The 72089-nt window shown below is 40.1% G+C and overlaps 1 protein-coding gene and 1 long non-coding RNA gene across 2 annotated transcripts; both read left to right on the top strand.

Annotated features, from left to right (window-relative positions):
- Positions 1-29265: 29265 nt before the first annotated feature.
- LOC133009764 (carbohydrate sulfotransferase 1-like) lies at positions 29266-48228 on the top strand. Its single transcript, XM_061077298.1, has 5 exons — positions 29266-29595; positions 30949-31162; positions 31665-31891; positions 36420-36637; positions 47892-48228. The coding sequence occupies exons 1-5, from the start codon at positions 29266-29268 to the stop codon at positions 48226-48228; spliced, it is 1326 nt and encodes a 441-aa protein (XP_060933281.1).
- A 3339-nt stretch (positions 48229-51567) lies between these two features.
- LOC133008925 (uncharacterized) lies at positions 51568-55087 on the top strand. Its single transcript, XR_009680524.1, has 4 exons — positions 51568-51760; positions 52964-53116; positions 53309-53381; positions 53690-55087. It is a non-coding gene; the product is annotated as an uncharacterized LOC133008925 (long non-coding RNA).
- The last annotated feature ends 17002 nt before the right edge of the window (positions 55088-72089 follow it).

Genomic DNA, 72089 nt, shown 5'->3' with positions numbered 1-72089 from the left:
AAAGACTGACATTTGTCAAGTAGCCAGGCAAGGAGAAACCTGGAGAGAACCTCAAAGTTAGAGTTGCTGAGATGGAGCAAAGCGCTTTAAATGCAGTTATCAACCTGGAAGACACAGAAGAGCCAACTCCTCCAGAAGCTCTGTCTGCAGTCTGTAAATCTACAGGAACCATACACTGCTCTCATTGACATGGGAATGCTCTGGAGAATGGCCACACCATCAACAGAAGACTGACAGAAGCCAGATAGCACACCATACACATGGTCAGACTATGTCCACAAGGTAGTATCTATTAGAGATGAGCCGGATACTCGGCTGAAACGAGTATCCGGTACGGATATAGCACTTTTGCCGATTACGAGTATAATACGAGTAATCTGAGTCATTATCTGTGCTCGGACTGAAGGAAAATCCTCACACAGCGTCACAGCGCTCCTCCCGTCACACACGGCTCTGCTCACTCACTCACAGAACAGCTCTCTGTCTCTCAGTCACTCAGGTTCACTGCGCATCGGGAATGTTCCATAGGCTCAGTCAAGGAAGCAGAAATGATTCGTTAATTTCCCGACTGGGTCTTCGGGTACGAGTCTTTGGAAAAATTTTCACGAGACCTGCAATGGCTCAGTAGAGGAGCGCTGGAGATGTACGAGGGACGTTCACTGTCTCCCGGAGAAATGAACACTCTGTGTTTTTAGTATAGAAAGACGTGAATTATATTTGTTCACAAGTCATAATGACTGGTTTTGTTATTTTCACTTAACATTTACACTTACTTTACAGTAAAGTAAACCTCTATTAAATACAGTACAACATGACAGTTTGTATGGTTTGAAATTGTCATCTATTATCACACTGGCATTTAATTATCACGGCAAACAATTACACTGCACTAAACTTTAAGTGTTAATGTAAAGTGAAAATAACAAAACCAGTCTGTATGACTTGTGAACGAATATAATTCACGTATTTCTATACTAAAAACACAGAGTGTTCATTTCTCCGGGAGACAGTGAACGTCCCTCGCATCTCACTCACACACACACACACACACACACCTGGTGTGGAAATAAATATAAAAAATCATAAAAACATTTCAAAGTTAATAAAGAAAGTTATGTTGAACCAGCCCACTTCCGGGTTAAATCACACCCACTTCCGGGTTAGGCCCCACCCACTCAGAGTACGGATACGGATAATTTATATGGTTAACAGATACAGATACAGATAATGCTGTACTCGCTCATCCCTAGTATCTATCATACTTGCCCGCCATCGCCGTGCTGATTATATCATCTGTGTGAATGACCCATACGATACAGCAAACTCAACTAAAGATGATGAGAGAGACCTGCGGGCACAGGGTAAGGCACATATCCCCAACACCTACATGAAATTGGATTATCCATTTCCCTCTGCAAGAGCATTTAACACGCTGCTTTGTAGTGTTAGTAACAAGGGGCGTCTACAAAAATTGATATTCAGCTACCTGACAGACATTGCACAAACTGTTGATGCAGAGATTTTTTTACTCTGTTGGCTCCCATTGTACTAACTTGTAAACCCAGCAACCGATGCAGAACTACTGCTTTGACCAGTCTGGGGCAGACACTATCCTCTTCTCCACTTACGCAGTGCTGCGAGAGTCAGGCTATAGTGGACCTGTTGTCATTGATTCTGCTGATACTGATGCCTATGTCGCAGCAGCGTTTATCTCAAAGCAACTGCCTGGTATGCTCTGCATCAAGAAAAAGCAGGAGACGGTACTCTGCAGTGATCTGGTAACTGACGAGATGGCTGACTGCATTGTGTAGCTGCACTGTATGACAGGATGTGATGCTAACTCAGGATTCTATCGCAAGGGTAAGAAGTCAGTGTATGACCAGGTGGCGAAGAGCCCTGTGGCACGACAACAGCTCTCACAGTGCGGAGATAGCCTTGACCTTGAGGAGGAGGTGTTACAGAAGCTATTCAAATTCACAAGACATGTCATCTATGGTGACCACAAGAGTAGCACCATGGCTGAGGCCCGTGCAGTGAAGTGGAGGAGCATGAAAAATAAATCATTCAGCCGTCTACCCCCAGATGAAGATAGCTTACGCCAACACTGCCTCCATGCCAACTACTTGGCATATCTAGTACGCCATCCCTCCCTGAAGCACCACCCCTTGCTTATCGGACATGGATGGGAGTTGCTGGATGGTCATTGTCGCCCTGTCCGCTACACACGACCTGCTCTTCCAACTCATCTACCTGCATCAAGGCCAGTTGAGGACAGTGAGGAAGATGAGAGCGAGTATGATTGTGATAGTGGTGATTTAGATTCTAGTGATGCAGAATGCTCAGATTTGGACTAATCTAATATATCAATGTCCTTATTATTCACCAGTTACATTGTTAGAAAAATGAGTAGCATTTAACAAAATGAAAGCATCCTGTAATTTACTATTGTATGTCTTTTTTTAATGACCAAAAGGTAAAATTATTGGGGTACAATAATTTCTTATTGGCATGTTTCAAGTGTTTTTTCGTTCCTTTCTTAAGTTACAGTTATTAAATAAAACTTATTTCTGATATTCTTTGTTTTTATCCTTCCATAATAAGTAATGTATAAAGGCCATAGATCAACCATCTCCTGGAGACCTGGGGGCTGATTTGTGTATAAAACTTTACATTTTTGCTCTCCCGGATGGTGGCCATCTTGGATTTAGGGGTCAACAGGATGTCTAAATGTCAAAATGATGTCAGAATCTCAATCTTTATGGTCAATTTACCTCAAAAAGTGTCCTCATACATTATTCTAGTTGCTCTGGTTAAAAAGTTAATTTGTGTATCATAAATTATGTTTTCGCTCTACCAGATGGTGGCCATCTTGGATTTCGGGGTCAAGATGATGTCTAAATGTAAAAATTATGTCAGAAACACAATCCTTATGGTCAATTTGCCACAAAAAGTGTATTCATACATTATTCTAGGTGCTCTGGTAAAATAGTAACCTTTACAAGATAGTGCCGGCTGCCATTTTGGATTCGGCCCTCTAGCGAAAAATGCCGACATTTTTGCGAGGGACATGGGGGCTAAATTTTTTATAAATGTTGTATAGATGGCAAATCAGTCGTCAAAACATATTTGCCAGAGAATGGTCACGGAATTGAGGTTCCTGACCCTACTACAACACTTAGGGCTGGCAGCAAACTTCAGCCTTAAATCCAACTTGTCTTCAGATGCAGCTTCTAGAGCAGACATGGGCAAAGCACGGCCCCCGGGCCCTATACACCACACTCCCGGTCAATTATATTTGACCGGGAGTGTGGTGTATAGGGCTCAAAAGGGCACATGATCTCCATTCACTTTTTCGCTTTGCCCTGTGAGCCCTTCTGTAAAATGAGCAGATCAAGGAAACGAAAAGTGGACAATGAGTGCCGAGTGTTTAACACGGAGTCGACAACAAAATACTTTTTCACTGAAGTCCAATCGAAGGCTGTATGCCTGATATGCCGAGAAACTGTCGCAGTTTTCAAGGAGTACAACATCAGCCGTCACTTTGCTACGAAGCATGCTAACTACACTAGTAAGCAGTCAACACAAGAACGGGCGGCTACGGCTCAGAGGTTTGCGGCTAATTTACAGACTCAGCAGCTTTCCTACTTGTTAAAGGCCAAATCCTTTCATGTAATGATTTTTCCATGTCATTTATAGTAGTTCACAAAAACACTCCATCCATCTGTTCCTGGCCCGGCCCCTCTGTCAAATTTTAGAACCCACTGTGGCCCGCGAGTCAAAAAGTTTGCCCACCCCTGTTCTAGAGTGAGAAACACATGAGCAACACATGAGCATTAGAGAGCAGTGTGTACTGCATGTGGCTTAAGTAGACCAGAGTGGAGACCCACCTAAGCTCAGAGCGAAGCTGGCTCCTGTCGGATCAAAGAGCTCTGCCCTCAGACAGCCACAGACCTTGATCTTACAGATTCACCAGCAGCAGCTTCTCTGCTGCAGCTGCTCATAACGTTCTATACATTTATTGCGTACTTACACATGAATCATGCCCGACGAATGCAAAAATAAAACAAAAATCTAAAGTTTTTGGTGATAAGGGCTGATGCCAATGCTGTAAACAAAAACAAGTGATCTCCACAGTGGAATTAAAACATTAACATAAACATAGCTGCAACAACTCTAGCCTGAACAGTTTTGTTGTTGTGAATACGTCTGGGGGGGGGGATCTCCTGCTGCATTCTTCATATGTGACAGGAAACAGAGAAAGTCTGGACCCCAATGTGCGTACAGTGTCCAGACCCTGAAACAGATGATATTTCAGCTAAAGCTGCAAAAATTCCCATTCACACTAAGACAGGACAATATGATGAGGCTCAGTGAACATTCTGTTAGACAAAACATGAATCCAGTTACTGCTGATCAAACATTCAGCTTAATGTCTGGGTTGGCTTAGTGTAGTTGGTCGGTTATTTGAATTACCTGTGCAAAAATAAAATATCAACATATGACTCCACCAAGATTAACTAACTATTAGTTGGTGGGGTTTATTTCAACTTATTAGTGAGTTGAAACACATACACACATACACACATACACACATACACACATACACACATACACACACACACACACACATACACACACACACATACACCAACACACACACACACCAACACACACTCACACAAACACACACACACACACACACACACACACACACACACTCACAAATACACAAATACAGCACAAAAGACCCTACTATAACCATCCCCCTCTCTGTCTCTACACCCACACAGACAGTTAATAGCTGCTCTGAAATCACATTTGGTAAATTGCGTTGTGGCACTAACCTTTTCTCTAGTAATTAAATGAGTGAGGAGAGAAGGGCTGCCTTAATGAAGTCAGCAATTTAGTACAACATCCATACACACACACACATGCAGACACATATCCACCAACAGAACTGACTGCAGAGGATCAGCATATTAAGATTTTGTTAAAAATTGGATATTTAAATTAATTGATAATGGAGTTGTTTCAGATCCTAAGGATGTAATTTCAACATTAGTGTAAACTCAACTACAAGCTGAGTTTAGTTTAAAATCATAAACAGTAAGCTCAGAGATAAATTGGGGAAATTAATGGTGGTAGTGGTGGGTGAGGGGTTGGGGATGTGTGGGTAAGGGGTTGTTACTGGGGCCATTATTAACTCAAAGTGAGTGCTGGCCTTCACTACAGTTCACATTATTCTGTATGTGCCGTTCATAGAGACGGACAATATCAAGACTTTTTGTGACTGTGAGGTTAATAGACAGGTTCATACCACAATGCACTGGATTTACTAATATAATTTTCATTCATCACTGGACTGAAATTCCTGGCCAAACAGCTGCCAGGTTATTCTGGTGCTCCTGATGGCCAGTACATACCTGCTGCACTGGCTTTGTGTTTGCAGGGGGTCACATGTCGATAGTCATTTGGGCAACAAGTCACCACCTCTGACAAAATTTCTAGCAGGCTCCGTTTGTAGATAAAGGGTGGAGGTGAAGGTACATTTACATTTACTGCAAATTGTTTGTATGTAAAGTCCTATAGAAATTAATTTAGAAGTGGGCTAAGTTGAAGTGTGAGCCACACAAAGTAAAATATGTAGGACTGTATTAATTAAATAGTTATATTTCTTGTGTCATAAAATGTATTATTACATTGTGAAAAATGTATAATAATTTTCTTGATTTGGCCATTTACTACAACCGTCCAGGGACCATACTATGTAAAGTGCCTTGGGATATGTATGTTAAGGTTTGGAGCTACACAAATACAATTTTATTAAATTGAATTGACATCCCCTGAACTGTTGCCTGTCTCCTCAATAGCATATGTATTTTGGCAACATGGTAAATGATAAATGGTCTGTATTAATATAGAGCTTTTTAGTCTTGATGACAACTCAAAGCACTTTACTTTACATTACAAGGACACGGCATGCAGATGAGGAAGACTGGGATACTTTGGATCCAGTTTGATGTGTGATTCTGTAAGCATGATGACACAGAAGAGCAAGAGGATCAGTTGTAATTGGAGACAAGACGTACTAGTCACTGGTTTCTACTGGTGAAAGATCATGTGTGTAACCACCTGTCATCAGTCAGTTGTATAGAATCAACTCACAACAATTGCTTTCACCTCATGTAAAACCCTTCTCACAGGTTGTTTTCAACAAATCATACATTGTGTCATATGTTCCAAGGAAAAATGTACATTACTTTCAATCAATCAATCAAATTGTATTTGTATAGCCCATATTCACAAATCACAATTTGTCTCATAGGGCTTTAACAAGGTGTGATATCCTCTGCCCTTAACCCTCAACTAGAGTAAGGAAAAACTACTAAAAACAAACCTTTTAACAGGATAAAAAGAAAGTAGAAACCTCAGAGAGAGCCACATGTGAAGGATCCCTGTCCCAGGACGGACAGAAGTGCAATAGATGTCACGTGTAAAGAACATCAGAAAGATAAGGGTATTTGCAGGATTGATTGGAATAAACACTTTGTAGCATAATTGAAGGTCAATTAATTGATGGATTATTGTCAGTAATGGTAGAGTTGAGAGCAACGTGACTAAATGGTGACCGCAGAGGAAAGTCTGGACACAGAAACACAATAGCTAAAGGGTGTAAGAACATATACTTAGGGAGTACTACCTGTTCATTTTGAAGAATGTAGTTTCCCCTGGCTAGAGTACCAAACAGCCATCTCTGGGACACAGGCCTGAAAATAAAAGGGGGATAGCAGATTGAATCCCTCCACTGACTCTTTGCTATCCTGTCCTCTCTCTGGGTCAGTAGGCCCACAGCTGCTCCAACAGTCCCTGTACTGGTGTACTGCACGTGTGTGTGTGTTTGTGTGTGATTGTGTGTGTGTGCGAGTGTGAGTGTCTGCACTGTATTGTGCAATAATGGATAACATGCTTCAGTTGATGTGAAACAGCTCAGCAGCTTGTCTCAGTCTGTTGTCAGCAGTATCAACACCTCCCCAATAGGCCTGACACAAAGTTAAATGTGTTCTTTTTAACACTATGTTATGTGTTACATTATAGATAGAAATACTTGGGGTAACATGAATGATTCACTAATGAGTCACTATTTCTCTTTGAGAAGAATAAACGGGGACTGGACCACATTAAATCAATTAATCAAATTGTATTTGTATAGCCCATATTCACAAATCACATCACAATCAGGAAAAATCACGAAAAAAACGTATATACAGGGGGAAAAGACATAGAAACCTCAGAGAGAACCAGAAAACCTGCTAACAAAATGGGAATAAACTTGTTTGTAGGTTTTTTGACCAGAAGAGGGGCAAAAGCATTTTTGATCCAAACTTCCCTGATAATTTCTTCCCCTTGCGTTTCCAAAGAATTATCAACATGTTTGCATCTCTGTTTTGATCAAAGCATCAGTTTGATTTTAAATTTCTTTCTGAGAGAGCTGCTGAAACTGCCTAATCCAGCATTCAGAAATATCCTCAGCACGAGTTTGCAGTTGTTTTTGCTGCAATCGGTCCTTTTCGTTTTGTGTACAATTTGTTATATTGGCTCTTTAATCTGTTGTACTTGATAATATATTGCATTTTTGGATCAGTCTGAATGACTTCCTTTCTGTAAATTCATCACCCACACTGAAAATCAGTCTGTTTCGAAAAGACCATTTCATTAACTTTATCCATTTAGTTCAAGATTGAAAATGTAATTGATTCTAATTTAATATCTGTGAGTGTGTGCATATGACTCTGTTTGTGTATGTGTGAGGGTGTGTGTGTGTGTGTGAGAGAGAGAGAGAGAGAGAGAGAGAGAGAGAGAGAGAGAGAGAGAGAGAGAGAGAGAGAGAGAGAGAGAGAGAGTGTATGTCCAGTGAATAAAAGAAAGCTTTTAATTGCATTGTTCTTTGATCAATGCATGTTTATTAGTGGGTGAAAGTCACATTAACCTTTCCATCGGCCCTGACATTTCCTCTCCTCCTAAATGGAGAATTAAAGACCATTGAAAAGTCATTAGTGAAATTTACTGCTTCTGTTGGCTGGTCAGCCATTAGAGAGGAGCATGACCACAGAACAGTGTTCTCAGACTTCTGCCAAGTCACTTGTGAATGTTTAAAGGAGAAGTATGTGTAGACAAAAGAAGAACACAAAACTGCAATTTGTATCATTTCAACATAGGTGACGTTGCACATGAAAATCGATAGTGGGCTGTCATACAGTGGAGTGGTAGCAGTATCAGAATAGTTAGACCAGTTGTCAGCCATTTACTGTTTATTCCTGTGAGTAATGTTTAACTAGCAGGAGAATAATACCGGTTTTCTGATTAGCATGTAGCTCTGCAAGGCAATCGACTCTCCTGCTGTGCGTGCAGGCTGATATACAGCTGTCAATAATGGTTAAACTATCATAACTTTTGTCAGGTCTGAATATCCAGTCAAGCTGTATGGTCATTTGAATATTAAGCAAGCCAAGCCAATTGTACAATTTGAGCAGGATTTTGACCTGACTTTCAAGTTGTGAAATTCCTTTTGAGTCTGGCTGAATTTCAGCTTCATCGCGTACAGGGGAGATGCAAGAAGGGAGCAGATGCACCTTTACTACTCGTCGGACAGCCCGAATAATTAACGCCATGTCAGAGATTCCTGTCGGCCATCTTCAGGCTCTCGCACAGTGGAAGCATAATCACCAGTTGGTTCCCTCACTGCATCCAGGTGAAGTGGCAAACACCGTCTTAGTAAATGTTGGATATGGAGGCTGGAGGCCATTGCACATAAGAAAGAAGAAAAAGATGACAAAGGGGTTCTTTCAGTAGAGAAATCAGGGTTTGGCTTGTGATGAATTTACAATAAAGTATCATGAAGGGGAATTTAACAACAACATTTGTAAAGTTGCACATTGTATGCCCAGCTTTATGTGTGGATCGATCAAGACAAAATATAAGGCTGCAACATAAAATTGTGAAAATATGTTAAAAATCTTGAATAAGATTTCAATCATGAATTTTATATCAGAGTGACTTGGGCACTTATTTAGACATAAGAACCAGATATCAATTTGGTGTTAGAGAAACAGTGGGCAGGGAACCAGCAGTTTGTTTGAGTAACTATCCTGTACACCCTCCTGTGATTGTGTTAACATGTTTAACTGTTGTTCTTTTCATTGTTTTCTGGTAAATAATGCTGCAGAAGCCTGGATGACTCAACCTAAAATACTTGAAATGCATTCATGGTAATTCATGGTGTTCTGGTGGTGTTAATTAAGTTTGATTGACAGTTTATTGTTACTTGTATTAATTTCTTAACAATGGATGGAGGTTGTCAGGCAGAGGGTCAAATCAGCCTCACAATATGTTGGATGCATGTTAATGTGTATTGAAAGACAATTATATTTGTGAAAAAAAAAAAAAAAAATTATAAAAAATTAAAAAAATTGTCTAATCAACCAAAGATTTCGCGGACCACCTGCAGTACCTCCGCGGACCCCCTACCTCTGGTCTAGACAAATGGTGGGTAATCTTAAAGTGATCTGCTGTTAGTGCTGCAGGATGTCCTATATTTAAAGACTTGTGTAACCCTCTTTTCTTAGTTGGTAGCGTGCTCCAGCTCTTCGGGGCAGTGGGTAATAAACTGGCTACAACTTCTCTTCATACACAGCTCTTTAATCTTCTTCTTTCGACTTCATTTAATCAACACCAACGGCAAACAGTTCCCAACTAACTCTCTCGGGGTTCACTGCCAGCTCATTTCTTCTCCCGTAGCATGAGGCTCTCTTCTCTTTCACAATACTACCGGTCCCCCTTTAAACAATGGCAGGATGTACCTGAAATATAAATCTTTCCTACACAGCTCAAAATTAAACATCAAATTGGCAAAATAATTTAAGTGTTTGAAATAACTAAATATGTACTGTAACTACGATTACACTTAATTTAACTTGATGTTAATTTAACTTGATTTTTCTTAACCCACTAGATATACTGTTAAATTGCGACTGTCATTTGTGTTTGTGAAGACCAAAGGATTTTTACCCATTTTCAGTTCACAGATGTGTCTGATGACTGTTTGTGTGTGAGTCAGTGAGTGTGTGTCAATCTTTATGTGTTGGTCAGTATTGATACTGTCCACACAAGTCAATGTATTGACACTAAGAAGCTTATAGTTAAAGAGTTGTCAGCTAGTAGGAGGTCACACATTCTGAGGTTGTTTGCCCTCAATTTTTCATTTTAACTATTAAAGCACCTAACTGTGATTTGAAAGGTCCTCTATGAATGAAGTGTATTAATATTACGACAACCAGTTTGACAGAGCTTAAATGTGACAGTTACACAACTGTTCCTGGGCCCCCCTCTTCTCCCACCTCCTCTCCTCGTTTCCCTTTTTTTTTCCACTCATCCCAATAGTCGGGGCAGATGGCCTCCCACATTGAGCTCATTGTGGTGATTGGGTTGCTCTATAATTCTAAGATCATGATCATGAGACACATTCTAATCCTATGTGGAAACTGATGAACATTGACTTGTCGAAACTCTCTCTCTCTCTCTCTGAGTGTGACTTCACTGACCTGGTTCCTTCCTCCTGAACATGTACATGGCTTCATACTGAGTAGTACCAGTATTAGGACTACTTTTAAAATACAGTGATTAGAGATGAGCCGGATACTCGGCTGAAACGAGTATCCGGTACGGATAAAGCACTTTTGCCGACTACGAGTATAACACGAGTAATCGGAGTCATTATCTGTGCTCGGACTGAATGAAAATCCTCACACAGCGTCACAGCGCTCCTCCCGTCACACACGGCTCTGCTCACTCACTCACAGAACAGCTCTCTGTCTCTCAGTCACTCAGGTTCACTGCGCATCGGGACTGTTCCATAGGCTCAGTCAAGGAAGCAGAAATGATTCGTTCATTTCCCGACTGGGTCTTCGGGTACGAGTCTTGATGAGTGAGATGCGAGGGACGTTCACTGTCTTCCGGAGAAATGAACACTCTGTGTTTTTTAGTATAGAAAGACGTGAATTATATTTGTTCACAAGTCAATATGACTGGTTTTGTTATTTTCACTTTACATTTACACTTACTTTACAGTAAAGTAAACCTCTATTAAATACAGTACAACATGACAGTTTGTATGGTTTGAAATTGTCATTTATTATCACACTGGCATTTAATTGTCACGGCAAACAATTACACTGCACTAAACTTTAAGTGTTAATGTAAAGTGAAAATAACAAAACCAGTCTGTATGACTTGTGAACGAATATAATTCACGATTTTCTATACTAAAAACACAGAGTGTTCATTTCTCCGGGAGACGGTGAACGTCCCTCGCATCTCACTCACACACACACTCCCACACACACACACACACAAACACACACACACACACACACACACACACCTGGTGTGGAAATAAATTTAAAAAAAATAAAAATAAAAAAATCATAAAAAAATGTCAAAGTTAAAAAAGAAAGTTATGTTGAACCAGCCCACTTCCGGGTTAAATCACGCCCACTCCGAGTACGGATACGGATAATTCATATGGTTAACAGATACAGATACAGATAATGCTGTACTCGCTCATCCCTAACAGTGATTCTCAAAGTTCATGAAAACAACTTCAGGTCATGGGCAGTAGTCTCTCACTCTCTCTCTCTCTCTCTCTCTCTCTCTCTCTCTCTCTGTCATGGCGGAGTGAGCATGGAGCTGAGAGCTGTGTGTGAGTGTGAAAGATATTGTGGGGTTAAGTTTAACTTTACTGAGCTTTATCATTTAGGTGTATGTTTATTTGTTTCGTCTTTAGTTGTCTAGGTGTTGTTTTTTTTTCTGTTTAGAGTAGTTCGCCGAGTGAGTGAAGGAGTGTGTGTGTGCTAACAGGCAGCATGCCTGTGGCAGCGGCAGCAGACTTTGAGAGTCTGACTCGCCGACATGCCATTAAGCTGATCCCCGCAGTGGAATGCAGTGTGGCAGAGGCTGCGCTGGCTGTGGGAGAGGTGGTCGGCTGTGACTCGGTCAGGTCGGCCTCCCGGATGAACGGAGCCATTGTCTTGTTTTTAGATAACACTGCAAAGGTGAGCGAGGTGGTGGATATGGGAGTGGTGATCAACGGTAATTTTAGCCCTGTTTTCCCACTCGTAAACCCAGCCACGAGGGTGACAATATCTAATGCACCCCCTTTCATTAAAAACGACATTCTTGCCAGAGAACTGTCCCGGTACGGCCAGATTGTGTCCGGAATTAAAATGGTGTCTCTTGGGAGCAAATCCCCCAAAATAAAGCACGTGGTGACTCACCACTGGTGAGTCACCGGAGGCAAGTCTTCATGGTCCTCAGGGACAACACCAAGGAGCTGAACATGTCTTGCTCGTTTAAAATTGAGGGGTTTAATTATATGGTGTTTGTGTCATCAGAAAATATGAAATGTTTTGAGTGCGGGGAGGAGGGGCACCTGGCCCGCTCCTGCCCGGGGAAGGGTGGAGCGCGTCGGGCTCCGGCAGCTGCAGCTCCGGCTCCAGCTGCCACTGGCGGGGAGCTTCCGAGAGCAACCCAGCCCGAGGCTGCTGTTGGCGGGGCTCCGCCTACAGAGCCTCCCGTTCCTCTGGTGGAGGGGGGGGTTCCGGAGACTGAGGCAGCCTCCGAAGCTCCGGAGAGTCCGCTCCCGGAGGAGGGAGTCGAGGGGGGAACCCCCCCTGCAAACAGTCACTCTGAGCAGGCAAAGAAAAAAACCGACAGCCAGCCAGAGCCAATCGAAATAGATGAGACTGAGATAGATGATGACATGAGTGAGGAAGAAATGTTTAAAATGGCACAAAAGAGGAAAAATTCGGGGACTGGGCACAACAATGCAAAAGCAAGCAAGGCAAGCCGCGGGGTGAGGTCCAGTCAGGGTGTGCTCCCCTCTCAGGTAGACACCCAAGGCCTCTACCCCCCCTCTGATATAAGAACCTTCTTAAAAACCACTAAAGGCCAGAGGCTGCCCTCGCTTAAAGATCACTTCCCTGACCTAAAACTGTTTTTAAAGTCCTCTAAACCGCTCGCCAGAAAAACAGGCATCAATGGTGTTTTAACAGACCAGGAAATCTTTAGACTCCGGAAACTCATGTTGAGAGTAAGCGGCGAAATGATCACTGATGAGGAGGAGTTTTAAAAAGTCGTTTTTACTTTTCTTTTTTACTGACCTGTTTCCTGACTGTTTTTTTCCTGTTATCCATGTGTTATTTTATTTTTGAACTCATGGATTTTAGTGTTTTAAAAGTGTGGAACCTTGGGAACAACAGCGAAGGCAACAGGGGGACCCCCCTGCACTGGCTGCTGCAAGGGCCTGTACTGTACGGGACCATTGTAGATCCCCCCCCGCTGGACACAAGGACCCTCTCCGGACTGCTGCAGGCTGCTGGGGTCTCTACGCTGGATTTTTTTTTTGCTCCGCCACTTTCCTGGCACTGGACATAAAGGACTATTCTGGAGCTCTGACACTGCCGGCTGGCCCTGTCTCCCTGGACGGAGCCGCCGGGAAAACTCTATACCGACTTTTTTTGGAAAGAACTCTGTCTTATAAAGCAGAAGGTTACCTGGACTCTGTGGTGTTTTTCAAGATGTTTAATGTTCTGTGAAAAATTGAGAACTTGTGTATGCTGATTATCTTGTATGAATCTTTTATTTATTTATTTATGGCCAAATGTGTTTTTTAAAATAACTTAGTTATTGTTAAAAAAATAGTACTTTTTTTTGAAAATAAAGTTTTCAAAAATCAAAAAAATCTCTCTCTCTCTCTCTCTCTCTCTCTCTAACACCTAGGTCTTGTTTCCCAAAAGCATCTCAAGGTGAAGAGGATCATAAATGTATGTATATATTTGCAACTGTATTCTGCTTTAGTACATTCTACAAATGTAATGGAGTACAAGTATGTTGCAAGTAGCAGAGACAATACCAAAGTGTTTACAGGGGACACAAAGACATGATGAACCAAACTGCAATAATAATTAAATCATGTTAACCCTACGTAACAACAAACTAAAAAAGATTTCCATCTTAGCTAATTTCCATTACCACGGACAAGTAGCTGACTCCAATAACTATGATGAAATTCACAAAGCATAGAACAAGTGTGTCCAGGCCAGGTTATCACTTCCATTGTCATTGTTTAAGTTACTTGCAGCAGGTATGTTGTTGTTTGTAATTGCAGCTCATGTGTTGAAAAGTTGACCATAACTATTTCAATCATCAATCAATCAAATTTTATTTGGGACCTCCTCTGCCCTTAACCCTTAACAAGAGTAAGGAAAAACTACCAAATAAATAAACTTTTAACAGGGTAAAAAGAAGGTAGAACCCTCAGAGAGAGCCACATGTGAGGGATCCCTCTCCAAGGACGGACAGAAGTGCAATAGATGTCATGTCTAATGGAGAACAGCAGAAAGATAAGGGTATTTCCAGCATTGATTACAATAAACATTTAGTAGCATAATGGTAGGTCAATGAATTGATGGATTATTGTCAGTAATGGTTGAGTATGCGAGGAAAAATATTGTATATCAAGCAGTCTTGTTGCAATCATAGTCCATGGTAAGCAGCCACCACGATCAGGATCCACCATCAAGATTGGATCCCACTATAGTCCACAGTCATTGTCTACTGCCGCCATCAGGATCCACCATCAGCTGCCACCACCACTATCAGATGCCAACACGATCCATCATCTGCCATTATTATCACGATCACCCAGCATGATACAGAATCCGCCATACAGGATCAACCATTACGATCTCGATCTCTGACACGCAATCAACTATTATTATCCACGATGTGGCCGCAGCCGTGGCCCTGGATCTGCGGACAATAAGGCAAAGGGACTCTGGGTAAGAAGTCAAGTCAGTAACATGTATTGATGAGATATTATTTTCTTTGATTTGCAGTTGTAGTTTTTTTTCAATGTCTTTAAGTGTTTTATATAAATTTCTATGAATTATGTCATTTGTGAATGTTCTGTTCCTATGTTTGCAGGGAAGAAAGTTGCAGATACACATACTCATGTATAGACATGTTTCACAGCAAGACCATTTGAATGCAACCAAGTTTTAAAGAAGAAGAAAAACAAGAACTTGACAAAAACTGCCTTCTAGTGGTGTTACACTGGAATACACTCACTGAAGGTATCACAGTCTCAATCCAACAGTGTATTATAAGGTATATGCAGAAATCAATATAAGGCATTTATCCAGTTATGGCAGAAACTAATGATTAATGAGAGAAAAAAGTTTTTTTGAATATAATTTTGGGAAATCTAACATTGTCCATGATAATAAACAAGTATAAGCTATATTTTAAACTATGTGATCATCGTACAGTTGTCTATTTAAAAAATAATAACAATTAAAAACAATTGTTGAATTTGATGAGTGTAAAGTAAGCCAACCAAAAAAAGGCAGGTTTGTTTAAAACAGAACAAAAACAGTACCACTACTTTAAACTCATCTTAAACTGCTTCAAGAAAAAGGCTTCCTAAAAGAAACTGAAACTGATAACTGGAAACAAAGAACTAGGAAGAAAGAACAGAGAATGAAAACAGAAGAACAGAAGTTCCACTTATACTCTCAGGTGATTATTCTCTGGACAAGAATAAATGCTAAACTTCTTGCAACAGTGCTGCAGGGATTTAAAGTAGAAACCACTTATAACCACATTCCTCAAGAAATGTTTTGTCCCTCAGTCACAGTGGTGTTGCACATTCAGAAGAGGGAATAGCTTTGCCAAGGCCCCCTGGTACCCTTCAGTCAAGCTGAAACAGATTCAGGGGGCTCATAAGTATGAGCCCCCTAAATATACATTATACGTGTAATACCTGACTTTTTAAAACTAGCTTCATGAATTATCCCCTGGTGAAAATATGGTAAATGGTTTTGTATTTATATAGTGCTTTTCTAGTCTTGATGACCACTCAAAGCGCTTTACAGTACAGTTTTACATTCACCCATTCACACACACATTCATACAGTGCATCTATTCGCAGCACTTTGTTATTCTATGGGGGTCAACTCAGGGTTCAGCATCTTGCCCAAGGTCACTTCGGCATGCAGATGGGTCAGAGTGGGGATCGAACTGCCGACCTTCAGGTTGGAGGACGACCACTCTACCCCTCAGCCACAGCCTACCTTTCAATGTTAAAGAAGTGAAACTAAGTTCTTGCATCTTTCCACCAGGTTTATTTGTTATCCATCCATCAGGTTTTGCCTAATTGCTTACAGACAAACCCAGGTGAAAACATAACCTCCTCGGTAAGTGTACTAATTAATTTCCCAGGTGCCTATAGGATATACGTTCTATAATGTAAATACCTTTTCCTTAAAATTTTGCTGAATATAAATAGTAGTTATATTTCAGTTCTTGCTTCTCTTTTGTGCTGGTCTGTGGAAGCTAGGGGGGCCAATAAAAGGAACTGGAAATGTTAGTTCTAAAAGCTATAGTAAATACTAGAGATGAGCCGGATACTCGGCTGAAACGAGTATTCGGTACGGATAAAGCACTTTTGCCGATTACGAGTATAATACGAGTAATCGGAGTCATTATCTGTGCTCGGACTGAAGGAAAATCCTCACACAGCGTCACAGCGCTCCTCCCGTCACACACGGCTCTGCTCACTCACTCACAGAACAGCTCTCTGTCTCTCAGTCACTCAGGTTCACTGCGCATCGGGACTGTTCCATAGGCTCAGTCAAGGAAGCAGAAATGATTCGTTCATTTCCCGACTGGGTCTTCGGGTACGAGTCTTTGGAAAAATTTTCACGAGACCTGCATTGGCTCAGTAGAGGAGCGCTGGAGATGCGAGGGACGTTCACTGTCTCCCGGAGAAATGAACACTCTGTGTTTTTAGTATAGAAAGACGTGAATTATATTTGCTCACAAGTCATAATGACTGGTTTTGTTATTTTCACTCTACATTTACACTTACTTTACAGTAAAGTAAACCTCTATTAAATACAGTACAACATGACAGTTTGTATGGTTTGAAATTGTCATTTATTATCACACTGGCATTTAATTATCACGGCAAACAATAACACTGCACTAAACTTTAAGTGTTAATGTAAAGTGAAAATAACAAAACCAGTGTGTGTTGACACCAGGTGCGTTTTACCACTCTTACCTGTTGAAGTACTTGTAACGTCAAGGGTACAATTATATGCTGTCGCGATAAGCATATGACTTTTTAATTGACCATTTAAATCCCCTTTATTTGTCCATTCCTCCACCTTGTCAATTGCACATTTTATTTTGTTTACTATAGAACCTTGGATTCAACGTTGCCCATTATCAACATAAAGTAATTTCCCGGCAATTTCCTCAACCTTTTCAAAAATATATTTGATCATTATGTTAAACAACTTGGACTGCAAGCATTACCCTGCAGGGTTCCATTTTCTACGGAATAAATATTTGAATAATTCACACGTGCCACAGCAAGAAATTCATTGCATCCCCAAGTAGGGCCTGTAATAACATTCATCACAAACAAGACCCTTTTTCTTTTGTTTGCTTTTCTCCTTCCTTATTTTGTGATAGTAACATTTTCCGTCTCAGCTTTTGGGTACCTTTATATTCCCCATCATGGGATTTTCGTTATAGTTGTGCTCCATTGTACCCCATTAGCGTACTTCCATCTGTGGCCATTTGTTATGGAAGTTTTCTGGAAACTGGTAAAAGGAGAACTCAGTCAGCAGCTGATTTCTTATGCAGAAGGTTTTGATGTAGACTTGATGCATCAAGTAGACCAGAAGGTGAAACAATGTACAAACGCGAACAGAGTAACATGAGCAATTGTCACCCATTCTTACAGCACATCCATGAATGGCTAAGATTGCTGTCACTCTCTGTGCTTGCATCCTATTGGATAGTTAAGCCTAAAGAATGCATTCCTAAATCACATTGTGTCGTTAGTCTTGTCACTGGTTAAATACGCAAAAGAGTTAAAGTTGGGGAGAGTTGAAGTTGGTGTTTCTCTGTCTGGTGCATCTGAATTAGAAATGAAAGTCCCTCAACGTAGACACTACAATGTTCTGTTGGTTGGCCCTTTATCTACTGTTTAACCTGACCTTGGGAACTTCTTAGAGAGAGAAGGGAGTGTTTGTGGAATTAGACAGGCACCATTCTCCTGTACAGATATAATGTTATATACAATATACATAATATATAGTGGCATATAGAGTAATGTGTGAGGATGGTCGAAAATTCCTAACAACACTGACAGAGGCAACACTGGAGAAATGGAGATGCAGTGGATTGCCTCAGCGAAGGTTTTGAGACGACACTGCCATTAACACCATGTTTTTCACCATCTCTGGCAGGTGATAGATTATGATGTTGTTCTTGGATTTCCCCTGTGCTAGTTGTCCCTCTCATTGTTCAAATGTCTTTTCGGTAGTACCTTCAACATATCCATCGGGTGTTTAGAGGTCGTGTAGTGGGTAATGTATTGAAACATGGGAGGTGTTGTCCAAAAAGAGGAGGACATTGCTGTCTTCTGTTGCTATGGTATGGACAACAAAATGCAAGGAGGCAGACAACGAAGTCCTGCCCCCAGAAATGGAGGAGTATTTGTCAATTATTCCAAGAACCATGTATTCAAAATATGAGGTAAACATTTGATACTAAACTTCCTCAGGTCCTCCATTTCTCCATTTACTCTGAGGACAAGTAACTGCCGACCTGTTCAGACCTGGTTTTAATATTTATCTCAACTGATCTGATCACAAGTGGACAGTTCATCAGTTCACGTCTGGCATTCGAATGTGTTTCCAGTGGTCACTTGTGGTCTGATCTCACTACCTCCCTGCTATGCAAATACGCACATACATAGTTGTGTGACAGACCAGTCTTAGTCAATGTGTTTGTGTTTCTCAGTGTGTGTTTGTTTGTGTGTGTGAAAGTGAAAGCTACAGCTGAGCGAATTAGTGTGTGGTGTGCTGCTGTACAGTATCAATATCAATGATCAATATCTGTAAGTCAGTTCTAATACCGTGGAATTGGCAACAAATACATCTGCGTATATAAAACACTGAAACACTGAGTCCTGGTCCTTGAATGTGACCCAGAGACCTTTACATTCACACAGCTAAAATAATGTGACCACGCATATACCAGACCACCTCTGAATGTGGTGTGAGGGATTGGATCTCATTTGCATCCTGAGTACGTCTAGTGTGTTCACACCTGTGCACAGAGCTTTTCATTTTTACTTTATTTTTTAACTCATATTGTCCTCCGCGCGGAATGTGACGTAATTATACCATGCCACAGCCATCAGTGGAGTCACAATCTTTTTATGTACAGTTGATGGTCACAAGCGCTCTGGTCCGTGTCGTCATGTGTAGAGTCCAGACTCTGGTAAACCAGCGGCTTCAGAGTGCGGCGGTGGAGGAGATCCTTCGGCTGTTTGAAGCAACATACGCAGAGTATGAAGAGGAAATAGAGCGGACACTATGTGTGAACAGACCGACGTCAGTGTCTAAATGTGAATGAACTAACATGAAAGAGAAGTGGATTTCACTTAAGAGTATATTGCACCTGTAACACAAATCTGCACACACAAGACATCTGGGAATACACTTAAAAAGATGTTTATTAAATCTCTATGTGATCTGTGGAATAACAGCAGAGTCCCCTGCAAACATTTTCCATTTTCAAACCGGAATTGTTGAATACAGTTTTTAATTTGTGATTTCAAAAAGGAATTTGAGGGTCTTGATTGCAGGTTTGCAGTTCCCACACATTTTTATTTCTAGGCAGAGCTCAGACTAAACCCGTTTTTATGAAACACAATGAAGTCATTATAATTGTAGAAAAATGTATAGATGCTAAGAGTGTGATAAAAAGTTTAGCCCGAAGGGATCTCTGCAGAGACACATCATATGTCATACAGGAGAGAGACCATTCACCTGCTCGGTCTGCAGGAAAAAATTTCACCAGAAACAACATCTGCAGGAACATTTTAAAATCCACACAGGAGAGCAAACATATAGTTGTTAAGTGTGTGGCAGAAAGTTTCGGCATGAAGCAGGCATGAGGAAGCACATGAAATCACATGAGTGTAATTGTTGAGATGTTGACATGGCACAGTTTAAAGACACAGAGATGTGAATTTCTTAATAAAGTGGATTTTACCCATGTGGACTCTCTAACTTAGTCAGTCTTTGGGCTGAGCAAAACATATATTAAATGCAGTATGTGCAGGTTCATTCTTGCCTTTGGAAACAGAAGTTTGGCAAAATATTGTTATATCCAGATTATCGCCATATAGTCTTTTGTAGAGCAATCTTCCCTTCAATGTCATCTGTCTGTGATGACCGTGAAGTTAAAAGTGTCAGAAAATCCAGTGGGAAGATTATTATTATGTTTTTACCCTATATATTCCCATGGATTTACTAGGTATCCCATGTAGGTTTTCTCCATGCTTTAAAACAGTCTCAAATATTCAGCAATTGTTTTTGAATCTGGAAAATATCAAAAAGTGGACATGAGTGAATGGTATCAAAAACAATTGCTGCATGATGCACTAAACTGTGCATTTCAATGAAATGGTTACAAATAATGATGAAGTTTTGTGTTAAAATAACTGCATAACTGATTGTAATGAAAGTAGAAGATGGGTGATGGTAATAATGGCAGATCAATGTCAGACAGCATAAATTGTTTGTTGTGGCCTTAGCAATCCTCTTGGTTCAAGTGTGTCCAGCTTGCATCTCAGTCAGCACTCCAGCAGGAACAGTGCTCATACCTAAACTGTGAATATGCCTGTGCAATATGCATGTTTTACCTTCTCTGTCTGTGTGGAAAGGTTTTTTTGCGTCCAAAATGATGCAAATACAGGTATATTATTTTGGGATGCTGATAGAGTAGACTCTGAAAATCCATATTTGGGGAAAGTCTGGTTGAATTTCAGGCTGAGATGATAGTACATACTGGGAATCACACAACTTGTTCCGGGCTGATACCCTCAATCAATCAATCAATCAAATTTTATCTGTATAGCCCATATTCACAAATCACAATTTGTATCATAGAGCTTTAACATGGTGTGACATCCTCTGCCCTTAACCCTCAACAAGATTAAGGAAAAAATACTAAGAACCCTTTTAACAGGGTAAAAATACCTAGAAACCTCAGAGAGAGCCACGTGTGAGGGATCCCTCTCCCAGGACGGAGAGAAGTACTCTGTTGCCCTCTACTGGTCTCTCTTCACACTTGCACAGCAAAATTGAGAGAAGAAACGTGATTACAATAATCTTACCCTACCATTCCCTTTAATAACAATCATACAAATGTGCATTTAAACCTGTATGAATTTATCTGGAATTTCAGAATTAGCTGCAAATGTTCAGCCCTGGACCCCCACCCCCCACCCTACACACACACATACACGCACGCTAAGAAGGACTTAGTTCACTTCTGCAGCATTAATGATGGAGAGCAGCTTTAAAGGGATAGTTCACCCAAAAATGAAAATGCATTCATTATCTTCTCACCCTATGACGATGGAAGAGTGGGGGAAGTTTTTGAGTCCACAAAACACTTCTGGAGTTTTGGGGGTAAACAGTGGAACATTGAAGTCAATGGTGAGTCCTTCTTCAGATGTTATAAAACAACAGAAAAAAACACAACACACCTCCATATTGATTGTTTCACACAGACATTTTCACATAAATGTATGTGCTCCTTTGAGTGCTTTTCTAGTTAACTATGGTGATGTTCTGGATTACATTACACCATAAAACATAAAATTTAAAACAAGTCACCTGTTTTAATGCTCTGACTTATTTTTTTTAGGTATGTTATGCTCCCCATATATGTCCTTATGGGCTCAGCTGCCGTCAGTGTGTGTGTGTGTGACAACGTGTGAGTATGTACCAGGTATTACTCGTGTTGTTAAGACTTAAATCTTTTAACACAGTCACTTTATGGGGACTTGTCATTCTTATGTAAATACAAAATCTAATTCCCATAATGTCAGTCAAGGTATAGGTTTTGGCAAAGGTAAGGGCTAGTGTTAGTCAATATAATGTGTCATGGGAATACAACTGTGTTGAGAGAATGCAGCACTTTGTCCACTTAGTAAAAAAAATGCTACTAGAATACAGAGATAGGGCAAGCTGGCTGCATGTCTTCTTTCCCACCATTCCTTGCTCTGTCCTGTCAATAAGACGAAATCCACGCACCCCTCAAAAAACAAATATTAAGGTGGTCATCAGGGGGAAGGTGTTATTTCCAAAAATGTAACATAGTCTGATTTGAATAGATCTTTTGACGCTTATAAAGTTAAAGAAGTAAATGTGAACATTTTAGTGCAGACCTAGAACTGGAGCTCCTCTAGTGCTTGAAAAGCTGCATGAAATCATAAACAAAACACTGAGAGCTCACTCAGATGGTGTTATCTTTGTCAGAGGGGAATATTATCATGCAAATCTCAAACTGGTCATGCCCAACTGTCATACATTTATCAACCAAAGAAAATAGCGTGCTGGACCAAATCCAGGGTAATTTGATTCCTTTCCAGGCCATCCTTTAACACAAAGTACCTAACCTCTAATTTTCTATAATGTCATCTTTGTCAAGTGCCATAATAATATCCTTCTCTGTTGTCACAACCAAAACAGTGATAATATGATATTTGCAAGGCTTTTACGTTGAAATTCTACATCAAAATGTCCTGAAATTGTCGGGGTAAGACTCTGAGGTGGTGAACTGTCACTGTGAAGTGAAATCAGTCTGTGGAAACATGTCGTTGCTTGCTCAAGTTTTTCTTCATTATCAAGTTCATTCACACACTGGTAAAGATACATTATACATTTAAAAGTATACACTTTCTCTTAAATACTTTTACACTCAGTCGTAATTTTGTATCAATAATGTAATTTATTATTTATTATTACCTCATTCAGTATAATACATTTTGAGTGCTTTAATTAATAAATTGATGAATTATTTTGTTATCTCATTCATTTGTCCATGCTATCACAGACTGACATTATTTTTAAAATCACTCTAACAAGAAACAATGCGCATCTCGAATAGAGTGTGCAGATGTTCAGAGTCATGGTGACTCAAAGATTGAGCGCTGCTGCCGAGGTGATATTTAAGCTGTTTGAAGCAACATAGAGGAGATGTCTCGGATTGATCAACAACGTCAGATACTGGAGGCTTTACTGAAATCTCCAACAACCCACAGGGCAGGTAGGTAACTGTAGCTTATAAAACAAGATAAGTTAATCCTTTATTAGTCCCACAATGGGGAAATTTGCAATATTTCAGCAATAGTGTAAAAATAGGCATCAGTAAGTGATAAGTAAAATGCAATACTTGAGTGTAAGTGCAATATAAATATTAATGGAATTAACATCAATATATACACTGTTAAAAAACAGTTTTTTGCACAGACATATTTTCGAGAGTTGCAGTCAATAATGGGTACATGTAGTTGTACTGGGAGCTACAAACACAGCAGATATGGTTTCAAAGTATTACTGCTGCAGGACTCCTACTTGCATCATATCAATGTTTTAACGTAAAGAGTTGCGTTTTGAGGGTTTGTACACATGTATAAAGTAAAGGTTATGGTCAGATATAAATACAATGGAAAATATTCTTTGACAATGAAAAGAGAATTCAAAACTGAAAAAAACTGTTAAATCTACAGACCAATATGAGAGAGGAAACAGAAGAGAAACCCTATGGCTGAAAAGTTTGTGGTGGAGGTTTTCAGTTCATTCTCGGATGAGAGGAGCCACAAGTGTGTTGATGAAAAAAAGCAGCCGTTGGGAGGCACGTGACTGGACCAGGGGGAGCCAGAGCCAGAAGTTCAGGAGGAATGATGTAAGAGTCAGCTTCCACAACTTGAGGTGATTGACATCATCAAGTTTGTGTTCACAGCTCTGCCTGGGAGGAGTGAAGATATGGAGAAAGCTCAGTACTTTCGGCTTCATCAAAGACGCACTGAGGAGAACAAAGAAGCAGAGCCGGCAGTCAGCAACACACAGAAATGGATGGAGACAGACACTGATGAAAAGGATAGTGGAGCATCAACCAAGCTAGTTCCAGAAAGTGATTTACCAGCTAACCAGCTAATAATGACCTGACTTTAGACTCTTCTGCGCCTGAGACTGAAGCGAGTGACGATGATAACTGTTTTGACTCCTTAAAACCCAGGGAATTACTTGTCCCTGATATGAGTGCTGTTTCTCGTAAGAATAACAGAACTTGTTATTTGCAGAGACACATGTTACACTGTTCAGGGAAATTTTGCAGTGAAGTGTGCGGGGAAAGATTCAGCAAACTAAAGAGTTTATTTAGACACAGGGAAGTTCACAAGACAGAGAAACCTATTCCGTGTATGGTTTGTAGATTTCAAACAGAGAAAGCTTGGATGGCCCAGAAGAAAAACAATGGCTGCTGTTGCTCTGTCTGTGGTAAAATGATTCCTGAGCTATTTTACATGAGGGAGCACATGAGAGTTCATATAGGGGACAAACCTTTCCAATGTTCACTGTGTCTGAAGGGCTTTCGTACAAGGCAAGCATTAGTTCTCCACATTAGAATTTATACTGGAGAGAAACCCTTAAGCTGTTCAGTGTTCGGTAGAGCGTTTCGTGCCCAACCACATGAGAGTCCACACTGGAGAGAAACCATACATGTGCAATGATTGTGGACAGAGATTCAGTTGGCTTCGACGCCTCAGAGAACACAACTAGTGTCTTCCAAAAAAATTGAAAAAAGAAAGAGCAGTGAATCAAATTTAGTCCAGTGCTTATAGTATTGTTGGAAAAAAAAATCTACTTTAAAGCCCCAAACTCTCAGTGAATTAAAACTAGGGTTTCTTAAGCAGTCTTATGTTCTGAGGCTTGAATACAGCACCTGCAGACCCAGTTCCAAATTCTAACCCTTAATAAAGGCTACAACTGCTATTAAGATATGTTTAAAAAGCTAAACTCAATGTGGATTTGTTTACCACTGAAAATAGTCCCCAACAAATGAACAGTTTTGTCCTGCTGAGTAAGGCTGAGATTTACCGTTCTCAGCTGTTTGACATTATTTCATTGCTTTAAAGAAAATGTGAAACTATGTATTTGTGAATCATTTTAAAACCAGATATGATCATACATGAACAATAAACAATGATTGTAAACAGTTTCATGCAGAATTATCACCCATTCTGCAGCTCCCCTTGGATCTACAGTTTACAGGTACCAATGAGCTCTGGGCTGAGTTACCAAAGACAGCAGGATAAAACTGGGCAAAGCTTTAGAGGAATTAGCTCACTCAGTGGATTACCAATTGTAATAACAATCGTAGTAAGGAAAGAAAATACACATTGGGGGTACTAAACCCCCTCCTTTCTTGGTGAATACAGTCTGATACCACATCGAGTGTTACATCCAGACTGGTGTGGGAGACTCTACCCCCTCCTGCTTTCATGAATCCACTTACTAACATCCTCATCACACCTCACAGTGCCCCTTACCCTGAAACTCCTTACCGCTTTTTGGTTGTAAGCTCTGTGAATGTAAATCCCATTAAGGGGCCTGTAGGGATTCAGTTTTGTCAGTAAAAGACAGAAAAAAGAAGATTAGGAAGTTTGCGTGTTGCAAGAGAAATAGACAAACAATAATTTTATAATTTTTGAAGTAAAATACAAATCAATGTTGGGGGGGTGGGGGTGTAGTCACAGGGATAACTGCTGCTGACACTGATTTGACCATCTTGTTTAGATTTAAAGCTTTTAAAAGTAATGTTGTTGGATGTTTGTAGTTTCTTGATGTGTATCCTTATTGTAACATGCTTTGTTTAACGTGATGAAATAAAACCAAGACAAATTTCTAACATTATGGACAATGTTAAAGCACCTCCTTCAGGAGTTGTACAGGCAACTGCGCTTGTTTGAGCTTCTTAAAGCTCCTTTTGTTTTTACTCAACCAGGTGAGTACGAGCATTTTAAGGAAAATATATTAGCATGTGTATGTAAATGTGTGAATTGAAAGCAGCACACACACATTACAGGTTTGGGTTCCGCTTGACAAACGACAATGGTAGATTCTGAGCTAGCCACACAGCTACAAGCTTTGTTTGTGTTGATGTGCTCCCATCGAGGGGTAAATACTAGCTACTGTTGACTGATGTCTGTGATAACAAAGCCATTAGAGGTACAATAGAATACTATTTTAACATTATTATTTGATTCTGTGTTTGTGTAGTATAATCAGTATGGCATCCAATGAAAGATACAATAAATGGTAAATGGTCTATTTATGTAGTGCTTTCCAAGTCCTGATGACTACTCAAAGTGCTGCACAGTACAGTTCTACATTCACCCATTTAGACAAACACAGTTATACAGTGCATCGATGTGCAGCACTTTCTTTGTGAGAATACAAACAAAGCTCTGTCTTCAGAAGTTGTATAAGTGTACGTATAAGCACCTGGACTTGTACAATGCACCAACCACACCAAGGCAATTTCCTGTATGTGTAAATATACTTGGAAAATAAAATAATTCTGATTCTGATTCTGACGTCTCATCTAAGAGGCTTATTCAGTGGTAACTGACTAATTGGAGGTTTTGGGTAGAATGAGGGGCTATGTTAAATAGGCAGGTTGTTGACCTCCCACCAGCTAGTGGGTTTGTTGGTGTCAATGTTGATACCTGTAAGTTTTGGAACCACCCAGCTTTTATGTGAGTCATTAGGGTCACTGGAGTTGGGGTGCTGAGCTGTACAAGGAGAGCATTGTAGGTGACTGAGACTTGTCTCCTCTGTTAAGTGATGGTTTTCCAGGTTGACAAAGATGACTTCTTTCACTTATCTTTCAAACCTGTCTTCTCTTGCCAAAATATGCATATTATCATCTTTAAAAGAGTGTCCCTTGTCTTTGAGATGTAGGTTGTTTCTTGTCCCAGGTGTATAGGTCTGAGCAGTCCATTTAAGGTAGCCCTTGATTTTTTGTTCCTTCACTATGCCCTCAGTCCTTGTGGGTATTTTTTGTGCTTTGTGATGTGAGGTTCTGATGAACCCCAGCTGGTGTTGTGAGTGATGAGTCAAAGAGTAAATACTGATCCTGTATCACGTTGGCATCGCATAATGGTGGTGGACCACGATTGAGTTGGCAGCTGATGCTGGATCCTGATGATGGACAGTGGACAATGACTGTGGACTACTGCCGCATCCAATCGTTGAGGATCATGATCGTGGTGGCTGCTGATCATGGACTATGATTACAACAAGACTGCTTGATATACGATATTTCTCCTCAGATACTCGACCATTACTGACAACAATCCATCAATTCATTGACCTTCCATTATGCTACAAAGTGATTATTCTTATCAATGCTGCAATTACCCTTATCTTTCTGCTGTTCTCCTTTACACGTGACATCTATTGCACTTCTCTCCGTCCTGGGAGAGGGATCCCTCACATGTGGCTCTCTCTGAGGTTTCTACCTTCTTTTTACCCTGTTAAAAGTTTATTTATTTTATTTTTTGTAGTTTTTCCTTACTCTTGTTGAGGGTTAAGGGCAGAGGATGTAACACCTTGTCCTATGAGACAAATAGTGATTTGTGAATATGGGCTATACAAAAATAATTTGACTGATAGATAGATAGATAGATAGATAGATAGATAGATAGATAGATAGATAGATAGATAGATAGATAGATAGATAGATAGATAGATAGATAGATAGATAGATAGATAGATAGATAGATAGATAGATAGATAGATAGATAGATAGATAGATAGATAGATAGATAGATAGATAGATAGATAGATAGATAGATAGATAGATAGATAGATAGGTGTGTGCCTGCGTATGTGCGCGTGCGTGTGGGGGAGGTCAGAAGGGGGGGGGGGGGGGGGGGCACAGCTGTGATGGATAGAGTCATAGGGACCTGAATAGCATCTTCTAGCTTGTGGTACCAGCATCCTGTTGATGTGACTGGTAGCTCCTGGGTTTCTTTTGTGTTATTGTCTCCTGTCCGCAGCGTCATGTCCTCAACCTCAGTGTGTGGCTCGCAGAAATACGCAGGCTGCTTCTTGCACCCGCGGCGGAGGCTCACAGCAGCAGCATCAGCATCAGCATCATGTCTCCGCAGCCAGCCCACCGCCTCCCGCTGACGGCCAGAACACGGAGGAGAGGAAAGTGAGGTAAGGCCAGTGGCCGCGGTCTGCGGTGTGAGGGGAGAATGACGGCTGCACAACAGGCTAGAGGAGAGGCAGCGTGCTCTCCTATTCACCGAGTGAGGAGAGATCAGCGGTGTGATGTAGGGGCACAGTGGTTAGCTCCTGCTATGTTGTGCTAATATGTAGCCCTCCCTGATGGATGGATGGATAGATGAATCGATAGATATTTGGTAGTGGAGGTTTTGCAGTGTGTGTGTGTGTGTGTGTGTGTGTGTGTGTGTGTGTGTGCGTGCGTGCGTGCATGTTTGTGTGTGTGTGTGTGTGTGTGTGTGTGTGTGTGTGTGTGTGAGAGGAGCATAGTTTTTATGAAGTGAGAAAGTGATAACTTTTTGCTTGTTTGTGGGTTAATAATTATTGGGTTAGTGTTAGAATTAGGTTTTTGGCAAGGGTTAGAATGAGGTTTGGGTCAGGGTCACAAGTAGGTTTGGGTTAGTATTAGAATTTGGTTTTGGCAAGAGTCGGAATGAGGTTTGGATGAGGGTTAGAATAAGGTCTGGGTGAGGGTTAGAATAAGGTTTGGGTGATGGTTAGTGTTAGAATGAGCTTTGGTGAGGGTGAGTGTTAGATTTAGGTTAGGGTGAGGTTTACAAAGAGGTTTATGGTTAAAATGGGGCTTTGGTGAGCGTTAGAATACGGTTTGGGTGAGAGTCACTGTTAGAATGAGGTTTGGGTGAGGGCTACTGTTAGAACTAGGTTTGGGTTAGGGTTAGTGTTAGGTTTGGGTGAGGTTTAGAAAGGGGTTTAGTGTTCGAATGAGGTTGTGGTGAGGTTTAGGGTGGAGAAGGTTTGGGTTAGGAGGATATTGGTTAGAATGAGGTTTGGGTGAGGTTAAGGGTTAGAATAAGGTTTGGGGTTAGAGTGAGGTTTAGGTGAGGGTTAGTGCTAGAGTTATTTTTGTTTTCTAAGATAAAACAATAACAGCAGTCTTAATAGTATTTACTTTCCTCCTCATGTCTGTCTGTTTCTTACAGAGAGCACTGTGGCTCACTGATCCATCGGTTTAGCCATCATGCAGTGTTCGTGGAAATCCATGGTCCTGCTAGCATTAGCCTCCATAGCTATCCAGTACACGGCCATCCGCACTTTCTCCACCAAGCCCTTAAGCCTACTGTGCTCCGGGGGTCTGACATCCACTGGCCAAGCTGTCAACTGCAGCCTCAAAGATCTGACAGTGGAGGGCTCTGACCCAATGTGTGATGGGATCCTCTCCAACACCCCATCTTCCCCTAACTCCTCTCTCCCCACGTATGATGTCAACAAGAGAACCCACATCCTCATCTTGGCAACCACACGGAGCGGATCCTCCTTTGTGGGTCAGCTGTTCAACCAGCATCCAGAGGTCAGAATGTAATATACATTTATTATCATCAACAATAAAATTATACAATCATAGTAGGGCTGCACGGTATATCGAAAATCCAATCATTGCGATATCAACGTTCGCAATAGGCCTATTGCAAAAAACTGCATGAATGGTTTTTCATGCGCCACGCATTCACGCTCTGCATGTCAATATATTTTGCCAATCATATGGAGCCATGCGGAGGATTATTTATCCCAGAACCTGACGGAGAAGTTTCTTAACTTTCCAGCCGCTTGCTCGCTCCTTTCCCCTCTCTCTCTCTCTCTCTCTCTCTCTCTCTCTCTCTCTCTCTGTCTCTCTCACACGCACACACACACACACACACAGATCAGCCACAACTGGGCTTAGTGGAGCTGTGTATGGCTCCCTGGTGTCTGCCCCCGACTTGGTGGCACTGCAGCATGTGTATGTATCGCAAGTCATATCGTCATTGCGATATTAAACTACGTTATTGCATTTCGTATGTCTGGTGTCTGCCCCCGACTTGGTGGCACTGCAGCATGTGTATGTATCGCAAGTCATATCGTCATTGCGATATTAAACTACGTTATTGCATTTCGTATGTTTTCCTGATATCGTGCAGCTCTTAATCATACATTAATCATTTAAAGATGCTTAACTTGAACATGTTTTTTCTATTACTTGCTAATGAATTCTGGTTTAACGGGTAAATAAACTGAAATATTCTATATTTGAACTCAATGGAATAGAAAAAGACTGCCTTTGTACGTCATTGTACTGCTATGCCACACAGTTTAGTGCATCTCCGTAGTTCAGACACAGAACAAATACTAAGTAAATATGAAGGTTTAAAAAAATCTACACATAACATTCTACACATGAATAATGGGCACAACAAAACCAAATGCATTATAAGGCATGGGGTAGAGGGGGACAGGCTGAATGTCGCTAGCTTATATAGGACAGCCAGACCATTTCCCTGCTGACCAAACTCCTCCCATTAGAAATCTGCAGGAAGAGGTCTTCTTTGATAGGGTGATCACATCCCCTCTCATAATAACACTGGCATTCTTTATTGATATGGTTGTTGTGTATTTCTCCCTTTGGAGTCAAGGGATTGAAAGGTTCACCATCTCATCACTCTCTGAAACAAACACTGCACTGCCTGTTTATTTGGCTCAGCAACCACTGAAGCAGTGGGTTACTGGAATTGATAAGTAAGACATGGGAAAGCGATACCAAATGGAATATAATTGTTGTGTCTGAGGAGGCAACAACATCTTATTGATTGCATCTAGAAAATTCTATTCTCCACCTCCACAGACTTTTATATACTATTATCTTTGATTTTTTTTACATATATCCCAGGTCTTCTACCTGTTTGAACCCCTGTTCCATGTCCAGACGGCACTGCTTCCTCGGCTGGTGCAGAGTCGTAACCTGGCTGAGAGGAGGGTAATGATGGGTGCAGCCAGAGACCTGTTGAGGTCTCTGTACCACTGTCATCTCATCAGTTTGGAGAATTACATCCGACCTCGTCCTTCCAACCACTCCACTGACAAGCTGTTCCGAAGAGGAGCTAGTAAGGGACGTGCATCTTTACATCTCCATTTACCACCGGCATTAATATATGTCTCATAACTAGATTGTATTAAGATGTTCTTTTATCCTGCCTACATTTAAACTTGGTATTAATGTATCTCCAGTGTCCACATTGAGATCTAATTTAGATCTGATTGCTCTGTCTAGCACAAGTTAGTATCTTCTTCATTGATGTTGCAGGTTTATAAAAAAAGAAACAAAAAGGATAAAAGAAGATGGTAGCCATCTTTGACACAGTTTTATTGTGTTTCACTATCCCTCCTCATGTTGCATCTATACCTGTGCTTTCATTTGGTCAAGCTCTTTCTGATTATAGTCCATAATCCAACATATTATAGTATTTGTCTTTACACGCTGTCATCTTGTCCTGCTTCTACTAACATATTTGAGCTACAGTAATATTTAATTGATAATGCTGGGTTTTAATTTTTTTTAAACATTTGTTTTAAACATTGGTTGTATTGTTTATGTTCTTTCTTTAGGCCGGTCTCTGTGCTCCCCTCCTGTATGTGAGGTTCCCCTGGGCCCAGATGAGCAGAGCCTGGTTCTGACTGATGAGGGGGAGTGTGGGAAGAGATGTGGGCCGCTTAACGTGTCACTGGCTGCTGATGCCTGCAGAGGGAAGCGCCACATAGCCATCAAGACAGTGCGCATTCCCCAAATCAGTGACCTCAGAGCACTGATTGAGGACCCGAGACTCAACCTGAAGGTAGAGAAAGATTATTATTATTACTTTGTAAAAAAAAAAATGTATGTCAATATTACAGTTTTTGTCCATTCACATTACAGCTGTCAGCCAGGGGCTGACTGGGTCATTAATTCAGGTCTGGAATTTGACTCCTCTTTTCACGCAAAGCACTAGACTTCTAATTTTATTGGCTAACCCTATTTGTTGATGTAACGGTTACCAGACTAACAAACAAGTAGGTGGCGCAGCTACTCACTTCCCATTGCCATCTTTTTAATGAAGTCATCCTTGTCAATTGCTGTAAGAATCTCATTCTCTGTTGCCACTAGGGCTGCAACTAACGACTATTCTGATAGTCGATTAGTCACCGATTATTGAAACGATTAATCGACTAATCGGATTATGAATGACACAAATTCTCAATTGCTATTATTTAGCAAGCAGCTTTTAAATTTAGCTTGAGGTTGTTCAAGGCATGTGATGACTGAAAATAAAGACATAAAGATTGATACTTCATTAACAAAAATGTCTTTTAATAAACTTTGCTGCATATAAGGGTACTGTTGACACAAAAGCAAAGAAAAATCAAGTTTTTGTCCATTTAAAACCAAGGACAGGCAAAGTGCTAATAAAAAATATTAATTTAAATTTAAGTTTCCCTTTTTACTGTGAACCAGGAACAGGCCAAGTGCTGGTACTAAAAATAAATTAAAATTCAAGTATCCATTTTTCGTGTTAACAGAAAGGACAGGGAAAATAACATTAATAAAAACATCAACAAACGAAACTACAGTCTTCTTCAGACTAAATAATTGTGATAAAAAAAGACGTTTGTCAGGCAATAGGATAATATTTCGCTTTTAAACTCGTTAAAAAAAAGTTTAAACCATATTTTTGTAATGGATGCTAGAATCCTGCGCGCAGGTATATACGTGTATATATAACATCTGACAGAGGCGAGTCCGCATCGTCTCCGTTACGATGTCACACGTGCCTCCTCCTCAAATGCGCGTGTCCTGCTTCCATGGAGAGCAGGTCCGCCGCAACAAATACTGGACGAACACAACTGCAGCTAGTTTTTCTCGGGCTGTTACGGGTGAAGTTCTCCCGAACTTTTTACTTCCTGGTGCGCGACTGCGCGCGGCAGCAGACGCCGACATTGTTTTGTCGCTATTGCACATGCGCGACTTTCAGAGATAGGAAGGGAGCGAGATGGCTCACTCCTCAGCTACTTCCATCAGCACCTCCGGTAAAACGCCGTTTAGTTCCACTGCGCGGCACGAGAAACACGCGCTATGACGTCACCAACGATTCATCGACTAGTAAATTCGTCGGCGACTATTTTGGTCATCGATTTTTGTCGACGACGTCGACTAATCGTTGCACCCCTAGTTGCCACAAAAGTAAAAATAGGATTTTTCCAAGGGATTTTATTTTGAAATCTTATATCATATTGCCCTGATATTTACTGGCGGACAATTTGAGGTAAAATTACTTTTTGAACTAAAATTACTTCAGACTGACAGGTAGTTTCTCAATGACAGTCTGTTATTTTGTTGCTTAATTTTAAGTTTTTCTTCATTATAAATATTGACAAATTATTCATACAATGGTAATAGGAAATCAAAAAAAATAGTGTAAAATAGTTTCCAATGCAGTCGTGATTTTTTTATCATTAATTTGATCTATTATTCATCATACTTCATTCAGTTCAATACATTTTTCATTATGGCATTCATAAATTGCTCATATTGAATATATTTTTTGGGGAATTTTGTTATAATGGCATTAGAGAATGTCCCTGAAAAATATTGGGAAACAGGATTTTTATAATCATAATCAAGTAGCCAACTTTCCCTTCAATCATCTCTGTTGATTGACCACTCTAATGTAAAATCTTCTAAACCTTGAGATACTGACGGTGGCGGTCACCAGGAACAGGATTGAGGTGAAATATTTGTGTCACTTCTTAAGGATTGCTTCTTGATAATGTTTAATATGAGCAAGTCATGCGAACCTTGAAGCTGCACCCCAGCTGCTGAACAAGGAGCTGTTGACCTGTTTATTCAAAGTTCAGAGAAGCTGGACTCAGTATGCAGAACCTGAAATGAGATGTCAGCTTATTATTTCTCTGTGAATGTATTGACTGGTCCGCCTGGTACTATTGAGTCTGGAGGTTGCATTTAACCAGTCTTCACTAGTTGACAACATAGTGGACTAGATGATGGAAGGTTAGATAACCAATCGATGCAACTCTAAATTGGTATGGATTGAAAATGTGGTAAAAACAACTGCAGCCCCTGAGAGATACTCCGGGCATGTGTGCATAGACACATGGGCGTGGAATATGCCAGACACAGGCTTACAGAGCAGCAGTGTTAATTTCGTTGACAAAAACTATGACGAAAAATATTCATTAACAACCTTTTTCCCATGACTAAGACGAGACAAAGACTTAAACGAAAACAGATCTTTGAAAATAAAAACTATGACTAAATCTATTTCAACTTTTGTTGACGAGACGAGACGAAAATGTTGGTGGTTGACTAAGTCACAATAATTTTTTAAAACATCATTGTATCAGGCCGTCATGTGTGTGTGTGCTCCCAGATGGCACCACACACCGCCCCCGCCCCCGCTGACTCACTCAGAGACACAGTGAGATCAGAGCTCGTTCACGTGAAGCAGAGTTCTCTGGTCTCAGCTGCTCAGAGATCAGCGCTGCAGCTTCTTGATCAGAACAGAAGCTGCAGGTGGTTTCTACCGAGCTTCAGTTTCTGTGTCCGCCTCCAGTCTGACCTGCTCTCACTTTTTGTTTTCACATTTCGGCAACTAAAATATATCTTTTCAAGCTATTAGGCTGCAGCTATAGTTACAGTTTTTGTTTATTTCAAAATAGGGTAATTCTTATTTCATACATTTCCCACAAATATGGGGAGGACTCAAATAGCCATACATAGTTCTGTGTTTAATTTAGTAGGCCTACACTTGCCTGCGTATTTTCATCTCCTCTTCATAAGAGTTTGGTGACAAATTTTATTTGGGGGAAGAGGGGGCAAAATGGCTCTTTTGATAGTAAATGTTGCCGACCCCTGCTATAGACCTATGCTAGGAGGGATATGTAATGGACAACCTAAGTACTGCAAGCTAGACTATTATGCAGTTGTAGACACAATACAGAGGGTCCCCGGGCTTGAGAAGGGAAGAAAAGGAGTTTAATGCCCCTATTAAATTAGACTAAAACTAGACTAAAATGTAAATAGTTTTCGTCGACTAAAACTAGACTAAAATGTTCTGAGTTTTAGTCGACAAAACCTAGACTAAAACTAAGAAGGATACAAATGACTAAATGTGACAAAAACTAATATGCATTTTCCTCTAAAGACTAAGATGAAGACTAAATCAAAAATAGCTGCCAAAATTAACACTGCAGAGCAGAGGTAGTGTTGGGCCGGTAGCCTTTGCTACTCTCACCCTGATGTGACAGAGAGCATTATTATTATCATAAATACCACATATAACATCTGTATCAGCTTATATCAATAATTGAAGGCCAGCAAGCTGAAGCAGGTAAAGGCAGGAAGGCAGGCCACCAACTGATAGCAGGTCAAAACAAGGGGTGTCAGGTCACAAAAGAACAGGATGGTATGAGCGTAAGAGAAGAAAACGTCTCGCGTTTGTTGTAACTCTTTGTCGAAGACACAATGTTAGCCATTTATCTGGTATGAATGCAGGTGTTGTTCACCTTTGTTTAATCAGTTTTTTTGCAATAATGATACAAACACATTCATATAAGGAAACTTATTGTTACTCCTTACCATGTAAATTGTGTCCATGTCTTTACAGGTGTTTGTAACAGCAGCTCTTGTCTCCTTCCATCTTGTCAAATGTTCTGCGCAAGTAAAAGCCTCTTGTAACATCTGAGTCTGCATAATATGAAATATTCTCATGTAATGGCAAAAGTTAAGAAATAAGTTAGCAAATGTGTCAAGAACATGCAAGCAAAAGAACATCAAGATGCCTTAGCACAAATAGGAGAAGCTTTAATATAACAGCAGGCATATTACAGATTCCTTGATTGATATTGATTTTTTAAGACAATGGAATTGGAAATGGCAAATATTACAGCAAATTTAGTACTCTAGCTTTAGAATAACGGGACTAAAAGTCTATTTTTGAATCCTTCATGTCATTTATTTAGATGGAGCCAACATTCAGAGGAAGCTTAGAACAAGGTTCTAAGCTTTGAGCTCAAAAAGTAGAATCTAATAGAGCGGCTGTGGCTGGGGGGGTAAATCAGTCCTCATCTAACCAGAAGGTTGGCGGTTCAATCCCAGTCTTCCCCAGGCCAAAGTTGCAACATACTGAACCTCAAATTGGTTATGTTTTCTCAACTGGAATGTCCCTCAATTGAAACACACTCAAACCTCTAATCACATGCGGTTATATGGAGACATTCATCTGCACTGTTACTGACATCGTAATCACAGTATGTTCCTGGTAAATATGTTTCATTATCCTTTATGATTATCATCATCATCTTCATCAGGTGGTCCAGCTTGTGCGAGATCCGCGAGGTATCCTGGCATCTCGTGTTGAGACGTTTCGAGATACTTACCGGCTGTGGCGTCTATGGAGAGCGACTGGACGCCGACCCCACAATCTGGACCTGGGACAGATTAACACAGTGTGTGAAGACTTTCTCAGGTCTGTGTCTATGGGCCTGGCAAAACCCGCCTGGCTCAGAGGGAGGTACATGCTGCTTAGGTGAGAAGGACAGGAATAACCTCTAAAAGCAGAAATCACTTAAGCTAAATTCTTAAACAGATCTTTTGCCTTGTTTTTATTTCTTAGCCATCTCGGAAAATATATGTAACAGAATGATCTTCAAAATGCATGCACTAGATATTTGGATTAACTCTAAAAACATTTTTTAGAGCAGGAAGAATGCGTCTCACCCTCTTCTCCAGCTGACACCATTTCAACAAATATGTCCTCACATGGCAGTACTACTAGCTCATAGTTCATCATAGTTAATGGCTCCAAAATATGAAGAACTCCAACTTTAGGAGTTTTGTTAGTTAATTCTGTTTTTTGCCTTGAAACCGGGAGCTCTTTCACCAGAGAGATGCTCATGAACATCGGGGACACAACTCCGGATAATTTGTTTCCGACTTTCATTGCTTCATCTATCGACATATTGGACATTCTGTTAAAGGTGCGCTCACCTTTGTTCACACGGTGAAGCGACGGAGGAGAGGTAAACGGGCCGGCGCGCTTGTGCGTCTCTGCCGGCGGGGACCTGCACACCGCTTCCAGGAATATTCCTCTCCAACGTGCGCTCACTGTGCAACAAGCTGGACGAACTCCAGCTACTAGTTAGTAAAAACAGAGACTTCGCCTCATCCTCCGTTCTGTGCTTCACGGAGATGTGGCTGTGTGGATTGATCCCGGACTCTGCGCTGTAGCTGTCTGGCTTCCAACTCTTCAGAGCGGACCGCGACACGGAGCTCTAAAGGTGGAGGTATCTGCTTCTACACTAACTCTGGCTGGTGCAACGATGTGACAGTGATCCAACAACACTGCTCTCCTGATCTGGAATATTTTTTTATCAACTGCAAACCCTTCTACTCCCCCCGTGAGTTTGCTTCATTCATTCAGCTGAGAGGCGTTGGATTAGTGGCAGAAACTTGGACTATGGGCAGACAAGGTCTCTGGTTGTCTCTGTTTCGACTCCACGGAGAAACGACAAAAAGACGAACCTGGATTGATCTGTCCAAAAATCCAAGAGGATTCTCCCTACCCTGTCTAGTGCCCCTGAGCAAGGCACCTTCTCCCCCAACATATGCTCCCCAGGCGCCCTGCATGGCTACCCACTGCTCTGTGTGTCCTGCACCAGATGGGTTAAAAGCAGAGGTTAAATTTCCCTCCTTGCATGAGTGTGCTTGTGCATGTCTGTGCATGTGTTTGGGACAAATAAATGTATCTTAATCTTCTGGTCGGTGTTTACATCCCACCGCAGGCTAACGTGCAAGAGGCTCAGCGCATGCTCGCCGACCAGATACTGTGTGTGGAGTGGACTAACCCGGACTCCTTGTCCTCGGTGACTTTAACGAAGGAAATCTCACCCATGAACTCCCCAAATATAAACAATTTATTAAATGCCCGACCAGAGAGGAGAACATTCTGGATCACTGTTACACCACAGTAAGCAGGGCTGCACTGGGACTCTCGGACCATGTCATGGTCCATTTGATTCCTGCGTACAGGCAGAAACTAAAACCCTGCACACCTGTTGTGAGGACTTCAAAGCAGTGGACCAGTGAAGCTGTGGAGGATCTTCAGGCGTGCTTGGATTGTACAGATTGGGAGGTGTTCAGGACTGCTACTAATAGTCTGGATGAGTACATAGAGGCTGTGACTTCCTATATCAGTTTCTGTGGGGACAGCTGTGTTCCATCACGCACCAGGGTGAGTTACAATAATGACAAACCCTGGTTCACAGCCAAACTCAAACAGTTAAGGTTGGAGAAGGAAGAGGCGTTCAGGAGCGGGGTCAGAGTCAGGTTTATAGAGGCGAAGTACAGGTTTAGCAAGGAGGTGAGAGAAGCTAAACGTCTGTACTCTGAGAAACTCCAAAACCAGTTCTCAGCCAATGACTCTGCCTCTGTCTGGAAAGGGCCTAAGACCGATATATGCTTCTCCGTTTTGACTGATACGGGCTGAAACGGACAGAGAAACGCCCTCTCCGAGCATCTCAGAGAGCTTTTCGTCACTCTGATTTTTTCAAACTATCCGTGGGCATTTCAGAGAGCCTAGGGACAGCCCTTGGCTTTGATGGTCCACTAACAACAGCATTTCGGAACGACATCATTTCCGGAACTCAAACTTCCTGTTTCATTCCATATTTCACAATAAACCCAAACACAACTACGATTCTACGATTAATGTGACAAGTGTGTTAATCCAGCGGAGTTGTCCGGCTTACGGTGGCTGGTTAGAGCACTGACGGCATGTGTGTCCGGTCACATACGGTTATAACGAACTTTCATAATGGCACTAGCGTGCTAGCCACCATGCTTACTGCCGTGGTAACAATGCAAAAACCGCTGTCACGACTTTAATTCCACAGCTATTGTTACGTTCCCCAAACTGTCTAGGGTGGGGGAACAAACAGTTATAAAATAATACAGAGCACTAAACAAGGAAGCAGGGAACTTAGGTTTAACACGGATCATATATTTATTTAACAAGGTTGCTTAACACAAAACACCCTTCCCACACCGGAAGGGGAAAAAGAACAATGCCAAACACTACTATAAGTCAACCACCAGCACGTCTGCGCAGCCCGTCCTCACACAGCCCGTCTGCCCACCACGTCTGGTCCCAACTGTTGCACACTCCGGCTCTCTGGTCCACTGACTCTCTGGTTCACTGTCTCTCTGGTTCACTGGCGTTCTGGTTCACTGGCGTCCCCCTGACGCTCACCCCAGGGTTCTTATGGCCACACTCTAATGGCAGAGTGGCCCCAGCTGCGCCAGTGAAGGTGCCTCTCGCACACACACACACCTGGTGGAGACGAGAGAGAGGGGGAGAGAGAGAAGAAAAACACGGCATGTTTCTCAAATACTGTCAGGTTAGAAGCAAACACTGGGTATTAGATAGTAGCCTATCGGGAGTCCCTGCTGACTGTGTGTGGAAACTGAAGGGGAAGCTAGCTGCCTCCGTGTAGCTTCAAGCTGTGGAATTAGCAACACAGTTCGGAAACAAGACCGGGGAACTGCTGCGCTAAGAAACGATAACATCAGCCTTTTGACCCGCTGGGTGTCACTTTATTTTATTTAGTTGCCATCGTTCACTGTGTGTGAGGACAGCCGGGAGGAGGTAAATAAACAAACGTTGACTTATTCTACGCACAAATGAGGTAGGCTTCTCTGAGCTCGTCTTCTGTTGGGCCACCTACTGTTTGGCGGTGAATTTTTTCTCAACGTACAGTTGTCGGAAAAGCATAAATGAAAAAGAATCCGTGGGATCCGTGCGTCCCTCCGCGCGCCACGGAGTCGGAGAAGCATACCTAGAGCCTTTAGGCAGATTACAAACTGCGAGCCTAAAGCCCCCCACCCCACTAACGACTCACGCCTGGCCAACAACTTGAACGAGTTTTACTGTCCCCCCCCTCCTGGAGAGGGACGTAAACAGACTCTTCAGGAGACAGAACCCCCGCAAAGCATCTGGGCCAGACTCTGTCTCTCCATCAATCCTAGAAGCACTGTGCTGATCAGCTGTCTCCGGTGTTCACAGACATTTTTAACACCTCACTGGAGACATGCCACGTACCAGCCTGCATCAAGACCTCCATCATCATCCCTGTCCCCAAAAAAACAAAGATCACGGGACTAAATGATAACAGACCTGTCGCCCTGACCTCTGTGGTGATGAAGGCATTTGAGCGCCTTGTGCTGTTCCACCTCAAGGCCATCACTGACCCTCTCCTGGACCCCCTGCAGTTTGCCTACAGAGCCAACAGGTCTGTAGACAATGCTGTCAACATGGCCCTTCACTTCATCCTCCAGCACCTGGACTCCTCAGGAACCTACGCCAGGATCCTGTTTGTGGACTTCAGCTCTGCCTTCAACACAATCATTCCGGACCTGCTACAGGACAAGCTCTCCCAGCTGAGTGTGCCGGACTCCACCTGCAGGTGGATCACAGACTTCCGGTCTGACAGGAGGCAACGACGCCAGGACCATAAGCACCGGTTCCCCTCAAGGCTGTGTTCTTTCCCCTCTACTCTTCTCCCTGTATACAAACAGCTGCACCTCCAGTAACCAGTCCGTCAAACTCCTTAAGTTCGCGGACGACACCACCCTCATTGGGCTCATCTCTGGTGAGGATGAGTCCGCCTACAGGTGGGAGATTGACCATCTGGTGACCTGGTGTGATCTGAACAGCCTGGAGCTCAATGCTCTGAAAACAGTGGAGATGGCTGTTCCTTCCGGCAGGAGGCTGCAAGCCATCAGGACCAAAACCGCGCGCCACAAGACCAGCTTCTTCCCGACTGCAGTTGGCCTTATCAACAAGGCCCGGGATCCCCACCTGTCTTGGACTTTTATTCCGCCCGCACACCTCAAGGATGTGTTAAATTAACACATATTATATTATATTATACTATACTGCATTACATTGCATATTGCAATTTGACACTGTTCTGCTGTTTTGCATTTCACTTTTTACTTAACTTTTTATATCTTTTATATATTTTTATATAGATATGTTTATGTCTAAATAAATGTTACTTTGTATAAATATTAGAAAAAGTGAGTAAATAAGAAGTAAATAGTGAGTATATATATTTAGTTTTTGATTGTTTTTCTTATGTGTGTTGTATTTACTGTGTTTTTATGTTTCTATGTTCATTGTACGCACCAATAACCAGAGCAAATTCCAGGTAGGTGTAAACCTACTTGGCAATAAATACCTTCTGATTCTGATTCTTTAGTTCAACTCACATTAACGATATGAAAGACCTAACTAACCCCCCCCCCCTTCCATCGGTATAGTGGTGAATAGTTGGTGAGTGATTTTAATTTCTGGGTGAACTATCCCTTAACGCGGTTAAAATGAACATTCTGCCCAAATTTCTTTTTTTGTTCCACTGTCTCCCACTTTTCCTGCCAAAGCAGTTTTTTAAAACAATCGATCAGACTATTTCTGACTTCTTATGGTGTGGAAAGGCTCCTAGGATCCGCAAATCCACACTTCAGAGATGTAAATTCAATGGCGGATTGGCACTTCCGAATTTCCAATTGTATTATTGGGCGACACACATTCAAAAAAATTTGATTTTCGTTCAAGTCAGTGAATCTGCCATGGTGCCACTTAGAGGCACAGTCATGTGTTTCATCCTCCTTACCTGCTCTACTTACCTCTTCTATTCCATCCAACCTCTCAGGCTTCACAAATAATCAAGTGGTTCACTCCACACTTAAAATTTGGTATCAGTTTAGGAAACACTTCAAATTTAAATCAACATCTACTTTAGCTCCTTTACTGAACAATCATTTATTTACACCTCCGCTTACAGATTCAACCTTTCTCACATGGCATAATAGAGGCCTGAAATGTTTTAAAGATCTTTACAAAGATGGTATTTTTCGCAGCTTTACAAATCTCTCAGGAGAATTTCATCTCCCACCTTTTCATCTCTTTCGATACTTTCAAATCAGACACTGCGCTAAAGCTTTGTTTCCAGTTTTTTCCTCCTCGCCGCCGACCCTACAGTGGGAGGTGCTTTTAAACCACGATCCACTTCAAAAATCACTCATCTCTAAAGTTTATAATGAACTTCTGTCTTTTGATTGCTCTCCAGTTACTAAAGTTAGGGCTGCCTGGGAAGATGAACTGGATCTTAACTTGGAGGATGACTGGTGGGACACTGCTCTTAAGAAAATTCACACAAGTTCATCCTGCGCTCTACTCACACTTATACAGTTTAAAGCAGGGGTCTTCAACGTTTTTCATTCCAAGGACCCCCAAACAGGTGGAGAGATGGAGCAGGGACCCCCTACTTTATATATTGTATAAAATTGTGTCTTATATTAAACTGGGCCTAGTGCCATGTATAAACATAACTACCCTGATATTGTGCATTCAATACTAAGCTAGTCAAATATTACACGGGTTCATATATTTAAACAGTGGGTACGGAAAGTATTCAGACCCCTTTAAATGTTTCACTCTGTTTCATTGCAGCCATTTGCTAAAATCAAAAAAGTTCATTTTATTTCTCATCAATGTACACTCAGTCCCCATCTTGACAGAAAAAAACTGAAATTTAGACATTTCTGCAAATTTATTAAAAAAGAAAAACTGAAATATCACATGGTCATGAGTATTCAGACCCTTTGCTCAGTATTGAGTAGAAGCACCCTTTTGAGCTAGTACAGCCATGAGTCTTCTTGGGAATGATGCAACAAGTTTTTCACACTTGGATTTGGGGATCCTCTGCCATTCTTCCTTGCAGATCCTCTCCAGTTCCGTCAGGTTGGATGGTGAACGTTGGTGGACAGCCATTTTCAGGTCTCTCCAGAGATGCTCAATTGGGTTTAGGTCAGGGCTCTGGCTGGGCCAGTCAAGAATGGTCAGAGTTGTTCCGAAGCCACTCCTTTGTTATTTTAGCTGTCTGCTTAGGGCAGGGATGCCAGGGTGAAATTGGACAGGGGGCCAGATTTTTTCAAGCAAGACCTCAGGGGGCCGGATTACACTTTCGGACTGAAAAGGCCAAACACTGACTCAACACATGGGCACCAAAATAGCCTCACAATGAGGCCTAAAATTACATAGCCTAAAGCAGGAGACAGTTACCCTCTAAAAACGTTACATTTTCCTATCCATGCAAGTAGCCTACATTTATAAATTAGAAATGCAACAATTACTTTTATTATATTTATTGAAGGCTTGCACATGAAAACAAGTCAATGCAAAATAAGGCCAATTAAAAGAAGGCCAAGCCAAGTAGGCCTAAACGAGTCACAGAAAGAAAGCGCCAGAATAAAGTAGTCCAACATTAGACCATGTGATTGAATATCCAGTAGGAATTAGTAAAACAAAACGGTTCTTGAAAAAATAGGCAAATATGAGCTATCTAAAAACTAAATTGGCTCAATAACAGATGAGGCACATTAACTTTGCCAGTCCTCACCAGTCACCAACCCATATTTCCACACATCCATGTGCCTTTATGGCACTAGCCTGGCTATCAGTCAACCCCAGCCCCTTTTATTCCCTCCCCCCCATATCACACTGGAAATGATAAAATATATCATACTCTCTGTATATTCTTTGTATACATAAGTCTATATACACATATTTATACATGTGTACATGTTATAATTACTATTATTATATCACTATTAGTATTATTATTATATATACTGTTGCTGCCATTATTACTATATACTGCTTTTATATTGGTATAATTACTATCATATATAAATATATATTATGTTATATTATATACTATATATACTGTACTATTCTTATATACTGTCTAACAATAACATTACCATCTGTTTTTTATTCTTTCTACCTCAATATTTTTTATTTTATTCTATTGTATTGTATTTTTGTATTTTATTGTATTCAAATGTACCGGCTGCTATGACAACTTAATTTCCCTTCGGAAAGTAATCTATCTATCTATCTATCTATCTATCTATCTATCTATCTATCTATCTATCTATCTATCTATCTATCTATCTATCTATCTATCTATCTATCTATCTATCTATCTATCTATCTATCTATCTATCTATCTATCTATCTATCTATCTATCTATCTATCTATCTATCTATCTATCTATCTATCTATCTATCTATCTATCTATCTATCAACACTCGTCTTCTCCCTCCACTTCCTCATTCACCCCTGACACGCCAACGAACCAGCCAATGAGAGTCATCCCACACAGCCATTGGTCAAGAACTGTCACATGTCCGACCCCGACCTATTCACAGACACTCAGGACATCTCAGTACTTATTCAACACGGTGTACTTAGCGGAACATTCATAACAACCACATATCAAGCAGTCAAACAGAACAGAACTCAACTATCAGTTCGTTACAATATGTATTAAAATAAAACGAACCTTCGTGTGTATCTCGACATTTGGAGAATACGGCTTGCTGTTTCTGTAGCGATGATGCTAGCTCGTTTAGCTTTTGAGTCCGGAGTTGCCCTGTGTACTCGCCGTATTTCTCGGCGTGGGTCTCGTAGTGTCGTTTGATGTTGTACTCCTTTAGTACAGCCACTTGTTGACGACAGATAAGACACACGGGTTTGCCTCCTACTTCCCAAAAGAAATAATTTTCTCTCCATCTATCCTGAAAGATGCGAGCTTCAGTGTAGACCTTCCTCTTCTTTGACAACATCTCGATCAGCACTACCGGCGCTGCTGCAGCTGGGGCGGGCAGCAGCAACAGACCAAACTAACGGAGTCCACCGAAAATTTTAATTTTTTTTTTTTTTTTTAATTCCATCAAAATTAAATTAAAATTTATTTTCTCCCCTTATCACCCTCGGGCCGGATGTGATGTACAGTCGGGCCGGGTCCGGCCCGCGGGCCGTAACCCTGGCATCACTGGCTTAGGGTCATTGCCTTGTTGGAAGGTGAACCGTCGGCCCAGTCTGAGGTCCAGAGCACTCTGGAAGAGGTTTTCTTCCAGGATATCTCTGTACTTGGCCAAGTATCTTTCATCTTTCCTTCCTGTCCCTGCAGCTGAAAAACACCCCCATAGCATGATGCTGCCACCACCATGTTTCACTGTTGGGATTGTATTGGGCAGGTGATGAGCAGTGCCTGGTTTTCTCCACACATACCACTTAGAATTAAGGCCAACAAGTTCAATCTTGGTCTCATCAAACCCGAGAATCTTATTTCTCATAGTCAGGGAGTCCTTCATGTGTTTTTTGGCAAACTCTACGCGGGTTTTCATATGTCTTGCACTGAGGAGAGGCTTCCTTCCGGCCACTCTGCCATAAAGCCCCAACTGGTGGAGGGCTGCAGTGACTGTTGACTTTGTGGAACTTTCTCCCATCTCCCTACTGCATCTCTGGAGCTCAGCCACAGTGATCTTTGCGTTATTCTTTACCTCTCTCACCAAGGCTCTTCTCCCACGATTTCCTAATCAAGTCCAATCAGTTTAATTAAACACAGCTGGACTCCAATGAAGGAGTAGAACCATCTCAAGGAGGATCAGAAGAAATGGACAGCATGTGAGTTAAATATGAGTGTCAGAGTAAAGGGTCTGAATACTTATGACCATGTGATATTTCAGTTTTTCTTTTTTAATAAATTTGCAAAAATTTCTACATTTCTGTTTTTTTCTGTCAAGATGGGGTGCTGAGGGTACATTAATGAGAAATAAAATGAACTTTTTTGATTTTTGCAAATTGCTGCAATGAAACAAAGAGTGAAATATTTAAAGGGGTCTGAATTAGGGATGCACCGATCCGATATTTGTATCGGTATCGGTACCGATATTGAAGAAATTTCTAGATCGGGTATCGGTGACAATGGGCCGATCCATATCGGCGGATCTATTCAGTGTAATTCTATGCTGTGCGCTGTGAGTGACGTCATACGCAAGCAACACGCCGTGTTTACAAAATGCAGCGAGCGAAAGGATCAGCTCCCCCGTGTCACTTATGAGTTTAACAGCACACTGGGGGGGGGGGGGGTCCGGTGGCGCCTCACGGCGTCGCTGGTGCGGGGGGCTTTTCCTCATTTTCTTGGGACCGCGGGGTGGTGTCCGCCGGAGGGGCCCCCAGCGGGCGACGTAGCTGAGGTGATCCCCGAGAAGGGCCCGACACGCGTCCAGAGTCGCCTCCGCTTCTGACCGCCGTACCCGGTCCCCTCCGACGGCCCGCCTTCCGCACCGGCGACGACTCTGGACGCGTGTCGGGCCCTTCTCGGAGATCACCTCAGCTATGTCGCCCGCTGGGAGAACCCTCCGGTCTGGGGGGGCCCCTCCGGTTGCGCGGGGGGGGGCCCTCTGGCGGTGCGCCTCGGCTGGCGCCTAGCAGCTGACTCAGAACTGGTGCGGACCAGGGGAATCCGACTGTTTAATCACAACTTATCTAATCTTGGATGGATGGAGGTTGTCAGGCAGATGGTCAAATCAGCCTCACAATATGTTGGATGCATGTTAATGTGTATTGAAAGACATTTAAATTCGTGAAAAAAAAAAAAATATATATATATAAATTTTTTTTAAAATTGCCTAATCAACCAAAGATTTTGCGACCCCCCTGCAGTACCTCCGCGGACCCCCTGTTAAAGACCTTTGGTTTAAAGTACTGTTTAGAGTCCACTTTTCTAAAGCGCGACTGTCGCAAATCTACCCCAGTATCACTGACAAATGCGACAAATGTCATGCCTCATCCTGCAATTTAACCCATATGTTCTACTCTTGTCCGCTACTCTCTTGCTTTTGGCTGAACTATTTCGACACCATGTCAAAAATACTTTCAGTGATTATAAAAGTCTCCCCCCATGTTGCCATATTCGGGCTCCCAGAGAACCATAACCGGTTTACCTCTACTCAATTAGACATTTTAGCTTTCACTTCCTTACTGGCAAGACGCCACCTTCTTCTCCACTGGAAGTCGACTAAAGCTCCCTCCAGTACTCAGTGGCTCAACGACACCATGTCTTTTCTAAAGCTGGAAAAGATCAGATATTCAGTGAAAGGTAGCTCTAACAAATTTTATAGTAAGTGGCTTCCCTTTCTTACATTCTTCCACTCTCTCCAGTCCCTGCCCCCTGATTGACGGACCTCCCTCTCTCTCTCTCTTTTCTCTCTTTCTTCTTCCTTTTCATTCATTCATTTACTTATTCTTTTTTTTGTTTTTCCTTTTGTTTTTGTTTTTTTCCTTTTAATTTGTTTATATTGTGCAGCTTTAATACTTAATTGTTACTTAATAGAATTTTCAGTTATCTATCTATCATTATTGTTGTTGTTTTCATTGAGTTGTGTAATGTGTTGTTCACTGGACCACGTTCATGTGGTCCATAAAATAAGAAAAACATTCTAGGAGGAAGACTGTATATACTATTCTTGATCCATCAAGATGCGCAGTGTTTTTGTGGTGTTGTTTCTGTGTATTGCTGTTTGTCGTGCTGAGATTTTGTTATACCCAATGTAAATTTGACATTGATTCCTGACCTACTGTGCCTAACCTCTTAATAAAAATATATAAAAAAAAAAAAACATTCACACACGAATCACAGCAGTGTCGAAAGTCACATTTGCCGCATACAGAGGAAGAACATTGTCAGTATCACTTTGAGTGAAAAGAAATTACTTTAAGTTGTTTTCTTGTTAACCTCAACAATATTTGAGCTGCCTTCACCATGCATTTTCAGTTGTCTGAACCCTGTGAGTCTTATTTATATAATGATCATAGGTGTTGACAAACAACTCAATGATCTTTCCTCTCTACTTCCCCCTGGGCCAGGTATGAAGATATTGCCAGGTTTCCTGTACAGAAGACCAGAGAGCTCTACAGTTTCCTTGGTATGGTTCTGGACCAGAGTGTGGAGGATTGGATCATCAACAATACTCGGGGTAGCAGTGATCTGTCGTCCCGGCACAAGTTCACCACAGTTCGGGACTCTGCTGCTAATGCAGAGAACTGGAGGGTGAAACTATCCTTCGACATGGTAGTTTACACCCAGACGGTGTGCCAACCAGTTCTGGACATCCTTGGATACAAGAAAGTCTTCCACCCAAAAGAACTGAGGAACTTCTCTCACTCGTTGGTGGAGGACAGGATGTTTCTTCCATTTTTCTAAACAGCTGATGATGGGCATACACTACATCCAATGAGTGTTCAAGAAACCATGATAACAAGACAGTACTGAAGTGAATGGGGCTGAGATGATGTGTTCCAAACTGTTTGGCTGATTTGAATATCCTCAGTATGTCTGGTGGAGGATGAGAATAAGATGCATCCTTTCCAGTGTTATCAGTGTTACTTGGGGATCTGGGCCGCTCTGTCAACCGTTACTATTTATTTATTTATTTATTTTACCCTTTGAGCAATCAACTACCTCAGTTTGTGCCATTTTCCCCTTAAAGAACCATTTGACATATTCAAGCTATTTCATGGTGAATCAAATGTTACAGCTAATCATGTTTAATATTCTGAATGTAGAATAACTGATGAGCTAAAACATTAGGACCACAGATAGAGGACGCATGTTAATTTGATTATCTTGGAATACAACAATGGCAGACAACAGGGTAAAGAAAATATTTGACAGTAAGTGAACAATTGGTTATCGAGGTCAACATGTTGAATGTGGAAGACATGTGCAGCTGACCTGAAAAACCTGGTTAACGGCCAAATCATCTTGGCAAGACCACCGGATCGGACATTCTCTAAAATGGCCAGGCTTGTGGCGTGCTCAAGGTCAGCAGTGGTGACAGTGATTGGAAGAAAAGGGAGGGAAAACCCACAAACCTGCCTAACAACGATGAGTGAAGTCAGTAAAGGCTGCCTTGTCAGTGCAACTGTGGCACAAATCCCAGAAAGTTTCAGTGAAGTTTATGGAAGAGATGTGTTGCTAAAAATAAATATTTTTCTAATAATTGGCTCCTGAAAGGGTGAGTTCACCGAAAAGTTAAAATTCACTCATTATCTACTCACCTCACTATGCTGATGGAGACTTGGGTGAAGTGTTTGAGTCCACAAAACACTTCTGGAGTTTCAGGGATACAGTTTGTTGCAACAGAATACAATACAATATAAGTCAATGGTAAGTCCTTCTTCAGACGTAATAGAACAACAGAAAAAACATAACATACGTCCACACTGCTCCTGTGGTATCATCCAAGTGTCTGCAAGCCCCGACATTCATATTCGGCTGGAAACAAGGTCATTTACACCGTGTTGTAAGCCCACTGGAAGTGGCTAAGCTAGCTGCCATAGCCAAACAATGGTGTGTCCAAGGGTCTGTGAACGCACCTTGTAGGAAGATATCAGAGGAAATTTAGGCCTAAAACATGGTGTAAATGACGCCGTTTCGAGTCGAAGATGAATGTCGGGGATTGCATGACACCACATGAGAAGGGTGGAGGCATGTTATGTTTTTTCTGATTAGTGGTGAGTAGATAATGAGTGAATTATCATTTTTAAGTGAACTATCCCTTTAAGGATTGGTTCTAGATTGATCATGCTTTACCATTGACAGACAGGTATGACATTGTGTTGGTGCCACCATGACTGTACACCATTTTGTCAGTTTGTTGTTATAGCACAGAGAAAAGCTTATTAAATATACTTTTCATGATATGATGGTTTATCCATTATTTTCTCATTAAAATATATTAGTACAAGCAGTGTTTATACATATCACTTTCATACCCACTTTATTACACAATATCATATAAAGAACCATTTGCAGCAGAAGTTTGTCCCAAACAGAGAGGCGGACTTCCTCAGAATGGGACGTATAGTTTACAGAGCTGGACCAGAGGGAGGTAGGTACTCGACTGTTTTGCAGTTCAATAATTTCATGTTGTAGTAGATCATCAGTTTGCATCGAAGCACATCAGGGGGTGACTGTGCTCAGGAGAAACAGAAGGTTGATGGTTCGATCCCTGGCACCTCCAGTCAGCAGTCTGAAGTTTATCTGTATCAATGCATGTGTGAATGGGTGAGTGTGTTTTATACTGTAAAGTGCCATATAAACACAGTCCATTTACCATCAACTGGTTTCACGTTTAACAGCTTAAGCAAATATTTTAATTCCAATAAATCGTCTCTTCTGTCAAACTCAGGAGTAATCCCACACATAGATATATCTAGTTGGTCTTGACTTGTTAAGTCAGTTGTTTCATGACAGGCCAGAAATTAAAACCCAAAATGTTATGTAGTGTCCTTCAATTATTTTTGCTATATTGTACCACCTCAGTTATCAGCCTGTTCCAGCAACTCCACAACAAAACAAAGCTCCTTCATAAATTATCTTTATAAATGAGAGAACTATTAGCTCCAGGCACGTGCACAGACATTTTGGGGGGCAGGTGCTCAAACATACATAATCTCTATAAAGCTGACAACACAGTACACACACATTTTTGTTTACTGTTTTCTGACAGAGTTGAAGTATAAGCAGCATTACACTAATAATATACCTCACCAGCCTTTCATGTAGCTTAACTTAAGACCTACCTTTCATTTCAATATTACGATTTTAAATGAAACAAAACTAGTGAACTTGTCTAATTTGTAGAACAGTAACACTGCCTTTAAATTATCTGCCTGCCTGCTTTACTGTCTGCCTGTCTCCTTCTCTGTCTGTCTGTCTGTCTGCCTGCCTGCCTGTCTGTCTGTCTGTCTGTCTGTCTGTCTGTCTGTCTGTCTGTCTGTCTGTCTGTCTGTCTGTCTGTCTGCCTGCCTGCCTGCCTGTCTGTCTGTCTGTCTGTCTGTCTGTCTGTCTGTCTGTCTGTCTGTCTGCCTGCCTGTCTGTCTGTCTGTCTGTCTGTCTGTCTGTCTGTCTGTCTGTCTGTAGCTATATCTCCCTCTCTCTCTTCATTCAACATGCAAACGTCAGTAAACAGCTGGAAAGGCTTTGAAATCACGGATTTCGTGAGTTTTTTGTTAGTTTATTTTTTATGAAACGTCGGACCAGTTGCGACGTAATGTTTTCAGCGGCGCTAAAAATTGCACACACAGCGTCATTACCTGTTTGTCTGATGCTGCGGGTCAGAGGAGAAGTGGCTGGAGTGCAGCCGTCTGGCGCTCAGCGCTAGGAGCAGGAGGAGGAGGAAGAGGGAGGGAGAGAGGAGAGAGGGGGGGCTTCTGAGCGCAGCGGAACTTCTCACAAGAACTCAAATAAATGCCCCGTCAGATATCAAAACACATTGGGGGGCAATTGACGACAGAGAGAGTAATTTTCATTCTTAAATATTGATGAATGAGGAAAACATTGGGCTCCAGCAGAAGGGCACTTTTCTCCTCCAGGGCAAAAGGGCTGGTGCTTGAGCACCACTAGGGGTCTACACTCTTAACCCGGATTTTATTTGAACTAAACTTGTTTAGTGGTCATAACTTATAATGTCTAGTTTCGTGAAAACAGTATGTCATTACTTAATGAAATGAGTTGTTTGCACTATTCACCTGAAACACACAACGTTACTAATGATGTTAAGCAGAGCTGACTTAGAATGTTGCTTTTCTGTAAGAAAGGGGAGGGGCCTATTTGAATTTCTGCTCGGTGGCATGTTGGGACATGCCTGCAGGGCCCGGTGTGAGGAGTCTGGCTGCTGCTGCTTCACGAGTGATATTCGACGGTGTCAAAGCCTAAACCAAGTGGAACGGTAAATATAATTTTCAGTAGCTTTCCTGGATATGTTACTACAAAAGAAAAACGGTCCAGTGACCATACAAGCTAAAGTTAACTTGTGTCAATGTGATTTTCTGTCGGCTCATAGATAGCTGCCGACCACAAAGCTTCAGCATTCATTTGAAAACCTTTTTTTTCTTCTTTTGTATTAAGCAGCGTTTATTAATCCTACACCAAGTGGAATGGCGAGTGTTTAATTGAACAATCTGTGGATATCTCTGGGAACAGTGACCTAAAGGCTTTGTGTTAGTGAGGGGCATTATGATTGCACGTGCTTGTGGCTAACGCTAGCTATTTTCTGTTCATAACCATATCTATTCAAAATGCGTTTATGTTACTGCAACTAAGATGTTAGGCTGACGTTTTTTAATTTTCTCTTTGTTGTGAAAATGCAGTGGAACTGTAAGTACTGTGATTTTATATCTGAGAAAAGGGGTCACCTTTTAAAACATTACAGGTTAAAACATGGGAGCTACACCAGAACTGTAGCATTCCCTTGCTTACACCAATAATGTTTGTGCTAATTGAATTCCATAAATGCTCTTAAGGTATACTTATCTAAGATTCACCCAAATGCACAGGAGGCACACATGTGTGAAACTGCCCAACTGACCTTTCGACTCTGAACCTGCCATAAGCACGATAATGGAACGCTGGCCTGCTCTGCTACAAGTGAAGTAACTTGTGACCACTTCTTCAGAAGTAATGAAACGGCAGAAAAAACATAACATGCCTCCATTCTGCTTCCATCAGTGGTGTCATCAGAGTGTCACCAAGCCCTGACATTCATATTCGTCTCGAAATGGCATCATTTACACCAAGTTTTTAGCCTAAATGTCCTCTGATATCCTCCTCTGGAGTCTGTTCACCCTAGCACACTCCACACAAGCTCTCACCCTAGGCTGCGCAGTAACATAGCTTCTTCAGGTAGTGGACATTTAGGGCAAAAACTTGGTGTAAATTACGCCGTTTCGAGTTGAATTTGAATGTGACAGTGGGAGTGGGCTTGGTGACACTCAGATGACTCCACACAAGCAGTATGGAGGCATGTTATGTTTTTCTGTTTAATTACATCTGAAGAAGTGGTCACAAGTTACTTCACTTGCATTGTTTTTGTCTGAAAGCTTGTAAAAACTTTAAATGATACATTTTTTTAATGTAACTTTGTATTTTTCAGATCTACATGAAGTACAGTAGGATTGTGGGCAAGAACCTCAAAAAAGAATTCTTTGAGGGCATCGATCGGCACAGTCCTTGTCTCGTTGAAATATTTTGATGTAAGAGAGGGATCATTGGGCAGCAGTTGACTCAGCTATCACAAGAGACCAAGGTTGGTCCATACCCATCCTGTATTTGCATTGTTTTCACAGCTTATGTAATTTTCCAAAAAAGTTGTACTTTATTAATTGTGCAGTACAATCCAAATTGTGCTTGGTTATTTGGGCACTCCCATACAAACCATTAATTTCCTGTCATTGTATCCACAGTATCTAACTCTTGTTGTCATATTACTCTCCAAAAGACTACAGATCCAACAGATATTCGTACAATGATGCTCAGAGGCCTTCTCCAATGACTTTTTCAAAGCTTGCTTTGTAAGTAACCTCTTTCTTTATCAAAGAGTATATAACATTGTGAATGTGTCATGTTGATCTTTTATCAATTATTTGTTAAAGGGACTCATTTTCTACTCACCACTATACCGTAGGGGTGGGTGAAGTATTTGAGCCCAATTAACTGCTTTTTTTTTGTGATGTGTTTGTTAATTTACTCCTTTAATCATGACCAATTCAGCCCTCCCTCATGTTTCGCAATATCCCATGACTAGGCTACATTGCTAAACGTTACTAATGCTTATTTAATGACAGAGATGTCTTTGTGCTCTTATGTTTGTCTCCTTAAGGACTCAGATGATGATGATTCCTACCAACACATCGACATTAGGATCCTTCTTGTTGAGCAGTCAACAAGAAGATGCTGCATCTCTATCCAGCATCTTTGAAGATAATCATTGAGGAAAAAGTGGTGATGGTTAACATTGAAGACCTGCTGAGGGCTGTTTGTCTTCTATTGGGACTTGCATACGCACTTAACCTCAACTACCCCAAGTCGATGAAGCACAGATTCCAGTTCATTCAACAGGTACTTCTATCGTTGGGCCAGAGTGCGCTAAAACCAAGGTTGCAAACACTGAAAAATGTAATGATCTTAAGTGAAGGTCAATGTGGTTTTAGATCAGTTAATACAAGATGGTTTAAAAAAGGCCATGCACCCACAAAAACTCCAAATCCACAATTTGCTTTGCCCTTTCTACATGACTGTATCTGTAAAAATAATTCTGTGGGTATATTTCTGACTAGTTTTCTTACGAACACAAATGAATTTGTTAGCACTCGATGTATAACATGTATACATGTATATAAAGTTTTGGTCTCATATGGACAAATCCACAAGCTTGGTGTCTGGCTACACGGGAATAGCACATAACAAAACGTTTTTTGTTTATTTGTATTATGCAAGAATTTATCTAAGTTTAATGAAAGACAGGAATTTCCAGCCATGTGTGTTCCATGGTACAATATGTGTTGTGGTGTATGCTCAGGACTGAATATTGTGTTCACCAGATTTGAAAATTGACACGGTTTATCTGTCCTTCTCCAGTCAGTTTAAGTTTTAGAGGCTTGTAGCCAGTTTATATGTCCAGTTTTTTATACATACATCAGATATTGTTATATGCTGTGTGTTATAATCCCTTTCCAAACTAATTTTTATTTAGTTTATTCAAGCTATTTGAGTGATTGTCATGAGTGGTTTATTTGACTTAGTTTCTAACAGTACTACTAGCAACAGTGGAAGAGGCCGATTACGTTTTATTTGTGGTTGTTCTAAAAGGTAGACAAAAGTCAAAAATGTCAACACTGAATCAGTGTTTATTACTTTGTATTATGTTAAAACTGATATAAGTAAAAAAAAAAATGAGAGGGGAAAGGAATTTTCAGCCACTTGTATTGTACGGTGCAAGATATAGAGGCATATGTTTGACTGCATTTTCTACTCAGTTGATTTTATACAATCTCTTAAACAGTGTTAAATTGTTGTTTCCAGTTTAAATTCACTGATGTATGGGTCATAATGTTTACAAGGATTTAGCAGATATTGTTATACAGTACGTCTGTGTTCCTTCACCAAACAAAGTGTTACAGGCAGTTTTTTTTGTGTCTGTTTATACTTGTCTTAAAAGTATTACTGTTATATAACATTTTAAATGTTTTTTCAAGAATAAAATACATTGGAGCATTTATATGTATTGTTTAATGTCTTACTTTTCATTTGATTTTGTTTAAACAATGCATTTTGCAAACTCAAAATATGATTACATTAAACTTAAAGACATCTCTTACATTAACAAATGATTTTAAGTAGAGTTAAATAATGTTGTAGTTGTTATTACTTAAACATGTTAGTTTGTTTAACTTAAAATTATAATTTCAATTCACTTAGACTTTCTAGTAGAATTAATTTATGTTAACTAATGATTTTGAGTTCAGATTACTAATGTATACTCAAATATGTGGACTAAATCAACTAAGGTTTTTATGTTAATACAACTTAACTTGTTTAGTTTTTACCTTATGTAAAAACTTAAACGGTTTAAGGCAACGGGTTTCCTCACCTTTTCAAGTAATGTCAACTTATTCGGGTTAAGAGTGTATCTGTGCACGTGCCTGATTAGCTCACTTACCAAAGAACTTGTTTCTGTCAGAATGTGGTATTGTGAGAGCTGCTTGTTGGGCTAGTGACACTCAAGCAGGAATTGTTTGTGTTTAGTGTCAACAAACTCCACCAAACCGTGTTTTCAGTCTTTATCCAACTGATTGGATTGCAATTTGTCTTTGCAACACATCCAAAAGCTTCATGTTTCCAGGCAAAATGATGGTCACGCATCACTGTTACTGGCCTGTGTAAACTTGCCACACTAGCTTGTCTGGACAGTCACCATCATCGTTTGTAGTAATGATAGGTAACAAAATGTGCGTTTACTTCGCCCTGACCTGAAGGGCACACGGCCCAAGGCCCCACCTTGAAGGACATTTTAGATGACTGCTTTATGTTAATTTGATTTTTATCACATGAGCTCAAAGGTTCAGAGGTTCAAAGTTTAATGACACTTAATATGGACGTTTTATTTGATTTCTTCACAAGATGATAAAAAGTATAATGAAATGGAATATTATGTTAATGATTTTTATGAAAATGAAAGGCAAAGTTGGCTAATTTTTATTAATGCTCTTATAACTTGCTTATATTAAATATTGTTTTTTTAAATCCTTAAAAGGTGACCAAGATATTTCACTTCATTTTTGTTCTCGGTGACCCCCACTGTCAGTATATCAAGTTTCAAGTGATATTTCTCTAGAATGTTGTGAAAAGTTGGCTACCTTTTGATTATGTAAATCATATGTACCTTCACAAGTGAAAACCCAGGGCATGGGCATTGAGACCGTCGGGGATCACAGATACCTGGGTAACAACAGACTGGACTGATCCACTAACACAGACGTCCTGTACAGGAGGGGCTTTTTTTCTCAGGTCACAACAACTTAAAATTACATACACTGTATATAAAGATGATCAGTGACTGTATATAAAGATGATCAGTCACTGGATATAAAGATGATCAGTGACTGTATATAAAGATGATCAGTGACTGTATATAAAGATGATTAGTGACTGTATATAAAGATGATCAGTAATTGTATATAAAGATGATCAGTCACTCTATATAAAGATGATAAGAGACTGTCTATAAAGATGATCAGTGACTGTGTGTATACAGTTCCTGATCATCTTTATATATCAAGATGATCAGTGACTGTATATAAAGATGATCAGTGACTGTATATAAAGATGATCAGTGACTGTATATAAAGATGATTAGTGACTGTATATAAAGATGATCAGTAATTGTATATAAAGATGATCAGTCACTCTATATAAAGATGATAAGAGACTGTCTATAAAGATGATCAGTGACTGTGTATATACAGTTCCTGATCATCTTTATATATCAAGATGATCAGTGACTGTATATAAAGATGATCAGTGACTGTATATAAAGATGATCAGTGACTGTATATAAAGATGATCAGTGACTGTATATAAAGATGATCAGTGACTGTATATAAAGATGATTAGTGACTGTATATAAAGATGATCAGTAATTGTATATAAAGATGATCAGTCACTCTATATAAAGATGATAAGAGACTGTCTATAAAGATGATCAGTGACTGTGTGTATACAGTTCCTGATCATCTTTATATATCAAGATGATCAGTGACTGTATATAAAGATGATCAGTGACTGTATATAAAGATGATCAGTGACTGTATATAAAGATGATTAGTGACTGTATATAAAGATGATCAGTAATTGTATATAAAGATGATCAGTCACTCTATATAAAGATGATAAGAGACTGTCTATAAAGATGATCAGTGACTGTGTATATACAGTTCCTGATCATCTTTATATATCAAGATGATCAGTGACTGTATATAAAGATGATCAGTGACTGTATATGAAGATGATCAGTAACTGTATATAAAGATGATCAGTCACTGTTTATAAAGATGATCAGTGACTGTATATAAAGATGATCAGTGACTGTATATAAAGATGATAAGTGACTGTATATAAAGATGATCAGTGACTGTATATAAAGATGATCAGTCACTGTATATAAAGATGATCAGTGACTGTATATAAAGATGATCAGTCACTGTATATAAAGATGATCAGTGACTGTATATAAAGATGATCATTGACTGTATATACAGATGATCAATGACTGTATATAAAGAGGTGGCGGTAATGCACCTTTAACGTTAGGCTCCAGCCGCCATTAAAAAACAAAAAGAAGAAGAAGAAAGAAGTCTTCAGGGGGGGAGCGATGGTATCGAGGTCCCGCCCATACACACGCTCAAACAATCACGGGTCAGAGTCAGCTGTCAATCATGGCATTTCTGCTAGTTTTTATATCATCTTATATGAAGCTTATATGAACAACTTTGCAGCCGCACATCACGGGGCAGTCCAGATGTTCTCCCTTCACTTGCTGCTGTCTAGTCATGTTTGTTTACATATATGAGAGAATTGTTAGCTGCTGTCAATCACCCGGGACTGATGACCTGTGACACGGGGTCATGTGGAGGATTTGTGCCGTTGAGCAAGGCGGCAGACAGGTGAAGATGTTGAACCCTTGTTTCCTGTAAGATGGTGACATCAGAGTTCACTGACTTTCACAAGTCAAACACACCTGAATATCTGTGAGCTGATGGCTCCATCTACAGGTCGATTCATGAAACTGCAGCTGTCTGTTGGAGGCGGGAGAGATAGAGGTCATCCCTTTATAGATCATCTCTGTTGAATAGAAACTCTACGTATACAGAATATATGTAAAGACCATCAGTGACTGTATATGAAGATGATCAGTGACAAAGATGATTAGTGACTCTATATAAAGATGATTAGTGACAAAGATGATTAGTGACTGTATATAAAGAGGATCAGTGACTGTATATAAAGATGATCAGTGACTGGTTATAAAGATGATCAGTAACTGTATATAAATATGATCAGTCACTGGATATAAAGATGATCAGTGACTGTTCATAAAGATGATCAGTAACTGTATATAAAGAAGATCAGTAACTGTATATAAAGATGATCAGTAACTGTATATACAGATGATCAGTGACTGTATATGAAGATGATCAGTGACAAAGATAATTGGTGACTGTATATAAAGAGGATCAGTGACTGTATATAAAGATGATCAGTGACTGGTTATAAAGATGATCAGTTACTGTATATGAAGATGCTCAGGAACTGTATATAAAGATGATCAGTAACTGTATATACAGATGATCAGTGACTGTATATGAAGATGATCAGTGACTGTATATGAAGATGATAAGTGACTGTACATAAAGATGATCAAGAACTGTATATAAAGATGATCAGTGACTGTATTTGAAGATGATCGGTAACTGTATACAAAGATGATCAGTGACTGTATTTACAAATAATCAGTGACTATATATCAAGATTATCAGGAACTGTATACAAAGATGATCAGTAACTGTATATAAAGATAATCAGTCACTGTATATAAAGATGATCAGTGACTGTATATATACAGTTCCTGATCATCTTTATATATCAAGATGATCAGTGACTGTATATAAAGATGATCAGTGACTGGTTGTAAAGATGATCAGTAACTGTATATAAAGATGATCAGTCACTGGATATAAAGATGATCAGTGACTGTATATAAAGATGATCAGTCACTGGATATAAAGATGATCAGTGACTGTATATAAAGATGATCAGTGACTGTATATAAAGATGATCAGTGACTGTGTATGAAGATGATCAGTAACTGTATATAAAGATCATCAGTCACTGTATATAAAGATGATCAGTCACTGGATATAAAGATGATCAGTGACTGTATATAAAGATGATCAGTGACTGTATATATACAGTTCCTGATCATCTTTATATATCAAGATGATCAGTGACTGTATATAAAGATGATCAGTGACTGTATATAAAGATGATCAGTGACTGTATATAAAGATATAAAGATGATCAGTGACTGTATATAAAGATGATCAGTGACTGTATATAAAGATGATCAGTGACTGTATATGAAGATGATCAGTGACTGTATATGAAGATGATAAGTGACTGTACATAAAGATGATCAAGAACTGTATATAAAGATGATCAGTGACTGTATTTGAAGATGATCAGTAACTGTATACAAAGATGATCAGTGACTGTATTTACAAATAATCAGTGACTATATATCAAGATTATCAGGAACTGTATACAAAGATGATCAGTAACTGTATACAAAGATGATCAGTGACTGTATTTACAAATAATCAGTGACTATATATCAAGATTATCAGGAACTGTATACAAAGATGATCAGTAACTGTATATAAAGATAATCAGTCACTGTATATAAAGATGATCAGTGACTGTATATATACAGTTCCTGATCATCTTTATATATCAAGATGATCAGTGACTGTATATAAAGATGATCAGTGACTGGTTGTAAAGATGATCAGTAACTGTATATAAAGATGATCAGTCACTGGATATAAAGATGATCAGTGACTGTATATAAAGATGATCAGTCACTGGATATAAAGATGATAAGTGACTGTATATAAAGATGATCAGTGACTGTATATATACAGTTCCTGATCATCTTTATACATCAAGATGATCAGGGACTGTATATAAAGATGATCAGTGACTGTATATAAAGATGATCAGTGACTGTATATAAAGATGATCAGTGACTGTGTATGAAGATGATCAGTAACTGTATATAAAGATCATCAGTCACTGTATATAAAGATGATCAGTCACTGGATATAAAGATGATCAGTGACTGTATATAAAGATGATCAGTGACTGTATATAAAGATGATCAGTGACTGTATATAAAGATATAAAGATGATCAGTGACTGTATATAAAGATGATCAGTGACTGTATATAAAGATGATCAGTGACTGTATATAAAGATGGTCAGTGACTGTATATACAGATGATCAGTGACTGTATATAAAGAGGTGGCGGTAATGCACCTTTAACGTTATGCTCCAGCCGCCATTAAACAACAAAAAGAAGACGAAGAAAGAAGTCTTCATGGGGTGAAGCGATGGTATCGAGGTCCCGCCCATACACATGCTCAACCAATCACGGGTCAGAGTCAGCTGTCAATCATGGCATTTCTGCTAGTTTTTATCTTATATGAAGCTTATATGAACAACTTTGCAGCCGCCCATCAGGGGGCAGTCCAGATGTTCTCCCTTCACTTTCTGCTGTCTAGTCATGTTTGTTTACATATATGAGAGAATTGTTAGCTGCTGTCAATCACCCGGGACTGATGACCTGTGACACGGGGTCATGTGGAGGATTTGTGCCGTTGAGCAAGGCAGCAGACAGGTGAAGATGTTGAACCCTTGTTTCCTGTAAGATGGTGACATCAGAGTTCACTGACTTTCACAAGTAGCCTGACGTTGTCATACTCATTATTCAAGTCAGAATATGAGTCTGAGACCGCTCCATTGGGCTGTGATTATGGGGCGTGTTTCAACAGAACCAGGAAACAAAATGCCTCTTCGCTCAATTGGATAGACCTACAACCAATCAGAGCAACGTAGTATGTGACGTATGTCAAGCGACGCATAGTTGTTGTCAGTTGTCTGTTTCACGAGTTTATTAACTCTCTAAATAAATCAATGGAAATGCTGCTAATGCCGCTCGTATCTCCACCGGAGGCAAAGCCCCCAGGAAGCAGATGGAGACCAGGGCTGCTTGTGAGAGCCCCGGTCGCCGGCGGCGTGAAGAAGACCGCTATGGATCTCTCTCAGAGCCTCGCGACCGGCCCGGGACCGGCCCGGGACCGAGGCTCTGAGACATATCTCCTGAAACAGACTCAATGGCAGCATCGACACATCTCAGCTCTGCAGGCAGCGCTCTCTGGTGACGTGGTTGATTACGTCACTGTAGATCATCTGTCAATCACCGTATAAAGCCCGCCCTGACGATTTGATTGGTCCGATCAGCTCCTGATCGGCCATAGTTTCTCCCCAACGGAGCGACTCCAGACCGAACTTCCCGAACAACAAATGTTGTGGGCGGGGCAAAGTTCGTCTGGCACCCAGGCTATTTCACAAGTCAAACACACTTGAATATCTCTGAGCTGATGGCTCCATCTACAAGTCGATTCATGAAACTGCAGCTGTCTGTTGGAGGCGGGAGAGATAGAGGTCATCCCTTTATAGATCATCTCTGTTGAATAGAAACTCTACGTATACAGAATATATGTAAAGACCATCAGTGACTGTATATAAAGATGATTAGTGACAATGATGATTAGTGGCTGTATATAAAGATGATTAGTGACAAAGATGATTAGTGACTGTATATAAAGAGGTTCAGTGACTGTATATAAAGATGATCAGTGACTGGTTATAAAGATGATCAGTAACTGTATATGAAGATGATCAGTAACTGTATATAAAGATGATCAGGAACTGTATATAAACATGATCAGTAACTGTATATAAAGATGATCAGTCACTGTATATAAAGATGATCAGTGACTGTATATAAAGATGATCAGTCACTGGATATAAAGATGATCAGTGACTGTATATAAAGATGATCAGTGACTGTATATAAAGATGATCAGTCACTGGATATAAAGATGATCAGTGACTGTATATAAAGATGATCAGTGACTGTATATAAAGATGATTAGTGACTGTATGTAAAGATGATCAGTGACTGTATATGAAGATGATCAGTCATTGGATATAAAGATGATCAGTGACTGTATATAAAGATGATTAGTGAATGTATATAAAGATGATCAGTAATTGTATATAAAGATGATCAGTCACTCTATATAAAGATGATAAGTGACTGTCTATAAAGATGATCAGGAACTGTATATAAACATGATAGGTAACTGTATATAAAGATGATCAGTAACTGTATATAAAGATGATCAGTAACTGTATATAAAGATGATCAGTAACTGTATATAAAGATGATCAGTAACTGTATATAAACATGATCAGTAACTGTATATAAAGATGATCAGTCACTGTATATAAAGATGATCAGTGACTGTATATAAAGATGATCAGTCACTGGATATAAAGATGATAAGTAACTGTATATAAAGATGATCAGTCACTGGATATAAAGATGATCAGTGACTGTATATAAAGATGTTCAGTGACTGTATATAAAGATGATTAGTGACTGTATATAAAGATGATCAGTAATTGTATATAAAGATGATCAGTCACTCTATAAAAAGATGATAAGTGACTGTCTATACAGATGATCAGTGACTGTATATATACAGTTACTGATCATCTTTATATATCAAGATGATCAGTGACTGTATATAAAGATGATCAGTGACTGTATATGAAGATGATCAGTAACTGTATATAAAGATGATCAGTCACTGTATATAAAGATGATCAGTGACTGTATATAAAGATGATCAGTGACTGTATATAAAGATGATCAGTCACTGGATATAAAGATGATCAGTGACTGTATATAAAGATGATAAGTGACTGTATATAAAGATGATCAGTGACTGTATATAAAGATGATCAGTCACTGTATATAAAGATGATCAGTGACTGTATATAAAGATGATCAGTCACTGGATATAAATATGATCAGTGACTGTATATAAAGATGATTAGTGACTGTATATAAAGATGATCAGTAATTGTATATAAAGATGATCAGTGACTGTATATACAGATGATCAGTGACTGTATATAAAGAGGTGGCGGTAATGCACCTTTAACGTTAGGTTCCAGCCGCCATTAAACAACAAAAAGAAGAAGAAGAAAGAAGTCTTCATGGGGTGGAGCGATGGTATCGAGGTCCCGCCCATACACACGCTCAAACAATCACGGGTCAGAGTCAGCTGTCAATCATGGCATTTCTGCTAGTTTTTATATAATCTTATATGAAGCTTATATGAACAACTTTGCAGCCGCCCACCAGGGGGCAGTCCAGATGTTCTCCCTTCACTTGCTGCTGTCTAGTCATGTTTGTTTACATATATGAGAGAATTGTTAGCTGCTGTCAATCACCCGGGACTGATGACCTGTGACACGGGGTCATGTGGAGGATTTGTGCCGTTGAGCAAGGCGGCAGACAGGTGAAGATGTTGACGCCTTGTTTCCTGTAAGATGGTGAAATCAGAGTTCACTGAATTTCACAAGTCAATCACACCTGAATATCTCTGAGCTGGTGGCTCCATCTACAGGTCGAATCATGAAACTGCAGCTGTCTGTTGGAGGCGGGAGAGATAGAGGTCATCCCTTTATAGATCATCTCTGTTGAATAGAAACTCTACGTATACAGAATATATGTAAAGACCATCAGTGACTGTATATGAAGATGATCAGTGACAAAGATGATTAGTGACTCTATATAAAGATGATTAGTGACAAAGATGATTAGTGACTGTATATAAAGAGGATCAGTGACTGTATATAAAGATGATCAGTGACTGGTTATAAAGATGATCAGTAACTGTATATAAATATGATCAGTCACTGGATATAAAGATGATCAGTGACTGTATATAAAGAAGATCAGTAACTGTATATAAAGATGATCAGTAACTGTATATACAGATGATCAGTGACTGTATATGAAGATGATCAGTGACAAAGATAATTGGTGACTGTATATAAAGAGGATCAGTGACTGTTTATAAAGATGATCAGTAACTGTATATAAAGAAGATCAGTAACTGTATATAAAGATGATCAGTGACTGTATATAAAGATGATTAGTGACTGTATATAAAGATGATCAGTAATTGTATATAAAGATGATCAGTCACTGGATATAAAGATGATCAGTGACTGTCTATAAAGATGATCAGTGACTGTATATATACAGTTCCTGATCATCTTTATATATCAAGATGATCAGTGACTGTATATAAAGATGATCAGTGACTGTATATAAAGATGATCAGTGACTGTATATAAAGATATAAAGATGATCAGTGACTGTATATAAAGATGATCAGTGACTGTATATGAAGATGATCAGTAACTGTATATAAAGATGATCAGTCACTGTATATAAAGATGATCAGTGACTGTATATAAAGATGATCAGTGACTGTATATAAAGATGATCAGTCACTGGATATAAAGATGATCAGTGACTGTATATAAAGATGATAACTGACTGTATGTAAAGATGATCAGTCACTGTATATAAAGATGATCAGTGACTGTATATAAAGATGATCAGTCACTGAATATAAAGATGATCAGTGACTGTATATGAAGATGATCAGTGACTGATTATAAAGATGATCAGTAACTGTATATACATATCATCAGTGACTGTATATGAAGATGATCAGTGACTGTATATGAAGATGATCAGTGACTGTACTTAAAGATGAACAAGAACTGTATATAAAGATGATCAGTGACTGTATATGAAGATGATCAGTAACTGTATACAAAGATGATCAGTGACTGTATTTACAAATAATCACTAACTATATATCAAGATGATCAGGAACTGTATACAAAGATGATCAAGAACTGTATATAAAGATGATCAGTAACTGTATATACAGATGATCAGTGACTGTATATGAAAATGATCAGTGACTGTATATGAAGATGATCAGTGACTGTACATAAAGATGATCAAGAACTGTATATCAAGATGATCAGTAACTGTATATACAGATGATCAGTGACTGTATATAAAGATGATCAGTGACTGTATTTGAAGATGATCAGTAACTGTATACAAAGATGATCAGTGACTGCATTTACAAATAATCAGTGACCACTGCTTCCAAAAAAGGCGTATCTCCCCGTTTACAGCTGTTTAGTGACATTTGGGATGATGTGTGATGAAAAATTCAAGAATTTAACCATTTCTTCCAAAAAAAGGCTTATCTCCCTGTTTCTAGCGCTTTTCTGACACTGGAGCTGATATGTGATGAAAAAGTCAAAATGTTAACCATTGCTTCCAAAAAAGGCGTATCTCCCCGTTTCCAGCTGTTTAGTGACATTTGGGATGATGTGTGATGAAAAATTTAAGAATTTAACCATTTCTTCCAAAAAAAGGCATATCTCCCTGTTTCCAGCGCTTTTCTGACACTGGAGCTGATATGTGATGAAAAAGTCAAAAAGTTAACCATTGCTTCCAAAAAAGGCTTATCTCCCCGTTTCCAGCTGTTTAGTGACATTTGGGATGATGTGTGATGAAAAATTCAAGAATTTAACCATTTCTTCCAAAAAAGGCTTATCTCCCTGTTTCCAGCGCTTTTCTGACACTTGGGCTGATATGTGATGAAAAAGTCAAAAAGTTAACCATTGCTTCCAAAAAAGGCTTATCTCCCCGTTTCCAGCTGTTTAGTGACATTTGGGATGATGTGTGATGAAAAATTCAAGAATTTAACCATTTCTTCCAAAAAAGGCTTATCTCCCTGTTTCCAGCGCTTTTCTGACACTTGGGCTGATATGTGATGAAAAAGTCAGAACTCTTAATCAATGCTTCCAAAAAAGGCTTATCTCCCCGTTTCCAGCTGTTTAGTGACATTTGGGATAATGTGTGATGAAAAATTCAAGAATTTAACCATTTCTTCCAAAAAAAGGCATATCTCCCTGTTTCCAGCGCTTTTCTGACACTTGGGCTGATATGTGATGAAAAAGTCAGAAATCTTAATCAATGCTTCCAAAAAAGGCTTATCTCCCCGTTTCCAGCTGTTTAGTGACATTTGGGATGATGTGTGAGGAAAAATTCAAGAATTTAAACATTTCTTCCAAAAAAAGGCATCTCTCCCTGTTTCCAGCGCTTTTCTGACACTGGAGCTGATATGTGATGAAAAAGTCAAAATGTTAACCATTGCTTCCAAAAAAGGCTTGTCTCCCCGTTTCAAGCTGTTTAGTGACATTTGGTATGATGTGTGATGAAAAATTCAAGAATTTAACCATTTCTTCCAAAAAAGGCTTATCTCCCTGTTTCCAGCGCTTCTCTGACACTTGGGCTGATATGTGATGAAAAAGTCAGAAATCTTAATCAATGCTTCCAAAAAAGGCTTATCTCCCCGTTTCCAGCTGTTTAGTGACATTTGGGATGATGTGTGATGAAAAATTCAAGAATTTAACCATTTCTTCCAAAAAAAGGCATATCTCCCTGTTTCCAGCGCTTTTCTGACACTGGAGCTGATATGTGATGAAAAATTCAAAATGTTAACCATTTCTTCCAAAAAAGGCTTATCTCCCCGTTTCCAGCGCTTTTCTGACACTTGGGCTGATATGTGATGAAAAAGTCAGAAATCTTAATCAATGCTTCCAAAAAAGGCTTATCTCCCCGTTTCCAGCTGTTTAGTGACATTTGAGATGATGTGTGATGAAAAATTCAAGAATTTAACCATTTCTTCCAAAAAAGGCTTATCTCCCTGTTTCCAGCGCTTTTCTGACACTTGGGCTGATATGTGATGAAAAAGTCAGAAATCTTAATCAATGCTTCCAAAAAAGGCTTATCTCCCCGTTTCCAGCTGTTTAGTGACATTTGGGATGATGTGTGAGGAAAAATTCAAGAATTTAACCATTTCTTCCAAAAAAAGGCATATCTCCCTGTTTCCAGCGCTTTTCTGACACTGGACCTGATATGTGAATAAAAAGTCAAAATGTTAACCATTGCTTCCAAAAAAGGCTTATCTCCCTGTTTCCAGCTGTTTAGTGACATTTGGGATGATGTGTGATGAAAAATTCAAGAATTTAACCATTTCTTCCAAAAAAGGCTTATCTCCCTGTTTCCAGCGCTTTTCTGACACTTGGGCTGATATGTGATGAAAAAGTCAGAAATCTTAATCAATGCTTCCAAAAAAGGCTTATCTCCCCGTTTCCAGCCGTTTAGTGACATGTGGGGTGATGTGTGATGAAAAATTCAAGAATTTAACCATTTCTTCCAAAAAAGGCTTATTTCCCTGTTTCCCCTGTTTTCTGACACTTGGGCTGATATGTGATGAAAAAGTCAGAAATCTTAATCAATGCTTCCAAAAAAGGCTTATCTCCCCGTTTCCAGCTGTTTAGTGACATGTGGGGTGATGTGTGATGAAAAAATCAAGAATTTAACCATTTCTTCCAAAAAAGGCTTATCTCCCTGTTTCCAGCGCTTTTCTGACACTTGGGCTGATATGTGATGAAAAAGTCAGAAATCTTAATCAATGCTTCCAAAAAAGGCTTATCTCCCCGTTTCCAGCTGTTTAGTGACATGTGGGGTGATGTGTGATGAAAAATTCAAGAATTTAACCATTTCTTCCAAAAAAAGGCATATCTCCCTGTTTCCAGCGCTTTTCTGACACTGGAGCTGATATGTGATGAAAAATTCAAAATGTTAACCATTTCTTCCAAAAAAGGCTTATCTCCCCGTTTCCAGCGCTTTTCTGACACTTGGGCTGATATGTGATGAAAAAGTCAGAAATCTTAATCAATGCTTCCAAAAAAGGCTTATCTCCCCGTTTCCAGCTGTTTAGTGACATTTGGGATGATGTGTGATGAAAAATTCAAGAATTTAACGATTTCTTCCAAAAAAGGCTTATCTCCCTGTTTCCAGCGCTTTTCTGACACTTGGGCTGATATGTGATGAAAAAGTCAGAAATCTTAATCAATGCTTCCAAAAAAGGCTTATCTCCCCGTTTCCAGCCGTTTAGTGACATGTGGGGTGATGTGTGATGAAAAATTCAAGAATTTAACCATTTCTTCCAAAAAAGGCTTATTTCCCTGTTTCCAGCGCTTTTCTGACACTGGACCTGATATGTGATGAAAAAGTCAAAATGTTAACCATTGCTTCCAAAAAATGCTTATCTCCCCGTTTCCAGCTGTTTAGTGACATGTGGGATGATGTGTGATGAAAAATTCAAGAATTTAACCTCTTCTTCCAAAAAAGGCTTATCTCCCTGTTTCCAGCGCTTTTCTGACACTTCAATCAATCAATCAATCAAGTTTTATTTGTATAGCCCACATTCACAAATAACAATTCGTCTCATGGGGCTTTAACATTGTGTGACATCCTCTGTCCTTAACCCTCAACAAGAGTAAGGAAAAACTACTAAAAACCCTTTTCACAGGTAAAAATATGTAGAAACCTCAGAGAGAGCCACATGTGAGGGATCCCTCTCTCAGGACGGACAGAAGTGCAATAGATGTCAGGTGTAAGAAAACATCATCAGGATTTTTAGCAGCATCCATTAGGCTAAACATTTTTCAATACTATGTGTCAGGCAGTCCCGCTGCAATCACAGTCTCTGGCCAGCAGCAAGACCACGATCCAGCATCAGGATGGGATCCACTATAATCCACAGTCATTGTCCACCGCCGCCAGTTAGAATCCATTATCAGCTGCCGCCTCGGTCGTGGTCCCTCATCATCCGATGCCAACGCGACAAAGGATCCTCCATTACAACGACGATCAGCTGGCACGATACAGAATCCACCGAACTGGATCCACCATTGCGACCTCCGACACGCGATCCACAATCATAATCCATGGTGCGGCCACAGCTGTGGCCCTGCATCCGCGGGCGCTAAGGCACAGAAACTCTGGGAAAAGGGGTCAAGTTAGTAACATGTACTGATCAGATAAGAATTATCTTGATGTGATAAATATGGAGAAAAGGAAGGAGAAGCAGGAAAGAGAAGCTCCGTGTGTCTTGTGTCATAAATTCCCTGTGCGTCTTAGCATCATCAGGGGTTTTTGCCATTTAATCAAATTTGGAACATCGCACAAATTAGCTCTAACTATAAGCTTTATAAAAAAGGAAGGTTTTGAGTCTACTTTTAAACGAACAGAGCGTGTCTGCCTCCCTAACTGAAAGTGAGAGATTATTCCACAGCAGTGGGGCTTGATGGCTAAAAGCTCTGGCTCCTACTCTACTTTTAGAGACTTTAGGGACAACAAGTAAACCTGAGTTCTGGGATCGGAGTGCTCTAGTAGGTTGATATGGAACTAACATCTCTTTAAGGTAAAGAGGTGCCATATCATTAAGGGCCTTGAAGGTGAGGAGGAGAATTTTAAATTCTATTCTAGATTTAACAGGAAGCCAGTGTAGCGATGCTAATACTGGAGAAATGTGCTCTCTTTTCTTAGTTCTCGTCAGGACACGTGCTGCGGCATTTTGGACCAGCTGCAGAGTCTTTAACGACTTGCTGCTGGAGCCTGATAATAATGAATTACAATAGTCCAGTCTCGATGTAACAAAGGCGTGGACTAGTTTTTCTGCATCTTTTTGCGAAAGGACATGTCTGATTTTTGAGATATTACGCAAGTGGAAAAACGCGGTCCTAGAAATTACTTTTAAGTGACTATTAAAGGACAAATCAGGATCGAAGATCACTCCCAAGTTCCTGACTGTGTCATTGGAAGCAAGGGCAATGTCATCTAGCGCAGCTATATCATTAGATAATGTATCTCTAAGGTGTTTAGGGCCGAGTATTATAACCTCTGTTTTATCTGAGTTTAATAAGAGAAAATTGCGGGTCATCCAGGTTTTTATGTCCTTGAGACATGCTCGAAGTTTAGTTAATTGATTACTTTGATCAGGTTTTATTGACAAATATAACTGGGTGTCATCCGCATAACAGTGAAAATTTACCGAGTGTGTCCTGATAATGTTTCCTAGTGGAAGCATATATAATGAGAATAAAATTGGGCCGAGCACAGACCCCTGTGGGACACCATGGTTAACTTTGGTGCGCACCGATGACTCATCATTGATTTGAACGAATTGGGAGCGATCAGCAAAATAAGATTTAAACCAGTTTAAGGCCGTTCCTTTAATGTTAATTAACTGTTTTAGTCTCTCTAATAAAATTTGATGGTCAATTGTGTCGAATGCTGCACTGAGATCTAACAGAACGAGGACAGACACAAGTCCCTGATCTGAAGCTATTAGAAGGTCATTAGTGACTTTTGCCAGGGCTGTCTCTGTGCTATGATTGGTTCTAAACCCAGACTGAAAGTCTTCATATATATTATTTTCCTGGAGAAACTCACACAGCTGATTGGCTACAACTTTTTCTAAGATTTTAGATAGGAAGGGGAGATTAGATATTGGCCTGTAATTTGCTAAAACCTCTGGGTCTAGGGTGGGTTTTTTGAGTAGGGGTTTGATTACAGCTATTTTAAAAGACTGTGGTACATAACCTGATGATAATGACAGATTGATTGTGTTAAGTAACGAATTATCTATTAGGGGCAGAATTTCTTTAAGTAATTTAGTTGGAATCGGATCTAAAATACAGGTTGTTGGTTTAGAACCTGAGACTATTTTGGTAAACTGATCACGGGTGATCAGAGAGAAGCTGTCTAAATAATGGGAAGGATTCTCAGCCGTTTCTGAGATCTCTATTGTTGGGAGGGTATTAGTGCCAATTGAGGGCAGGAGATGATTGATTTTATTTCTAATAGTTAGAATTTTATCATTAAAAAAGGTCATAAAGATATTGCAATTTAGGGATCGAGGAATACTGGGTTCGGTGGAGGTGTGACTCTCTGTCAGCCTGGCTACAGTGCTGAAGAGAAACCTGGGGTTGTTTTTATTCTCTTCTATTAGTTTTGAGTAATAGGCAGCTCTTGCTTTGTGGAGAGCCTTTTTATATTCTGTAACACTACTCTTCCAGTCTAGGAGATTTTCAACACTGTTGCTGGAGCGCCACTTCCTTTCTAATTTTCTTGATATTTGTTTCAACTCATGTGTCTTGGAATTATACCACGGAGCTAATTTACTATGTTTTACACATTTCTTTTTTAGAGGCGCTATTGAGTCTAATGTTAATCGTAATGAGTCTGCAGAGCTTTCTACGAGGTGGTCAATCTCAATAGAGCTCGGGTTTTTAAAGAATTTGTTGTTTATGTCGACGGATAATACGGGTTTAAATGTAATCGGAATTATTTCCTTAAATTTAGCTACAGCACTATCAGGTAGACATCTAGAAAATGAGTTTTTTATTAGTGGCATATATTCAGATAGTGAAAAATCGAAGGTTATTAAATTATGGTCTGATAGTACTGGATTGCGCGGAAGTACTGTTAAATGTTCAATTTTGACACCGTATGATAACACAAGGTCAAGTGTGTGGTTACAACAATGAGTAGGTTGATGCACACACTGACTAAAACCAATTGAGTCTAGTATTGAAATAAATGCTACGCTCAGGCTATCTTTATTATTGTCAACATGAATATTAAAGTCACCAACAATAATAATTTTATCTGTCTTTAGGACTAGGTTTGATAAAAACTCAGGGAATTCTGTTAGAAATTCAGTATAAGCCCCAGGAGCACGATAAACTACAGCAAATATGATTGGCTGTTGGTGTTTCCTGGATTGACGTGGAAGATTAAGAACAAGACATTCAAATGAGTTGTAGCTAAGTTTAGGTTTAGGATTAATTGATAGACTGGAGTTAAAAATAGCAGCAACTCCACCTCCTCGCCCGAGTTCCCTGGGAACGTGTGAATTTATATGACTGGGGGGAGTAGATTCATTCAAACTGACATATTCATCAGGATGCAGCCACGTCTCAGTAAGGGACATTACATCTATATTGTAGTCTGAGACTAGTTCATTAACTAAAATAGCCTTTGAGGACAGTGATCTAATGTTTAAAA

This window comes from Limanda limanda, chromosome 8 (assembly GCF_963576545.1).
Source record: "Limanda limanda chromosome 8, fLimLim1.1, whole genome shotgun sequence".
Lineage (NCBI taxonomy): Eukaryota > Metazoa > Chordata > Actinopteri > Pleuronectiformes > Pleuronectidae > Limanda > Limanda limanda.
Note: the sequence above shows the minus strand (reverse complement) of the source record. Positions and strands in the feature narration are given on the sequence as shown.

Bases quoted from the DNA above. Each gene is read 5' to 3' on its own strand.
- LOC133009764 (XM_061077298.1), top strand. From the start codon at position 29,266: ATGCAGTGTTCGTGGAAATCCATGGTCCTGCTAGCATTAGCCTCCATA. The intron at 31,163-31,664 runs GTAAGGGACGTG...TTCTTTCTTTAG, and splicing joins GCTGTTCCGAAGAGGAGCTA to GCCGGTCTCTGTGCTCCCCT. The intron at 36,638-47,891 runs GTGAGAAGGACA...CCCCTGGGCCAG, and splicing joins GGGAGGTACATGCTGCTTAG to GTATGAAGATATTGCCAGGT.